The sequence below is a fragment of the Carcharhinus amblyrhynchos genome, chromosome 27 (genome assembly GCF_965287045.1).
Source record: "Carcharhinus amblyrhynchos chromosome 27, sCarAmb.v2.hapA, whole genome shotgun sequence".
Lineage (NCBI taxonomy): Eukaryota > Metazoa > Chordata > Chondrichthyes > Carcharhiniformes > Carcharhinidae > Carcharhinus > Carcharhinus amblyrhynchos.
This window is the reverse complement of record NC_137350.1, coordinates 32665252-32737340: the sequence shown is the minus strand read 5'-3', so window position 1 is coordinate 32737340 and position 72089 is coordinate 32665252.

Sequence of the window (72089 nt, the reverse complement as noted above, 5' to 3'; positions counted from 1 at the left end):
GGATAAATATTTTATAAAGGAATGTGAAAGTTTTCATGAGCTAAGGGTTCAGCGAGTGGTTTCCCAGACTTCATCACTCCAAATGGGCCTGAGATTTTATGGGGTTTTTTGCAGCTCCCTGGGGATTGTGTGGTTCTTGGTGGGGTGACAAGTACATGCATTAGAATGAATGAGATATCGCAATTGTATAAAACAGGCTAGATGGGCCAGAGGACCTTTTGCTGACTGTCGTTTTTCCTATGTTCATGTTCATACATAGAAAAATAAAGGCAACGGGACTGGGGCATTGGAAAAGGTCAGTTTCAGCTGATGAAAAGCTAGTTTGGATTTTGTTCTCCTCACTTTCAACGTGGATTACAGGTATGTCGAGTTTCCAATTGAACTGTGTTGAGAACTACATTTGTATCTCATGAATGTTCATTTAAAGACCAATTTGCCGGAATCACGCTCCCCCTTCAAATTAAGGTTGCAAGGTCTGACTGTATAATTGGCACTCACCTGGCGAGCTTCACTTCATCCACAACATTGAGGTCAATAGTCCCTGTGTTCAGATTCCTTTAACACTGTAACATTTAAATATTGGTTGCCTCTTGCGCAAGTTATGCCATGGCTTGGCACGCAAGGCATAATCAGTGGGGAGGAGTGAGATGGAGGCAGGACTGATGGGGGAGTCTGAAGGAAGATGAGGGAAGTGTGACACAGAGACAGGCCTGGAGGCTGGGGGAGAGGGTAGAGATGAGAGGGGAAGTTTAAATGGTGGCACAACTGGGAGGGGAGGGGAGACTGAAATGGAGATGGAACAAGGGGGCAAAAGGAGAGAGAACAGTGAGATGGACACAGGACTGAGAGGAAGAGGAGAGGGGTGAGATGGAGACCAGACTAGTTGAGGGAGGGAGGAACATGTAAAGAAAAACAGTAGCAAAGTGGAAGACTATCTGGGGGTAAAAGTTAAAAGGGCTGTCTGGGGAAGGTACAGATACTGCCCTGGGGCTGTATGGATCATGTTAGAGGGCTCTGCATGGGCTCTGCTTGGTCCCTGTTATATACTTAAAAGGATTGCAAGGTTGCTTTAAGAGTTGATCACATGATTTGATGTTGATGCTATTAGTGTTTGTTCAGACTGCTGTTTTACTTTGAGTTTTAAAAGTAAAGTTTAAAGTTTATTTTAGTCGCAAGCAGGTTTACATTAACACTGTAATGAAGTTACTGTGAAAATCCCCTAGTCGCCACACTCTGGCAGCTGTTCAGGTACACTGAGGGAGAATTTAGCATGACCAATGCACCTAACTAGCATGTCTTTTTGGACTGTGGGAGGAAACCAGAGCATCCAGAGGAAACCCATACAGACATGGAGAATGTGAAGACACCGCACAGACAGTGATGCAAGCCAGGAATCGAACCTGGGTCCCTGGTGCAGTGAAGCAGCAGTGCTAACCACTGTGCCACCATGTAGCTGAAGCAGAAGAAAGAACAGCCTGTGTGTTTGTTTGAATATATGTGTGCAAACCAAGTCTTTCTGTTAAAAGCGACAACTGCTAACATAGGACATTACACAGTCCTGACCTTGGGTGGGGAAGATCTCTTCCAGCAATGATGATAAAACACAGAATAGTATTTAAGGCAGGGTCAGTCAGTTATGACATATAGTCTTGGGAGTTTGGGTCATGGTATTAGGAAACAAATGGCACAGTAACATTCAGGTGAGACACCTGTATTCTATATGCCAGTAGCTGAAACATTACAGGGGAGCACTATTGTATAGTCTCATAGTGGATGTTCACAAAAAGTAAGTGTAGATGTAGCCTCCGGAAAGGGAGTGGAAGGGGGTCAGATTGACATGGATATATCAACATTGAAGAGTTCAGGGGGAGAACAAAAATATCAACGTGTCCGAGAATGTGGCCAAGAGTAACAGAAAGAGGCTGGATTGTTACAGGAGGAATGGGAATTGGGTGACTGTGGATGAAGATGGGAAACTTAGTGGGTGATAGGAGGAGGTTGGAAGCTGATTGCATTTAAAAAAGTGCTGAACACCATGTTCACAGCTACTGATGAATGAGAGTGGAGAATGGAGGGAGACCAAGGGGAATTACCATGATTGTTCAATTTTATCTATTCGCAGTTACGGTGAAGTGGAGTAACACTGCTTTCATAACTTTAATTAGAATGAGGACAAAAGGGCCTATTGCTAATTGACACAGCTCAGGAAAGGTTCTCACCCAGAGGAGCAGGAGACAGCAGGTTTGTTTATGATTTACATAGATGATTTGGAGTTGGGGACCAAGTGTAGTATGTCAAAATTCACAGATGAGTGGCAGAGCAAAGCGTGCAGAGGACACTGAAAGTCTTCAAAGGGATATAGATAGTCAAAGTGAGTGGGCGAAGGTCTGGCGGATGGAGTACAATGTTGATAAATATGAGGTCATCCATTTTGGTAGGAATTACAGCAAAATGGACTATTGTTGAAATGGTAAAAGATTGCAGCATGTTGCTGTGCAGAGGGAGCTAGGTGTTCTTGTGCCGGAATCTCAAGCTGGTTTGCAGGTGCAGCAGGTAATTAAGAAGACAAATGGAATTTTGTCCTTTATTGCCAAAGGGATGGAGTTTTAAAGCAACAAGGTTATGTTGCAGCTGTATAAGGTACTGATGAGGCCATAGCTGGAGTATTGCATACAGTTTTGGTCTCCTTACTTGAGAAAGGATGAACTGGCACTGTAGGGTGCAGAGGAGATTCACTAGATTGATTCCGGAGTTGAGAGGGTTGGCTTATGAGGAGAAACTGAGTAGACTGGGGCTATACTCACTGGAATTCTGAAGAATGAGGGGAAATCTTATAGAAACATAAGATAATGAAGGGAATAGATTAGATAAGAAGTAGGAAGTTGTTTCCACTGGTGGGTGAAACTAGAATTAAGGGGCATGGCCTCAAAATAAGGGGGAGCAGATTTAGGACTGAGTTGAGGAGGAACTTCTTCACACAAAGGGTCGTGAATCTGTGGAATTCCCTTCCTAGTGAAGCAGTTGAGGCTACCTCATTGGATGTATTTAAGATGTATTTAAGTATAGATACATTTTTCAACAGTAAAGGAATTAAGGGTTATGGTGAGCAGGTGGGTAAATGGAGCTGAGTCCACGAAAGATCAGCCATGATCCTATTGAATGGCGGAGCAAGCTCAAGGGGCCAGATGGCCTACTCTTGCTCCTAGTTCTTATGTTTCAGGAAGCATCTGTTCCAGATGCCCCCAAGGAGGGGCAAAGGAGTTTGGCTTGTTCAAGTGTCTACACAAGGCACAGCTCACATGGAGATAAGCAGGGATCTAGTAGTTCATATCTGTGGCAATCTCTATAAGAAGTCATACCGCAAGGAGTTGGAGGGAATCCCATGCCATTTGCACTGAAGGAAATTGCCCACACTTTACACTTTTGCCAGCATATTCTTCCAGAGGTCCACTGGGTGCCTTTGTGGAATCTCACAATCAGCATAAGAGATGTCCCTCTTCAATAAAGCTCACAATTACATGTTGTTCTGAATGGATGATGCAATGCAGTCTGCCAGAGCTGTGGGTTTCATTGCAACCTTAGATTGCTCACAAATGCAGGGGACATGGCCTTGCACACACAGGGGTCTTCAGAGTTCGCTGGTAGCAGCCTGTGAGATTCATTGATGACAAAAATTCACTCTCTAAACACACAGCTAATTTATGATGACAGAAAGCAGGTCCTGGATGTTTGTTCTAGGTACCCATGCAGCCACAGATCTCTGAAAACCCTCAGTACTTAGAGAGTTGGCTCCTCAGGGACAAAGCGTACACCCAGAAAACATAGCTAATGATGCCCATTAGTCAGCCACAGAGGTCATCTGAGGAGAGATATAACACATTCTGCCACAAAGTCCTTACTAAAGCAAACTATTGACCTTGTGAAGGTGTGTTTCTGATATGTGGACCAATCAGGAAGAGATCTTCTCATCACAGAGTATGTCCCACATTCTTGTTGCCTGCTGCATCCTGCACAACCTTATGCTGTGAAGGGGGTTGTGTTACCTGAGGGAGACTTTGAAGAGCTGGCTATCTCAGAGGAGGAGGAGGTTGAAGGGAATGACTCAAAAAAGGGTCTGGATTCTGAATAACCACTTGAGAATGCAACTGCATAGGCACAGCGCTGTAGACTTGCCCATGGCAACCTCATTGCTACAAGATTCCAGGAGGAATAAGGTGAAGGCTCATTTTCACCATCAAAGTTTTCTTTAGCCAACAAAGTGCAGGGAATGCAACGACACCTGCTTTCTCGCTTGGGCAGCTCAAGGTCAGAAATCTCGCAATATCACAGAGGTAGCATTAGTCATTTAATTTGTGAGATTGTGTGAAAATTATTGCTAATGATGCTCCAGGTGGGAGTTCATTGAGAAATACATATTTGATCCTTGAATAAACTTGTAACTTTAAATTGCAATGAATATTTACTCAATCCATGAGACTTGGAGAGGAATTATTGCAAAATATATTTATAGAAGTGAAAAATTCATACAATAAGTAAACACCTGTATTACCAATGTGCCAATGGATGGAGAACCTGACAGCAGTTTTTAAAAAAGAATATTTCCTCCAAACAGCAAAACTTCAGAGAGGTAAACCCAGTCTCCAGCTGCTTCCAGTCTACAGACTTCAGAGAGGGGAAAAGAAGAGACACTGCTCTCTCTTCACTCAAAACAGCAAATAAAAGAGTAACACTCAGCAGAAACTCTAACTCCAGAGAGGAAGAATTACACTGCTATCTCAGCTCCCAGCAGCTTCTGAAAAACAAAACTAAAATTGTACTTCTCTGAGAAACCATAGTTGTCCACAGTCATATGACCTGATTGTCAATCACTCCCCCCCACCCCAATCAAGTTCTACTCTACCATCCCGGGGGAACATTAAAACAACAGAATATTGCATTATTTCAGATTAAAGCAACCATGATGTCAATTTTACTGCTTCATTAACAATAAAGGACACCAGCTGCATGCGGCATGCCTCTGACAAAATCCCAGGGACTGCTAAAACAACCTGCAGAGAACAATGATTAAAACGCATTTCTTAAAGGCGCAGTATCATCACAATTATCATGTGGTTAATGTGCAGAGCTAGGTCTATGGCAGGGGAAACAAAGGAGTTGCGTATGCAGATCTGTTGAAGCCAGGGGCATATGCAGACTGTTCTTGAGAATTCACTCACCTTCCACAAAATCTCTCTGAAAGTTTTAGAACTGTTAACACAATTTAGAACAAGCATGCTTGGGTTTGCTACCTATTTATTTTAAAGTGTTTTTGATCTATGCATGATGAGGCTTATTTGGAACTGGAACAGTCAGAAACTAGAAAGTAAAGTTACTTCCTCCCATTTTCAAATATTGTTTAACTATCAGTGGTTCAGTTGCTTCATTTGTTAGAGTTTTATTTAAGTTGTGTTATTTAAATAAAGTTTGTTTCACTATAACTATCCCTAATTTGTCAGTGGAATCATTCCAGGAAAGAAATATCCTAGCTGCACATTTATGCCATATAAGAAAAAACTGTTGGGGTCTAGTCTGGCTTCCTAATATATCTTGGGGTTCTGGTCCAGGACCCTAACACAAGGTAATGCTCTGATAACCTGAGTTCACATCCTACCAAATGGTGTTGAAATTTAAATTCAATAGAAATCTGGAATTAAAAGAATACTGATGACCAGAAAATCGTTGTCGATTGTTGTAACAGCCCATCTGGCTCACTAATGTCCTTTAGGGAAGGAAATCGGCCATCCTCCTCCCATCCATTGACTCTGTCTACACTTCCCACTGTTGGCAAAGCAGCCAGCATAATTAAGGACCCCATGCACCCTGGACATTCCCTCCTCCACCTTCTTCCATCGGGAACAAGATACATAAGTCTGAGGTCACGTACCAACCGACTCAAGAACAGCTTCTTCCCTACCGCTGTCAGACTTTTGAATGGACTTACCTTACATTAAGTTGATCTTTCTCTATACCCTAGCTACGACTGTAACACTACATTCTGTACTCTCTTGTTTACTTCTCTATGAATGGTATGCTTTGCATAGCACGCAAGAAACAATACTTTTCATTGTTAATACATGTGACAATAATAAATCAAATCAAATCAAAACCTTAATTGGTTTGGCCTACACATGACTCCAGACCCACAGCAATGTGGTTGAGGCTTAACTGCCTCAGGGATGGACAATAAATGCTGACCCAGCCAGCAATGCTCACATTCCACAAATGAATAAAAAAAACTAACAGCCACCCTACAGTACCCAATGTAAGTTCCCACTTTTCATGTATGCATCTAAAGAGTGAACTGTAACAAGTTATTCATCCATGTAGGGCATCATAGCTGAATCCAGTTTCCGCAAATAGGTATCAATCAGGAGTTGGAACCTAGGATGATTAATCCCCCAACATGTCAGATGGAGAGTAAGATTAGATGGAAAGTAAGATTGGGTGGAGAGTTAATTTTTTTTTACATTTGATTTGATCTTTTATTGTCACATGTATTTATATACAGTGGAAACTTTTGTTTCTTGCATGGTATTCAGACAAAGCATACCGTTCATAGAGAAGGAAACAAGAGATTGCAGAATGCAGTGTTACAGTCATAGCTAGGGTACAGCGAAAGATCAACATAATGCAAGGTAAGTCCATTCAAAAGTCTGATAGCAGCAGGGAAGAAGCTGTTCTTGAGTCAGTTGGCATATGACCTCAGACTTTTGTATCTTTTTCCCGATGGAAGAAAGTGGAAGAGAGAATGTCCAGGGTGCGTGGGATGCTTAATTACGCTGGCTACTTTGCTGAGGCAGCGGGAAGTGTAGACAGAGTCAATGGATGGAAGGCATGATAGATTGGGCTACAATCTAACTCTCTACCCAATCTTACTTTCCGTCTAATCTTACTCTCCATCTGACATGTTGGGGGATTAATCATCCTAGGTTCCCACTCCTGATTGATACCTATTTGTGGAAATTGGATTTAGCTGTGATGCCCTACATAGATGAATAACCTGTTACAGTTCACTCTCTAGATGTGCACATTTTGTAGTTCTTTGCGGTCTTAGGCAGAGCAGGAGCTATACCAAGCTGTGATACAACCAGAAAGAATGCTTTCTATGGTGCATCTGTAAAAGTTGAAGAGTGAAACTAGTTACAGAGTAAAGTAGTCCTATGAATAATCTTTGCCATTGTGATAAAGGAACCCATGTGAATGGAGGTATGAACTCTTTTGAAACAGAATGAAAAACACTATAACATAGATCTGAAATCAATCCTGAGGCCTTCCTTATTGGATGATGCCTCTGCTAAATGAGATATTAAATGAAAAGAATTCCCTCGCAATGTTTGAAATAGAAACATGATACTATATAACATTCTGTATATGAATGTCTAAAGACATGTCTCAGATTGTACAGGCATGTAAAAGGTTAACCAACCATCGTCAATCATCTCGCCCGTGGAAGCCAATAGTAAAAGCATTAATGTGTCTGTGTAAATTTAGGCAGTCTTGCGTGAAAAGCTCACACACATCGAAACCCACTTGAGTTGCTGTGCCAAACCACAGGGCCCTCCAGCAAACAGCTGGAACATAGTCAATGGATCTGTCACCTTCTGCTGGAGCCAAATAATTGCTCCATTTTTTTGTGGTACGGAGTCTACTGCCTAAGGGAAATCATTTGTGGGAATATATGGTTGTAGCCAACAGCTTCGTCTGTTAATTACAATCATCTCTTCTCATACCCACTTTGAGTGGAATCGGTAGTCTAAACAAATCTCCGATAGTACACATACACTTTTGTTCTAGTTTGAGAATGTACCTTGTTATTTCAATAGCAATGTTTGTATACGAAGACTCCCTCACAATGGATAAAGACAGATGTTTCTCCCAAACCCATCACTGCATCTACATCCACAGCAGACTGTCAGACTCCAGACTAGATCCATTGAGTGCGGTGAAATAAGCATCCAGAGTACAATTTGCATCCGGCCCACAATCTAACCCTTCATCTTTGGGCTACTCGATGGACAGTTTACAAAGGCTAGCATCAAAGAATGCCTCAAAGAATATTGCTGGAAATACTGAGCAGGTCAAGCAGCATTTGTGGACAGGGAAGCAGAGTTAACCCTCAGCAGAGCTGGATGAAATTGGAGATTAACAATTTTAAAACAAGTACAGAGCAAGGGAGAAATGAGCAGCAAAAGTGCAGAGAGAAAGATCTATAATAGAACATCATTAGTTCAACCATGTTACTGTAAGAGTGGTACAAATATTTCATTCATTCATTATCCATTGTACAAGTATCCTGTGATCAGAATTATCTTTGACTGAAGTAAAGTTTATTTATTAGTCACAAGCAGGCTTACATTAACACTGCAATGAAGGTACAGTAAAAATCCCATTGTTGCCACACTCCAGCACCTGTTCAGGTACACTGAGGAAGAATTTAGCATGGCCACTGCTCGTAACCAGCACATCTTTGGATTGTGGAAAGAAAACAGAGCATCCAAAGGAAACCCACGCAGAAATGAGAATACGCATCTTTACACAGACAGTAACCCAAATTGGGAATTGAACCCGGGACCCTGGCACTGTGAGGCAACAATGCGAACCACTGTGCCACCAAGCCACCCCATGGCTATGACTTTAGAGGTCAATGGAAAATGAGGGAACAAGAGCTCATCAGATTAGATTCTCGATGCCTTTGATATCTTTAAATGTAAGAATGTTGTATCACTTTGATGAACAGAAAGGTCAGTGAAACCATTTTTTTTTCTTGATGAATGAGTGTCCATATAACTTTGATTTCAATTCAGGCTGAAATAAATGGACTAAGCTGGTAGTTGGGTATTTCTTCATTGTCTTGTTTAGTTGAGACTATTTGGTTTTGGGCACCTATTTAAAAAAATCAAAACACTGAATGGTGTCTATATACCCTAAATTAAACATTTTCTTGTGAACTTTTGAATGTTACTTGATTGGGGATTACATGAATTGAAAAAAGTCTGCCATTACATGAAGTTTTCTCCCTTTCCAGACTGTGCACAGACTATCATGTTTTGGACCCTGTGCCACATATTTATTACCCTGAGGGGAAGTTTTGTGTAAATATTCTCTAATCCCCAAATATAACAAATGAAACTCCAGAACATCATCCTAGCCACATCTCCACTATTCGATCCTGGCCTCCTGTCTCCATGGGTGACACTCCCAATCCAGTAACAGAGCAACTATTGTGTCTCTTAGAGCATTTAATCATCTCAGTCTGCATGTACAATCCCTTCAACGTCTCTGAATCAACAAAAGATCTACTCCCTTTGCTGGGATCCTTAATCATCGCCCTCACCCAGAAAACCTAATCTAGGCAAAAGATATTCAGAGTTTCTCCTTGTGGCTGCATACAGAATCCAAACAGAACTGCAACAACAAGTATTTATCTTACATAATTAACATAGAGAAAGATCCCAAACTGGTTCTGAGGCAAAAAAAAAGATGCCCAAACATGAAGGGAACATGATGGCACAATGGTTAGCATTGCTGCCTCACAACATTCAAAATTCCTCATGGCATCTCTCCTTTTCTCTGTAACCTCCTCCAGCCCTACAACCTTCCAAGATCTCTGCCATCCTCAGATTCTGGCCTCTCACATGTCCCAAGTTTCCATTGTCTATGCCTTCAGTTGTCTAAGTGCTAAGGTATGGAATTTCATCCCTAAATTTCCCCATTAAGGTGATCTTAAAATCTATCTTTTTGGCCAAGCTTGCAACAACACTAATAACACTTTGTGTGATTTGGTTTTCTTTAGTAATGCTCCTGTCAAATGCCTTGGTGCACTTTACTTCATCAGAGGTGCTAAATAAATGCTGTTGCAAACATTAGTGTCACTTGGAGATAGTTGGAGCATCTGGGAGTGGTTAATAGAAAAGTTCATATCTTTTGCAGGAGTGAGTGCCTCAGCTGATCCTGAGGTGAAACCGGTTTGTTGGAGACATACTTTTCCAATTCATTCTTGGGATGTAGTCATCACTGCCAAGGCAAACATTTATTGCCCATTTCCAGTTATATTGAAAAGTTGGTGACAACTGAGTGGCTTGTTAGACCACTTCAGAGTGCAACTAAGAGCCAAGTTGGTGTAAAGCTGGAATCGCATAAGGGCCAGGTGATATTGGAACAGCATCTGTGCATTACAACAATCTTAACAGCTTCACAAACACTTTAATTGATACTTACTTTTGTTTTGTTTTATTTTCAGAATATTTTTGCCTCAACCAAGATTGGTGGCATAGAGGACAGTGAAGAAAGTTATCTCGGATTGCAAATGGATCTTGATCAATTGAGTCAGTGGGCTGATGAATGACAGGTGGAGTTTAATTTACATGAATGCGAAGTGGTACATTTTGGTAGATTGAGCCAGGGCAGGACTTACTCAGTTAATGGTAGGGTGTTGGGGAGAGTTACAGAACAAAGAGAGTTAGGGGTACATGTTCATAGCTCCTTGAAAGTGGAGTCACAGATGGACAGAGTGGTGAAGAAGGCATTCAGCATGCTTGGTTTCAGTGGTCAAAACATTAAATACAGGAGTTGGGACACCTTGTTGAAGTTGTACAAGATATTGGTAAGGCCACACTTGGAATACTGTGTACACCCTATTCTGGTCACCCTATAATAGAAAGATTATAGTTAGATATTATAGTTATTAAACTAGAAAGAGTGCAAAAAAGATTTACTAGGATGCTACCGGGATTTGATGGTTTGAGTTATAAGGAGAGGCTGGATAGACTGGGACTTTTTCCTCTGGAGCGTAGAAGGCTGAGGAGTGATCTTATAGAAGACTATAAAATAATGAGGGGCATAGATCGCTAGATAATCAATATCTTTTCCCAAAGATAGGGGAGTCTAAAATTAGAGAGCATAGGTTTAAGGCGAGAGGGGAGAGATACAAAAGTGTCCAGAGGGGCAATTTTTTCACACAGTGTGCGAGTGTCCAGAACAAGCTGCCAGAAGTAGTGGTAGAGGTGGGTACAATTTTGTCTTTTAAAAAGCATTTAGACAGTTACATGGATAAGATGGGTGTAGAGAGATATGAGCCAAATGCGGGCAATTGGGACTAGCTTGGAGTTTAGAGAGATGAGACGGGATCTGATCGAGGAATATAAAATACTGAAAGGGATTGATGAAGTAAATGCAGACCAAATGTTTCCTCTTGTGGGGCAATCTAGAACAAGAAGTCACCGGTATAGATTGAGAGGCGGTAGATTTAAAACTGAGATGAAGAAGAACTACTTCTTGAAAAGGGTGGTGAATTTGTGGAATTTGCTGCCCCATAGCCTGGTGGAGTCTGAAATCATTGAATGGCTTCAAGAAGGAATTTCTGATTTAAAACAAAAACACTTATAGGGATATGGGGAACAGGTGGGGAAGTGGATTTGAAACCATGGAGAGATCAGCCATGATCTGATTGAATGGTGGAGCAGGCCCTAAGAGTTGAATTTTCCTACTTCTGCTCCTAATTCCTGTGTGCCTATGTAGTAGAAGCTCAACATCATCCAGAACAAAGCAGCCCACTTGATTGGCACTTTATCTCCCAGCTTAAGCATGTACTCCCTCCACCACTGTCACACAGTAACAGAGTGTGTACCATTTATGAGATGCACTGCAGCACCTTCCAAAATTACAGCCTCTATCACCTAAAGGACAAGGATAGCGGATACATGGGAACATCAACACCTGCAAGTTTCCCTCCACGCCACTCACCATCTTGACTTGGAAATATGGGTGGCATGGTAGCACAGTGGTTAGCACTGCTGTTTCACAGCTCCAGGGACCTGGGTTCAATTCCTGGCTTGGGTCACTGTCTGTGTGGAGTTTGCACGTTCTCCTTGTGTCTGCGTGGGTTTCCTCCGGGTGCTCCGTTTTCCTCCCACAGTCCAAAGATGTGCAGGTTAGGTTGATTGGCCATGCTAAAAATTGCCCTTTAGTGTCCTGAGATGCGTAGGTTAGAGGGATTAGTGGGTAAATATGTAGGGATATTGGGGTAGGGCCTGAGTGGGATTGTGGTCGGTGTAGATTTGATGGGCCAATGGCCTTTTTCTGTACTGTAGGGTTTCTATTCTATGAATATATCAATGTTGTTTCACTATCACTGGGTCAAAACCCTGAAATTCCCTTCACAGCACTGTGAGTGTGCTTATCCTACACGAACTACAGCAGTTCAAGGATGCGGCTTACCGCCAACTTCTTAAAGGCAGGCACGGTGACATAGGGGTTAGCACTGCTGCCTCCCAGTGCCAGGGATCTGGGTTCAATTCCAGTCTTGGGTGACCATGTTGAGTTTGCACATTTTCCTCGTGTCTGCATGGGTTTCTTCTGGGTGCTCCGGTTTCCTTCCACAGTCCAAAAATGTGCAGGTTAGGTGGATGGACCATGCTAAATTGCTCCTTAAGTTTTCCAAATGGCATAGGTTAGGAAGATTAGCAGGGTAAATATGTGGGGTCACAGGGATCTGGCTAGGGTAAGATGCTCTGTTGGAGATTCGGAGCAGACTCAATGAGCTGAATGGCTCCCTTCTGCACTGTACGGATTCTGTGATTCTGTGAATTAATGATGGGCAATAGAAATACTAATCCTGCCAGTGATGCCCGCATACTGTGAAAGAATAATAAAAGAAGGGAAATTACCATATCAATACTGTGATATCAACCACAACATGTACACACTGATGTATTAAAGCAGCCAAAATAATCTCAAGGCAAAGAATTACTTTTAAAGAGACATGTAGGCAGTGTCCGTGAATTCCCCTCACCACAATGTGCAGTCATGCATATGGTTTTCAATGAAGGTTTCCAACCAGATTCTTTTCAAACCTGGTTCTGATTTCATGACAAATATTGAGCAAAGGAAATCTTCACAAACATATTCACAGTGTCAGAAGATGTACAACCAAAGCGGAATTCTTTCCCCCATGGAATCAGGAAGTATTAAGGACTGAGAGTCAAACAATAATTTTTTGAGTACAATGAATATTTGAAGCAGTAACAGAAACAACACAACGGCTTGTTAACAGTGGAAAGGGGGGGGGTGATCAAAAGGTTTCTCTTAAAGTGCTTATGAAGAGTACCAAATGTTAAAGACCAGATGGATCCTCTTAAATAAACAGTGATGTCTAACTATTAAGGAAGTGGGGGGTAGTGGGGGCAGAAGATGACAAATGTATCAAATTAATTTTTCACATTATTTTTCTTGAATGAGGTATACAGACATATTCAAAGTCCAATCAAACTGGCTGAAGAATCTGTAATAGATTTGCAAATGTTATGCATGTGTTATGAAAAAGCTCAAAGCATTAAATATGTAAAAGGCACCTGGGCCAGCTGGGTTCCACCCTAAATCCTCAAAGATAGGACAGAGGAAATAGCTGAGGCTCTGGTTACTTTTTAAAAGAATTCCTTAAGCACAGAGCTTGTAGCTAGTGGATGGTTAAAATCACTCCTGGTATGAACACAGGCAGTGAGCCAGGGAGTTGCCCTGTGGTCCTTTAGATAGACGGACTGTCCAGTCAATTTAGGGGATATAGAACTGAAGTTCCTTGATTTGATCTTCACCTGTGTTGAGATCACAGTGTAGATACAGATGTGGGCAACCATTTGTCCTTCCCACCCTCAATATTGTAGACAGACCCCACAGTCCTCCCAGCTTCCAACAGTTCCTTAAATGATTTCTGGGCTTTTGCGTCCACTAGTTGATGTCCTATGTGTTTCTTGGACATTAAAATCAAACATAATCTTGGAGATGAATGACATCGTGATTTGGACTAGGCCCACACGTGATGTTGGCTATTTCGGAACGCACGACTGGAAGGTTGTCAGCAGCAATGAAACTGCACTGTAGCATTGGCCAGCTATAGGACAAGAGAAGACTAATTTCCAAAGGTAAAAAAATGGGCACTGAGATATAATTACTGTTTGTAAACCTGGAGATAGTGTTGAAGTTCTGCCAATGAGCAGAATGACTGTGGTGTTATCAACAAAGTGGTGATGATGATTATTAAATATTTTAAGAAAATATTCCAATCAAAAAATATTAGAAACCTTCCGCTGAAGGACAACAAAAATTGGAATTTCCTGATGAGAAGTTGAAGACACAAACATCATTTTCACAATCTTATGGTCACTGATGTATATAAATTACTGTTTGAAGAACGGGGAGATTCTCCATGACTAATGTTTTTCCCTTAACCAGCCCCAACACAACAAACCATTGGGTTATTTATATTTTTGCTGTTCTTGGGATCTTGCTGTACACACCGTTAGTGTCATATTTTCCTTCCTTACAACTGCATCACAAACGTATTGAGCTGGCTGCAAAGTACTTTGGGATGACCTGATGTTGTGAAGGGTGCTATATAAATACAAGTTACAGCTGCCTCCTTTCTAATAGACGTAGGTAAGATCAATCGAGAACATTATTTTGTCAGCCAAGTAGTAAGGGAAAATGAAGTAACTTAAATCGATGCAAAGGAAATTAAAGCAGATTGTAGCAAAAACTGTACTGATAAACATTCAGAATGATCATAGAATCCCTACAGTGCAGCCGGAGGCCATTTAGCCCATTGAGTCTGCGCTGACTTTCCGACAGAGCTCCCTGCCTGTAACTGCACGTATTTATTTTGCTAATCTTCCTAACTTACACATCTTGAGACACTAAGGGACAATTTAGCCTGATCAATCCACCTAACCTGTGCATCTTTGGACTGCGGGAGGAAACCGGAGCATCTGGAGGAAATCCACACAGACGTGGGGAGAATGTGCAGACTCCACTCAGACAGTCACCCAAGACCAGTCGTGAACCCGGGTCCCTGCCACTGTGAGGCAGCACTGTTAACCACTGTGCCGTCGTGTCACCAATCGTCAGGTATGATAACAAAATCAGTCAAGATGCAGTTGGATATGAGGATAGCTGCATCAAACAATATGGCCAGATCTGATTTTATTTGATTTAATTTATTACTGTCACATGTATTAACATACAGTGAAAAGTATTGTTTCTTGCATGCTATTCAGACAAAGCATACTGTTCATAGAGTAGGAAAAGAGAGAGTGCAGAATGTAGTGCTACAGTCATAGATTGGGTGTAGAGAAAGACTTAATGCAAGGTGAATCCATTCAAAAGTCTGACAGCAGCCGGAAAGTCTGACAGCAGCTGGGACACAACCCATAATGAAATGGGGCATGACGATGTTAGGAGGCTTCGCCATGTCATTGCACGTCTTGTGATATTTTGGCTGACAGACTCGTGCAGAAATTGGAAGTGTGTGCCAACAATTAAAGGGCCAATTAAAGCTGCAGTTCACTGTGATTTTGAACTACCCGTTTGCTTTCGCACTTGGTGCATGGGTCAGTCAGCCCAGCAGCCTTCACATCTTCAATCATTCTGCATCCAGAGTGGGATGAAAGGACCAGAAGAGATTGGCAAAGAGTTAGGAGTGTTGAAGTGAGTTGGTGGTATCTGGATAATTGATAGTTATGGAAATTTTTTGTTCACTCGGAGGGTGAAATATTTGCAGAGGCTTTCTTTGCCGAAACCTGTCAAAGCATCAGCTCTGACATGTATATTATGTAGCTTGAGCAGCCGTTGGCACAGTGGTTAGCATTGCTGCCTCACAGCGCCATGGGACCCAGGTTCGATTTCAGCCTCGGTCACTGTCTGTGTGGAGGTTGCACGTTCTGTCCATGTCTGCATGAGTTTCCTCTGAGTGCTCTGGTTTCCTCCCACAGTCCAACAATGTGTAGGTGAGGTTGATTGGCTGCGCTAAATTGACCCTACTTCAGGGGTATTAGCAAAGTAAATGAGGGTTACGGGAATAGGCCTGTGTGGGATTGTGGTTGGAACCGACTCGATGGACCAAATGGCCTCCTTCTGAAATTTAGGGATTCTATGATGATTTTGATTTGATTTATTATTGTCACATGTATAAACATATAGTGAGAAGTATTGTTTCTTGCATGCTATACAGACAAAAATATTGTTCATAAAGAAGGAAACAAGAGAGTGCAGAATGTAGTGTCCCAGTCACAGCTAGGGTGTAGAGAAAGATCAACTTAATGCAAGGTAGGTCCATTCAAAAGTCTGACAGCAGCAGGAAAGAAGCTGTTCTTGAGTCTGTTAGTACGTGACCTCAGACTTTTGTATCTTTTTCCCGAAGGAAGAAGATGAAAGAGAGAATGTCCAGGGTGCGTGGGATCCTTGATTATGTTGGCTGTTTTGCCGAGGCAGCAGGAAGTGTAGACAGAGTCAATAGATGGGAGGTTAATTTGCATGATAGATTGGGCTAGATTCACGACATTTTGTAGTTCCTTATTGTCTTGAGCAGAGCAGGAGCCATACCAAGCTGTGATACAACAAGAAAGAATGCTTTCTATGGTGCATCTGTAAAAGTTGCTGAGAGTCTATAGCAGATATAGAGATTCTATAGCAGATACATCAGCCCTCAGCTGAATGGATCACCTAGGAAAAAGAGGAGAGTACGCGTGGGGAGTGGGGGAATGCCCACAGGTACCATTCTAGAACCTGCCACTGGACTGAGCAGAACAGCCAGAAGGGGTGGAGGGACAACAGGTGTTGCAAAGAGAAGACTCAGGAGAAGGCACCAATACACAGCAGGTAGAGTGTACAGACAGCAATCCTGCTACCGGGGCAGGTCAGAGATTCAGTGCTGAAGAAGGCTCCATCTCTCCAGGGAAACAGTCACCTCTGTCTACGACATGATTGGCTCCAAAATAGCCTCAACCTATGTAGGTAGCCACCTCATGCCAGTGACTCTGAAGGTGAAAATGGCCCTGAACATCTATGTCTCAGGGCTTGTTCCATGGTCAGTGGGAGATTCTCTGCAGAGGCTCTCACTCTGCTGTGCACAACTGCATCAAGTTGGTTATGAATGCATTGTACCAAAGGGTGAACACCATTCAGTTCAAGACACATGAGACCAGCCAGGCTTGGCAAGCCAAAGGTTTTGGTGCAATTGCAGAACTTCCAAGAATTTAAGAAGTCACTGACTGCACGCATGACACCCTCTGTTCAAGAAAGGAGAAAGGGATAATCCAGGAAATTATAGACCGGTGAGTCTCACATCAGTGGTTGGGAAGCTATTGGAGTGGATTCTTAGGAGTAGGATCTATGCATATTTGGAAAAGCATGGTCTAATTAGGGAAAGGTTTTATGTAGCGCAGGTTATGTCTTCATAACTTGATTATTTTTTTCGAGGAGGTGACAAAGGTGATCGATGAGGGTAGACCAGTGGATGTTGGGTACATGGATTTTAGTAAGGCTTTCGACAAGGTCCCTGATAGTAGGCTCATCCAAAAGATTCAGATGCATGTCATCCATGGTGACTTGGCCACTTGGATTCAGAATAGGCTTGCCCATAGAACTCAGACAGTAATAGTGGATGGGTGTTTTTCTGGCTGGAGGTCCATAACTAGTGGTGTTCCATGGGGATCTGTACTGAGACCTCTGTTGTTTGTGATACATATGAATGACTTGGTTGAAAACGTTATTGGGTGGATTAGTAACTTTGCAGATGATGCAAAGATAGGTGGAGTTAAGGATAGTGTAGGAGGATGTCAAAGGATACAACGGGATGTAGATCAACTGCAGATATGGGCAGAAAGAGAGGGCAGCACGGTGGCACAATGCTTAGCACTGCTGCCTCACAGTGGATTCAGTTCCCGGCTTGGATCACTGTCTGTGTGGAATTTGCAGTTCTCCCTATATCCGCGTGGGTTTTCTCCAGGTGCTCCCACAGTCTGAAAGATGTACTGGTTGGGTGCATTGGCCCGAATAGGTGCCAGAGTGTGGTGACTAGGGGAATTTCACAGTAACTTCATTGCAGTGTCAATGTAAGCCTTACTTGTGACTAATAAGTGATAATAAATAAATAATAATAAATAAGAAATGCCAGATGGAGTTTAATCCGGGCAAGTGTGAAATGGTACACTTTGGGATATCAAATGTTAAAACTAACTATACAGTTAATGGCAGGAACCTGAACAGCATTGATGTACAGAGGAATTTTGGGGTTCAAGTTCATAGCTCCCTGAAAGTGGCCACACAAGTAAATAGGGTGGTGAAGAAGACATATGGCATGCTTGCCTTTATTGGTTAGAGCATTGAGTACAAGAGTCAGGATGTCATGTTGCAGCTTTATAAAACTTTGGTTAGGCCACACTTAAAGAATTGCATTCAATTCTGGTCACCACATTACAGGAAGGATGTGGAAGCTTTGGAGTGGGTGCAGAAGAGGTTTATCAGGATGCTGCCTGGATTAGCGGGTGTGAGCTGTAAGGAGGCTGGATGAATTAGGCATGTTTTCTCTGGAGTGGTGGAGGCTGAGGGGAGACCTGATAGAAGTCTATAAAATTTTGAGAGGCATCGATAAAGTTGACAGTGAGAATCTTTTTCCCAGACTTGAAATGTCTAATACTAGGGGGTGTGCACTTCAGGGAAGAGGGGGAAAGTTCAAAAGAGATGTGAGGGACAAGTTTTTTGCACAGAGAGTGGTAGATGTCTGGAATGCGCTGTCAGGGGTGATGGTGCAGGCAGATACAATAAACATGTTTAAGGGGCTTTTAGATAAGCATATGAATATGCAAGGAATAACGGGACATGGACCAAGAGCAGGCAGAAGGGATTAGTTTAATTTGAATAGACAAAGAACAAATAACAGCACAGGAACAGGCCTTTCAGCCTTCCAAGCCTGCACCGACTATGCTGCTCAACTGAACTAAAACTCCCTACCCTTCCGGGGACCGTATCCCTCTATTCCTGTCCTAGTCACGTACTTGTCAAGATGCCCGTTAAAAGTCACTACTGTATCTGCTTCCACTAATTCCCCAGCAACGAGTTCCAGACCCCACTACTCTCTGTATAAAAAATCTGCCTCGTACATCTTCTTTAAACCTTGCCCCTCGCATCTTAAACCTATGCCCCCTAGTAATTGCCTCTTTCACCCTGGGAAAAAGATTCTGACTATCCACTCTGTCCACGCCTCTCATAATCTTGTAGATGTCTATCAGGTCGCCCCTCAACCTTTGTCGTTCCAGTGAGAACAAACTAAGTTTCTCCAACCTCTCCTCATAGCTAATGCCCTCCATACCAGGCAATATCCTGGTAAATCTTTTCTGTACCCTCTCCAAAGCCTCCACATCCTTCTGGTAGTGTGGCAACCAGAATTGAACACTATATTCCAAGTGCTGCCAAACTAAGGTTCTATAAAGCTGCAACATGATTTGCCAATTTTTAAATTCAATGCCCCGGTCGATGAAGGCAAGCATGCCGTATTCCTTCTTGACTATCTTCTCCACTTGCATTGCCACTTTCAGTGACCTGTGTACCTGTACACCCAGATCCCTTTGCCTATTAATACTCTTAAGGATTCTGCCATTTACTATATATTTCCTATCTGTATTAGACCTTTCAAAATGCATTACCTCACATTTGTCCGGATTAAACTCCATCTGCCATCTCTCCGCCGAAGTTTCCAACTGATCTACATCCTGCTGTATCCTCTAACGGTCCTCATCACTATCTGCAAATCCACCAACCTTTGTGTCATCCGCAAACTTACTAATCAATCTAGTTACATTTTCCTCCAATACACTTACATACATTACAAACAGCAAAGGTCTCAACACTGATCCCTGAGGAATGCCACTGGTCACAGTCCTCCATTCAGAAACACACCCTTCCACCGCTACCCTCTGTTTTCTTTGATCAAGCCAGTTTTGTATCCACCTTGCCACCTCACCTCTGATCCCCTGTGACTTCACCTTCTGCACCAGTCTGCCATGAGGGAACTTGTCAAAAGCCTTACTGAAGTCCATGTAAACAACATCCACTGTCCTACCCTCATCAATCGTCTTCGTCACTTCCTCGCAAAATTCAATCAAGTTTGTGAGAAATGAACATAATAAGAATATAAGAATTAGGAGCAGGAGTAGGCCATCTAGCCCTTCGAGCCTGCCCCGCCATTCAATAAGATCATGGCTGATCTGTTGTGTCTCAGTTCCACCTTCCCGCCCTCTCCCCATAACCCTTAATCCCCTTGCCTATCAAAAACCTATCAACCCGCGTCTTAAATATATTTAGCGAGGCAGCCTCCACCACTTCAACGGGCAGAGAATTCCAGAGATTCACCACCCTTTGAGTGAAGAAGTTCCTCCTCAACTCCGTTCTAAACTGTCCCCCCCTTATCTTGAGGCTGTGCCCTCTCGTCCTACTGTCCTTTCTGAGCGGGAAGAGCCTCTCCACCTCTATCCTATCCATCCCATTCATCGTCTTATATGTCTCAATGAGATCTCCCTCATTCTTCTAAACTCTAACGAGTACAAGCCTAGTTTATTCAGCCTCTCCTCATAGTTCAACCCCCTCAACTCCAGTATCAGCCTATTAAACCTCCTCTGCACTCCCTCCAAGGCCAAAATATCCTTGCATAAGTGCGGCGACGAAAACTGCACACAGTACTCCAGCTGCGGCCTCACCAGTGCCCTGTACAGTTGCAGCAAGACCTCCCTACTTTTATATTCAATCCCCCTCGCTATGAAGGCCAGCATCCCATTCGCCTTCCTGACCACCTGCTGCACCTGCAAGCTGGGTTTTTGCGACTCATGCACAAGGACCCCGAGGTCCCTCTGCACCGTCGCATGCTGCAGTTTTTCACCACGTAAGTAATAGTCCTTCCTACCATTATTCCTACCAAAGTGGACAACTTCACACTTGCCAACATTAAATTCCATTTGCCAGTTCCTGGCCCATTCGCCCAGCCTATCTAGATCCTTCTGCAGACTCTCCACACCCTCCGCACAATTTGCCGTTCCCCCAATCTTGGTGTCATCAGCAAATTTCGACACCATACACTCGGTTCCCTCCTCCAGATCATCTATATAAATGGTAAGTAGCTGAGGCCCCAGCACCGACCCCTGGGGCACTCCACTAGTCACCAACCGCCAATCCGAATAGCACCCATTGACCCCAACTCTCTGCCTCCTATTTGACAGCCAATCCCCTATCCACGCTAACACCCTACCCCCAACTCCATGTCCCCTGACCTTCTGTAATAACCTCTTGTGCGGCACCTTCGGCTCTCCTCTATCCACTGCCCTAGACACATCCTCATAGAACTCCAATAAATTCGTCAGACACGACTTCCTCTTAACGAAACTGTGCTGCGTCTGCTCTATCAAACAATTCTCCTCAAGATGCCTCGCTATTTTCTCCTTGATCACGGATTCTAACATTTTACCTACAAATGAATAAGGTTGCATAGCTGCTTTTTTGGGGCACAAAGGATTTCCACTAAAAAGTTGACTGATAACATCACCAAGACTCTCAAACACTCTGCTGAGGAGCAGACAGCAATCACACCTCCACAAATGTAATGATTGAGAGGGAAATAGATCTGTCCAAGATGATGTTTTATTGTCTGGATCACTCAAGAGAATCACTGAAGTCTCCTCCAATACATGTCTCCCATTTTGTAGTAGTTTGTTGTGCCCTACGCAATCCAATTCCCAGAAGGGAGGACCCAGGTTCAGCCCCAGGTTTAGCAGCAAAATCCAGCCCTGAGGATGCTTATGGGAGCCAAGGAGACCTGGGAGGCCATGATTCAGAGGACTTTCCACTGGGACCCCAAAGCCAGGAGTCCTAATGACCACCAGGAACTCGCCACTTTACTGCCCTGTGCTGATGAGGCCCTCACTCATGCCCCTCCTTCTGAAGCAAACTTTGCAGCCCTGTCCATGTTACACGTGATCCTTAGGCATCCCCTCTGACCATTACATGTGACAGACTGAATGATCTCACATTTTAACCATGTGAGATACACACACAGCACTTCACATGTGTCAATGAAAAATTATTGACCAGTTAAATCCCTTCTGTGATCACAGTGGATTCAACTTCCACTCATGAGTCCTATGTCTTGGCGCTCCCCTCTTGTGGCAGCTGGAGTGGAGGTAAGCTGCTGGTTCCCATGCTTCATTGACCTTAATGACTTCTGCGGATACCCTCTCATCTCTGGCGCCTGTGTAAGTCATGTCGGGGCAGGGGACTCCAGCATCATGGCTGGGCACTCCTCAGTCTTCTCAGTGTCCTCAGATGTGACTGTCTCTGGCAGTAGGGCGGTTGACCTGCTGCCATCATCAGGACCTCCCCCGCTGAAAGTAAGCACGCAGGTACAGCAGGCAGTAAAGAAGGCAAACGGTATGTTGGCCTTCACAGCAAGAAGATTTGAGTGCAGAGATGGAGAAGTTTTGCTGCAATTGTATAGGCTGTTGGTGAGACCACACTTTGAGTATTGTGTGCAGTTTGGGTGCCCTTATCTGAGAAAGGATGCCCTTGCTGTAGAATCATAGAATCATAGAACGGGGCAGCATGGTGGCACAGTGCTTAGCTTGCTGCTTCACTGCTGCCTTTACTGCTGTCCTTGCTATAGAGGAAGTACAGTGAATGTTTACCAGGCTGATTCCTGGTCTGTTAGATGAAGAGAGACTAAGTTGATTAGGATTGTTTTCACTGGAATTTAGAAGAGTGAGAGGGAATCTTATAGGAACTTATAAAATTATAACAGAGTTAGACAGGTAGACTCAGAAAGAGTGTTCACAGTGGCGAGGGAATCCAGAACTAGGGGTCATAGTTTGAGGATTATGGGGTAAACCTTTTAGGGCTGAGGGTGAGGAGAAATTTCTTCGCCCGGAGGGTGGTGAACGTGTGGAATTTGCTCCCACAGAAAGTAGTTGAGGCCAAAACATTTTCTGATTTCATGAAGAAATTAGATTTAGCTCTTGGGGCTAAAGGGATCAAGGGATATGAGAGAAAAGGGGATCAGGATATTGAATTCAATGATCAGTCATGATCAAAGTGAATGGCAGAGCGAGTTTGAAGGGCTGAATGGCCTACTCCTGCTTTTAATTTCTATATTTCTGTATTTCTTTGAGAGGATCCCCCAGATGCTCAGAACTGCAAGTTGTCCATCAACATGAGGTTGGTTTGAACTTCCTTGCTCACCAGAGATGGATGGGATGCCAGCAAAGTGATTCGACACCCTGGCCATCTCTCACAGTGGCAGTGATTTGTCACTTTAATACTAGCTGTAACCTGTTTATTTTAATGCTGTCATTAACATAGAACAAAAAAAGAAAAAAGAATCAAGACTTTCAAATTAATTCAGTCCAACTTGGTCAAAACTATTAAGATTCCTTATTCTTCTCTTTCTACTAAATTATTTTATTTAAGATGCTGAGAATCACCTGCTTGCCTGTGGTTTCCTGTGTGGATAAAATCTGACATGCCTAATACAGCAAAATGCAGAGTTACTGATTGATGTGGACAGGTTCCTAAAGAACCAAACACTCAGCATTTGAAAGAAACGATCTCACAAAACCTGTGGGGGAAGCTGCACTTTTTAACAGGTATTGCTCAGGTGTTTAGAACTGCCAGCAAACAGCATTGTTCAGCAGCTAAGAGGTTCTCTAACCACCCACACCGGAAAACTCAAGATTAACCTTTAAAGGTTGCTTTTATCAAATTGTTTCCTGACCCATTCTCAGCCATATTGGGAACTGCCCATTTTGTTGTCTGGCAGCCTTTCTGAATCTCTCCCTCTCACTCCCCCTCTCTCTTTCTCTCTCCCTCTCTCTTTCTATCTCCTCTCTCTCACACCTTCTTTCTTTTTCTCTCCCTCTCTCTTTCTCACACCCTCTCTCTCTCCCCTCTTCCCTCTCTTACTCTCTCTTCCTCTCTCTCTCTTCCTTTTTCTTTCTATCTCCTCTCTGTCCTTCTTCCCCCACTCTCTCTCTTTCTCTCTCCCTTTCTCTTTCTCACATCCTCTCTCGCTTCCCACTTTCTCTCTCTCTTCTTTCTCTTTCTATCTCCTCTCTCCCCTTCCCCTCCTCTCTTCCTCTTTTTTCCTGCTCCCTCTCTCTTTCTCACACCCTCTCTCTCCTTCTCTCTCCCTCTCTCTCTTTCTCTCTCTCCCTCTCTCTTTCTCCACTCTCTCTCTCCTCTCTCTTTCTCACACTCTCTCTCTCTCCCTCCTTCCCTCTCTTTTTTTCTCTCTTTCTCCTCTCTCTCCCTCTCTCTTTCTCTCCCCCCCTCTCTCTCTCTCGCTGTCTCTTGGGTGGCATGATAGCACAGCGGTTAGCACTGCTGCTTCACAGTTCCAGGGACTTGGGTTCAATTCCCAGCTTGGGTCACTGTCTGTGTGGAGTTTGTATGTTCTCCTCATGTCGGTGTGGGTTTCCTCTAGGTGCTCCAGTTTCCTCCCACAGTCAAAAAATGTGCGGATTAGGTTGATTGGCCATGCTAAAATTTGCCCCTTAGTGTCCTGAGATGCATAAGTTGGGGGGATTAGCAGGTAAATATGTAGAGATATGGGGTAGGGCTAGGGTGGGAGTGTGATTAGTGCAAGCTCGATGGGCCAAATGGTTTCTTTCTGCACTGTAGGGTTTCTAGATTCTATGTTTCTCTTTCTCACACTCTCCCTCCCTCCCTCTTTCTTTTCCTCTCTATGTACCAGAATATGTACCACGCGACTCCTTGAGCCTGTTCCACCATTCAGAATGATCATGTTTGATCTTTTGTCTCAACTACACTTTCCCGCCCACTCCTCATAACTCTCAATTCCCCAACAGAGCAAAAACATGTCTATCTCAGAAACATATTCAGTGATAAGGGTATTCACATCCCTCTGGCGTTCGAGGGTTCCAATGGAAAGTCATAATTCTTTACATGAAGAAATGTGGTTTCATCTCAGATTAATGCCTTAAACTAAGAGGTACCCCCTCCCCACGTTCCATATTCCCCACCCAAGAGAAACAACCTCTCAGTGTCTACTTGATTAAGCCCCTCTCAGGATCTTGTGTGTTTTCTTGTTTATCTACTATATCAACACTTGTCTGTGCATGTATGAGGCAAGTTTTTTTACACAGAGGATGGTGGGTGCCTGGAACCCGCTGCCGGGGGAAGTAATGGAAGCAGATATGGTAGTGACTTTTAAGGGGCTTCCGGACAAATACATGAATAGGATGGGAACAGAGGGATATGGTCTCCGGAAGGGTAGGGGGTTTTAGTTCAGTCGGTGCAGGTTTAGAGGGCGATGGGCCTATTCCTATTCTGTAATTTTCTTTGTTCTTTGTAACTTGATTTTCCAAACTAAAAGTGCCTTTATAATATTGCTTCTTTTATATTTCAATCAACAGTACTGATGATTGATATGATGTACAATTCTAACACTTTTACCAATTTAATTTTTTCTTTCTCTATGCTCTAAGTAAAGAAAAGAGAAAAACAATAAGTTAAAAAAATTTGTACATTTCGATGAAATTGTCTCTTGTTCTGCCATCCAAATGTGTGTAACATAGAATTTACAGCACAGAAAAATGCATTCAGCCCAACCGGTTCATGCCAGTCTTTATGCACCACACGTGGCTCCTCCCTCCTTAATTCAACTCACGCCATCAAAATATCTTTCTTTTCTCTCCCAAGAATTTATCTAACCTCCCTTTAAAAGGGTCAATGCAATTGACCTATACTACTAAACATGGCAGCAGGCTCTGCATTCATACAATCCTACAGAACAGAAGGAAGTCATTCAGCCCATCGAGCCTGCACTGACCACAGTCCCACCCAGACCCTATCCCCATAACCCCATGCATTGTCCCTAGCATTGTCCCTGACACTAAAAGGGAATTTAGCATAGTCAACCCACCTAACCCACACATCTTTGGACTGTGAGAGGAAACTGGAGAAACCGGAGGAAATCCACACAGACACGGGAATCAAACCCAGGTCTCTGGCACTGTGAGGCAGCAGTGCTAACCACTGTGCCACTGTGCCGCCCTCCATCCTAACCACTCTCTGAGAGTTTTTAGAAAAATATCCTGCAAGTTCCATAATTTCTGAATTAAAAATAGAAAATTGCCAGAAATACCACAATTGGTCAGCCTGCATTTGAAAGAAAATAGGTTACTTTTTAGGCGTGGTCCCTTAATTAGAAGCAGAAACATACATTTCGTGTGGCTAGTTCATCTACAGTGTATCTCTGGAAATATTCTCTTCATATTTCCATTGTGTGGAGTCATGCAAATAAACCAGTTTAATGCCCGGAAGCAAGCCAGAACATGAGACTAATTGTCTTGTGATTCTCGTACCTGCTGCCTATTCCTCTCTTCTTTCGTCACGTCCTTTATTCATGATGATGTGCATCGCTGTTACATCACCCGGAAATGTCGCCTATCACCAGAAGCAAAGGAAAATTAATTTATTTTACAAATGAGTGTCCAGGGATAATTGCACTTAAGTAAAGGATTCTCCCATAAGGTTTTCTGTATTTGAATGCAGTACCGCTCTTATCTTCAACATTTATACCGGCACGGTGGCACAGTGGTTAGCACTGCTGCTTTACAGCGCCAGGGACCCTGGTTCAATTCCAGCCTCAGGTCACTGTCTGTGTGGAGTTTGTGCATTCTCTCCGTGTCTCCATGAGTTTCCTCTGGGTATTCCAGTTTCCACTCACATTCCAAAGATGTGCGGGTTAGGTCGATTGGCTATGCTAAATTGATGGTAGTGTCAGGGAATTAGCAGAATAAATATGTGGGGTTGCTGGAATAGGCCCTGGGTGGGATTGTGATTGGTGCAGACTTGAAGGGCTGAATGGCCTCCTTCCGCACTGTAAGAAAGTAATTGCTACAGTACCATTTCTCGGATTACTGAGTGAATATCTTCAAAACGCCATTCAATCCATCCTATTTCACAGAACCAAAGAAATGACAGTGCCCCATCAGAGCATTCAGCCATCATCTGCACCATTCTACATTCAATGCCCTTCAAATCTTGCCCAATCCAGTCCATGTGTAGATCAGGTCAATTTTATTAATGTCTTTTCCTTCATCGATACAGTGCACCTTTGGATGAATTACCAATAGCAACAGTTTACATACATTAATGAGCTCTAGAGCTTCAATCATCGCTCACTGCTGAGTAAGCTAACCTCATCTGGCTCAGTGTTGGTGGTTAGTGAAGGGGAAATTAACTAAGATTTCAACTCATCATTGTTATCCAATATTGTAAAATGCTTATGTGTGAATATGAATAAGGATGGGATTGTGCGTTGTACCAAGAACGTGAGATGGGTTCAATTGAAGAAAACCCTTCAGCCCATTTGATCCCAGCCTTTCTTAAAGCCAACTCAATCTACATTGGCATCCAGTAGATTGTTATATAAGTCAAGTGTCCTAGGTTTAATCACCCTTGGAACCCTTATTAATTTTGGAGCTTCCACAATGTTAGTTGAAAGATAACCAATACTCACTGTATTTGTTCAGACACTAAATCCATGATACGGGTGAGGTACCAGAGAGCTAAGAGCTACCAGTGCCTCTGGCGCCGAAGGTGAGCATGAATCATTGCTTTCAGGTGAGTAGAGATGAGTGAATTAAAATTGTGCCAAAACATGAGTAACTTCTTATATCTGTAGCATGCACTCAGCAGAAATTTGCAGTTTTAAGTGAATCCAAGTTTAGCACGGGATGCAATGTCAAGATTCATTACTTCCTGCAATTTTGATATTGAGTCACAGTTTTAAATTTAAAGACAGCTGCAAGATGAACTAAGAAACCCTATTTAATGTTACACTCAGAGGAAGGTTGGTTCAGTTTCCACAGATATTCCTCACAAGAAGCAGTCTACCTTGTATCAGGAGAAGCAGATCCTGAATGTGTCTCAAAGCCAACAACCTACAATAAAACAGACAGAGGTTCAGTCACTCCATCAATAACGTCAACCATTGTGGTGAGGAACAATGGAGAAATTGGCAGGATTACACACTGCCTGCAGCTTAACATGAAGGAGGCAAAGGTGGAAATCGGTGCGACGCCCACTGTTCTGCCAGCAAGTCTCAATCCTTACATGTATGTCAGAATCCTTTAATTCAGCAGGATTTATACTGCTGACTTTATAGCTACCCCAAAATTAGGTGGTGTAAATAGCATAGACCCACATATTTCTAGAGTGAGGTGTCTCACCAAAACCACCCTTTGTAGAATTTTTCACCTCGCCCTTCAGCTTGAAAAACTTTTGTGCTGCAACTGGGGAGGCGATGGCCTAGTGGTATCATCACTAGGCTATTAATCCAGAAACTCGTCTTGTGTTCTGGGTTCGAATCCCACCATGGCAGATGGTGGAATTTGAATTCAATAAAAAATATCTGGAATTAAGAATCTATTGAAACCATTGTTGATAGTCGGAAAAACTCATCTGATTCACGAATGTCCTTTAGGGAAGAAAATCTACCGTCCTTATCTGGTCTGGCCTACATGTGACTCCAGAGCCGGAGGAATGTGGTTGACCATTAACTGTCCTCTGAACAAGGGCAACTAGATGGGCAATAATGTTGGCCCAGCCAGTGATACCCTTGTCTTTCGAATGAATAAAACAAAACTTGCTGGAACATAAGATACTGGACCTTGGTGAACGATGGGAACCAATGAGATTGAAAGAAAGCGAAAGAAACTGAGGAATGACGGTGAATGAAATACTCCTGGGGGGGATAGGGGGAGGCTAGCAAGCCCAGAGATTTCTGGGCCTGCTAATAGCATTTAAATCATATTAAAATGAGCTTTTGAATACATTAGCTCCGTGCTGATTTGTGGCATGGAACTGACAGTGCCAGAAATCCAGCACTTGGAGACACGCAGAGGCCATGGGTTCCAGCGGGGAGCCCACGAAACAGCCTCCCCTCAGGCTCCTGGCCTGCAGAATGGGAGAATTGAACCCACCTCCCCCTCCCGCCCACGCCAATTCTTTCTGAAAGACAACATAGATTGGTTACACGTTGACAAAAGCCACTTTGGATGTTTTTCCCTTGCTGCCACCTCCTGTTTCCTGACACTGTCCCTTCTGCAGTAGTTCCACTCATTTCAGCGGAGTTCTGGATTTCGCAGCCGTGTGGGAGTTGATCATAAAGTCACCCCAACACTGCGGTGCTGAGTACCTCCTGAGTCGTGCCCAGTCGGGTTTGCAAAATTCCAGAAAACCCTTCCACACCCCATGCCATGCACATTCCTCCCATTTTCAGAAACTACATTACACACATGATACAATTACACAGTTATAGATCGAAATTACTTCTGGTGGCTTATGGTTTTCAGACTGTCAGGGGTCTAACCATAATTATCTCCCAGTCAGACATAACTGTCACAGATCAGCAATTCATCTGCTCCTCATTTAGAGCCTGGACTTTGTTCCAAGTGTGGAGAAGAAAGGAAGAATGTGCATTTATATAGATACTTCTGCAACCTCAGAATATTCCAAAGGGCTTTATAGCTAATGACGTACATTTGAAGCATAGTCATTCTTTATTTGTCAGAAATGCAATAGTCAACTTGCATACAGCAAAGTCCCAGACAACACAACATGATAGTGACTAGGTGATGTGTTTTAGTGATTGAGAGGTAAATATTATCCAGGATACTCCCATGTTTTTATTGGAAAGGGTGCCTTGGCAGATTTTACATTCACCCAAAAAAGAAGACGGACCCTTGGTTTAAGGTCTTCTCTGAAAGTTGGTACCTCTCTGTGTGCAGTATTCCCTCAGTGCCACACTTCGTTAAAGTTTATTTATCTATTAGTATCACAAGTAGGCTTACATTAATATTGCAATGAAATCACTGTAAAAATCCCTTAGTTACCATACTCCGGCGCCTGTTCAGGTACACCGAGAGAGAATTTAGCACAGCTAATGCACCTAACCAGCACTTCTTTCAGACTGTGGGAGGAACCAGAGCAACCAGAGGAAACGCAGGCGCTGGGAGTGTCTGTCTGAATTCTGTGCTCAAGTCTCTGAGGTAGGACTTGAAGCTACAACCTTCTGACTGAGTACATTTTATGAATGAATCATGCCCTTCTGTTCCCAGCATGATGACATTCTTTATTGAACCACATTGTTTTATCCCCGATTTCATTCCCAATTTTTTCCCCAATTCTATCCTACGTTACCCTTCAAGTCACGGAACATCCAATATGGATATTTTTCACTGTTTCTCAATGGTCATTTGGTCAAATTCATGCAATACATTTACAGCGCTGTGGGAATAGTTTGATCATACAGGCTCGAACATTTCATTACAAAGACCCTGAACTACTTTCCCAAAGGCAACTAGGGATGAACAGTAAATTCTAGCACTGTCCGTATCCTTGTCAGATATTGTTAGAGCTTTTGCAACCATTAAACATGTACATCATGCTTGATTGAAGTGTATGAAATTATAAAGAATCTGGATAGATAGAGGGCTTAATTCTCCTTAGTTGAAGAGTCCTTATTTGATTCGATTTGATTCATTATTGTCACACCTATTGGAATATAGTGAAAAGTATCGTTACTTGCGCGCTATACAAACAAAGCATACCATTCATAGAGTACATAGGTTAGAAGGAAAGGAGAGGGTGCAGAACATAGTTTTACAGTCATAGCTCGAGTGTGAAGGAGGATCAACGTAACATAAAGTAGGAGGGTGTGGAGAGTCTACAGAAGGATCTAGATAGGCTGGGCGAATGGGCCAGGAAATGGCAAATGGAATTTAATGTTGGCAAGTGCGAGGTGGTCCACTTTGGTAGGAATAATGGTAGGAAGGATTATCACTTACGTGGCGAAAAACTGCAGCAGGCGACGGTGCAGAGGGACCTTGGGGTCCCTGTGCATGAGTCGCAAAAACCCAGCTTGCAAGTGCAGCAGGTGATCAGGAAGGCGAATGGGATGCTGGCCTTCATAGCGAGGGGGATTGAATATAAAAGTAGGGAGGTCTTGCTGCGGCTGTATAGAGCATTGGTGAGGCTGCAGCTGGAGTACTGTGTGCAGTTTTGGGCGCCGTACTTACGCAAGGATATTTTGGCCTTGGAGGGAGTGCAGAGGAGGTTTACTAGGCTGATGCCGGAGTTGAGGGGGTTGAGCTATGAGGAGAGGCTGAATAAACTAGGCTTGTACTCGTTAGAGTTTAGAAGAATGAGGGGAAATCTCATTGAGACGTATAAGATGATGAATGGGATGGATAGGATAGAGGTGGAAAGACTCTTCCCGCTCAGAAAGGATAATAGGACTAGGGGGCACAGCCTCAAGATAAAGTGGGGGGGGGGGTTTAGAACGGAGTTGAGGAGGAACTTCTTCACTCAAAGGGTGGTGAATCTCTGGAATTCTCTGCCCGTTGAAGTGGTGGAGGCTACCTCGCTAAATATTTTTAAGACGCGGGTTGATGGGTTTTTGATAAGAGAGGGGATTAAGGGTTATGGGGAGAGGGCAGGAATGTGGAACTGAGCCACGACAGATCAGCCATGATCTTATTGAATGGCGGGGCAGGCTCGAAGGGCTAGTTGGCCTACTCCTGCTCCTATTTCTTATGTTCTTATGTTGATGGGTTTTTGATAAGAGAGGGGATTAAGGGTTATGGGGAGAGGGCGGGGATGTGGAACTGAGCCACGACAGATCAGCCATGATCTTATTGAATGGCGGGGCAGGCTCGAAGGGCTAGATGGCCTACTCCTGCTCCTATTTCTTATGTTCTTATGTTCATTCGAAAGTCTGATGGCAGCAGGCAAGAAGCTGTTCTTGGGTTTGTTGTTACATGATCTCAAGCTTTTATATCTTTATTCCAATAGAAGAAAGTGGGAGAGAGTATGTCCGGGCTGCGTGGGGTCCTTGATTATGCTGGTTGCTTTTCTGAGGCAACGGGAACTTTAGACAGAGCCAATGGATGGGAGGCTGGTTTGCATGATGGACTGGGCTACGTTCACGACTCTTTGTAGTTTCTTGCAGTCTCGGACAGAGTCGGAGTTAGCAGAGGTGTAGATACAGAGTTAGAGGTAAGAAGTCTGGAGGGTATTCAAGGGAGTTTTTCTTGCCTGGAGGGTTGTGGGGATCTGGAACTCATTGCCTGAAAGGGTGGTAGAGCATCCTTGATAAAATTTAAGAAGAAATTTGATGCAGGCTTGAACTGCATGACCTTGGCTAGGGTCCAGTGGGTGAGAATGTGATTAAGACAACTTGGACTGAAGCTTTCAAAGGTGAATTGGATAATTATTTGAAGGAAAAATATTGACTGGGCCACAAGTCATTGCAGGTGACTGACAGTCAGCGCCAAGTGGTGCATTCTCCATGGTAACGCTTTTACCAATCAGAGCACACTTACCAACTAATCAGCTTCTCATAAATTGTTTTTAAAGTTTATTTATTGGTGGCACAAGGAGGCTTACATTAACACTGCAATGAAGTTACTGTGAAAATCTCCTAGTTGCCACACTCAAGGCACTAGTTCAGGTACACCGAAGGAAAATTTAGCATGGCCAACACACCCAACCAACACATCTTTCAGCCTATGGGAGGAAACCAGAGCACCCAGAGGAAATCCATGCAGACACGGGGAGAACATGCAGGCTCTGCACAGACAGTGACCAAAGCTGGGAATCAAACCCAGGCCCCTGGCACTGTGAAGCAGCAATGCTAGCCACTGTGCCACTGTGTTTCTTTTACATTTGGTATTCTTGTGAATTTTCATGATGAGTACAAAATGAAAAGCTTTGACAAATAATATCCCTTTCTTAGCAATACTCAAGTTTTGTACAAGCAAATGACTATTTGTTCCAATGCTAGTTGTATTATTGATGGGCCTCCACGTGTTGTACAAATGGGTAGTCGCGTTACTAGCAAGCGTGAGGGTCATTTTCAATCATTTTCCTTCCCAATTCTCTCTCATTCTTTGCCCTCCCTTTCTCATCGGCACCCATTGAATCCCTCAGTGGAGAATGGGAATGGAGTCAGCCATCAGCACCATGTCCATTATTCATGTGCTTCCTCGATGGCAATTGCCCCCATCAGTTGTCAAGTACTTCCAGCTGGTGACACCTTGCTGCAAGCAGAAGCTTTACATATTTTTCCCACCCTGACCTGGAGAAGAGGGCAGAAGCGCTGAGGTCACTCATAATTCCCTACTGCACCGCAGCTGAGGCCATCGACATCAGCCTATACTTCAGGACTTGGCTTATCATCTCACCTACTTTGCTGCTTCTTTTCACTGTTACCCCTCCCTCTCCCAGTCCACAATGAGACCTGGGCGATACAAATGTACGAATTTCTCCTTTGCAATAATCAATGATTCTCCTTTCTTAGCCAGCAGGAGATATGCTCTTGTGGAGTAGAACAAGTCTAGCTAGTTTACCCATCTGAATGTAACATGTTGTTTTGTATTGTGCTGAATTTTTTGATGCTATATTCATTCACCATATTATGCAACATTGACAGCACTGAAAGGTCATTTGACATGTCTGGTTCGTGCCAGTGTTAATGCACCATATGAACTTCCTATCAATCTTTCTTCACCTCCTCCCAGCAACATGACACAAAAACAAAATACTGCAGGTAATGGAAATCTGAAACAAATCCAAAATGCTCAGCAAGTCAGTTTGCATTTGCATGAAGAAATTTGATATGATTTGATTTATTATTGTCACATGTATTGGGATATAGTGGAAAGTATTGTTTCTTGTGCACTATACAAAGCATATCATTCATAGAGTACATAGAGAAGAGGGAAAGGAGAGGGTGCAGATTATAATATTACAGTCATTGCTATGGTGTAGAGAAAGATCAATTTAACATCAGGTATGTCCATTCAAAAGTCTGATGACAGCAGAGAAGAATCTGTTCTTGAGTCATCAAGAACATCATCTCAGTACATCATCTCAGACTTCTGTATCCTTTTTCCAACTGAAGTGGAAGAGAATATGTCCGGGGTGCATAGGGTCCTTAGTTACGCTGGCTGCTTTTCCGAGGCAGCGGGAAGTGTAGACAGAGTCAATGGATGGAAGACTGGTTTGTGTGATGGACTGGGTTTCGTTCACAACCCTTTTCTTGCAGTCTCAACAGGGATCTTGGGTTCATGTCGCACTATCTGTAACCCCCGTGACTTGCCTGGGTTTGCAAAACCTCACTTACTGTACTGTCTGGAGACAATACACATCTCTTTAACCTGTGATCAGTGCTCCTTCCACACACATTGTCAGCCACTTTAGGACTTGAACAGCAGGTTAGGTGTAAAGATTCACATTCTAATCAGTAATCTGTAAACTGTCTGTGCTTTATATGCTCTGTCTGAGGCCAGAACTCTCCAGTCACCTGAAGAAGAGGGAAACCCCTCGAAAGCTAGTGAGTTTACTATCAAATAAATCAGTTGGACTAAAACCTGGTGTTGTCAGACTTTTTACTGTGTTTACCCCAGTCCAACGCCGGCATATCCACATCATGACTTGCAGTCTTGTACAGAGCAGAGCCATACCAAGCTGTGACACAACCAGAAAGAATGCTTTCTATGGTGCATCTGTAAAAGTTGGTGACAGACGTAGCTGACATGCCAAATTTCCATAGCCTTCTGAGAAGGTAGAGATGTTGGTAGGCTTTCTTAACTATAGCATCCACCTGGGGGGAGCAGGACAGGTTGTTGGTGATCTGAACATCTAGAAACATAAAAGTCTTGACCATTTCCACTTCATCTGTGTTGATGTAGATGGGACATGTCATCCATTATGTTTCCTGAAGTCGATGATTATCTCCTTCATTTCATTGACATTGAGAGGGAGATTATTGTCGTTCCACCATATCTGTAAAAATTGGTGACAGCTGTAGTGGACATGCGGAATTTCCTTAGCCTATTGAGAAAGTAGAGGTGTTGGTGTGCTTTCCTGTGGTGCAATAGTGCCGATTTAACAATAATGGTGAAAAAAAGTGATATTGCTCATTTGAGAGGAATGAAACAGTTTATTTTTGTTTATAACATACATAGATATTCTAGAAATGCCATGCGGGCAAGTAATACACAAATGATTAAAGAAGAAACTGCATCAGGAAAAGCATTTAACAAGTCACTTTTTTTAATTGCAAATCAAAGTGTAATGGCTTTCTCAGTGTCATTGACACAGTTATTAACATTCATTTCCAAGTGATTTCTTCATTGTATCAATAATCGAAAATCTTCAGATTCTTCCCCATCATGGAACATAATAAGAACATAAGAAGTTTATAGCGCTTAGGTAACATAGGAACTGCAGAATTAGGAGGAGATTGGGCCATGTTGCCCCCTCAGAGGGTTGGCGGTTGAGCAATCTGAATGGCCTCACAACAAACAGAGGCCATTCCTGATGCTACAACGTGAAGGAGAGCTGAGAGGCTTCAAAGAGCCAATTTTTTTATCATGGAAGTGCAATAGTGGAGGCCTGGTGATCGCGGGCAGGGATCATCTTCTGCTGACCGAACTATTGCTGCAGGGCATTTGTAGATTGTTGATACGATGAGGATATCATATAAAATGGAATGTCAATAATTGCATCAATGACATTGACAAATTGCCGCAGAGCTAAGTTTTACAGATACACCATAGAAAGCATTCTTTCTGGTTGTATCACAGCTTGGTATGGCTTCTGCTAAACCAAACTTTGCAAGGAACCACAAAAGGTCATGAACGTAGCCCAATCCATCATGCAAACCAGCCTCCCATCCATTGACTCTGTCTGCACTCCCCACTGCCTCAGCAAAGCAGCCAGCATAATTAAGGACCCCACGCACCTCAGACATTCTCTCTTCCACCTTCTTACATCGGGAAAAAGATACAAAAGTCTGAGGTCACGTACCAATCAATTCAAGAACAGTTTCTTCCCTGCTGCCATCAGACTTTTGAATGGACCAACCCTGCATTAAATTGACCTTTCTCTACACCCTAGCTATGACTGTGACACTACATTCTGCACTCTCTCCTCTCCTTCTCTATGAACGATATGCTTTGTCTGTGTAGCACGCAAGAAACAATACTTTTCACTGTGTGTTAATACATGTAACAATAAATCATATCAAATCAAATCAAAATAAAAATCAAATCATTGTCATTGGTGAGCTCCTCCATAGGCCAAGAAGCAGCCAGAAAGGCGAGCATGCACTCTCTCCCCTCAGAAAACCCCTTCTCTCTGAGCCCACTGAGAAGCTATCAGGGTGTATTGGGCTTTTTCCCCAAACAGTGGGCAAATTCCTAACGGGCGGCAGAAGTAGTCCTTCATTGGGCAATCAATTGCCTCAATGCTGCAGAGGTTCCCACCACTGGGATTATGCCATGGTGGTAGGTGGATGTGGCTTCTCTCCTCACGGCATCCCCCACTATGTGGGTAGATCATGTTGTTAAAGATAATAAAGAAAGCAAATGGAATGTTGGCATTTATAGCTAAAGAAATAGAATATAAAGGTAAGGAAGTATTGTTGCAGTGAGGCCGCACCTGGAGTATTGTGAACAGTTTTGGTTCCCTTATTTGAGGAAAGATGTAATGGCATTGGAGACAGTTCCGAGGGGGTTCACTTGATTGATTCCAGAGATGAGGAGTTAGGCGAATGAAGAGACTGAAAAGTTTAGGCCTATACTCTCTGGAATTTAGAAGAATGAGGGGAGATCAAATTGAGGTATACAAGATGATAAAAGGTCTGGATAAAGTAGATGTGGAGCGGATACTTCCTCTTGTGGGGCATTCTAGGACGAGAGGTCATAGACTTAGGATAAGGGATAGCAAATTTAAAACAGAATTGAGGAAAAACTATTTCTCCCATAGGGTTGTGAACAAAGAACAAAGAAAATTACAGCATAAGAACAAGCCCTTCAACCCTCCAAGCCTGCACCGACCATGCTGCCCGACTTAACTAAATCCCCCCACCCTTCCAGGGACCATATCCCTCTATTCCCATCCTCTTCATGCAGTCCTCAAGAAGCCCTTTAAAAGTGACTACCATATCCGCTTCTATTACCTCCCCCAGCAATGAGTTCCAGGCACCCACTACTCTCTGTGTAAAAAGTCTGCCTCGTACATTTCCTTTAAACTTTGCCCCTCTTGCCTTAAACCTATGCCCTCTAGTAATGGACTCTTCCACCCTGGGAAGAAGCTTCTGACTATCCGCTCTGTCCATGCCTCTCATAATCTTATAGACTTCTATCAGGTCTCCCCTCAGCTTCCGTCGCTCTACTGAGAACAAACCAAGTTTCTCCAATTTCTCCTCATAGCTAATGCCCTCCATTCCAAGCAACATCCTGGTAAATCTTTTCTGTACCCTCTCCAAAGTCTTCTCATCCTTCTGGTCATGTGGTGAGCAGATTTGAACACTATATTCCAAGTGCAGCCAAACTAAGGTTCTATAAAGCTGCAACATGACTTGCCAGTTTTTAAACTCAATACCCCAAGCCAATGAAGGCAAGCATACCATATGCCTTTTTGACTACCTTCTCCACCTGCATTGCCACTTTCAGTGACCTGTGTACCTGTATACCCAGATCTCTTTGTCTGTGAATACTCTTAAGGGTTATGCCATTTACTGTAGATTTCCTACCTGTCTTCGACCTCCCAAAATGCATTATCTCACATTTGTCCAGATTAAATTCCATCTGCCATCTCTCCGCCCAAGTCCCCAATTGATCTATATCCTGCTGTATCCTCTGATGGTCCTCATCGCTATCCGCAAATCCACCAACTTTTGTGTCGTCCGCAAACATACTAATCAATCCAGTTACATTTTCCTCCAAGTCATTTACATATATTACAAACAGCAAAGGTCCCAGCACTGATCCTTGAGGAACACCACTTGTCACAACGCTCCATTCAGAAACACACCCTTCCACTGCTACCCCCTATCTTCTTTGACCGAGCCAGTTTTGTATCCACCTTACCAGCTCATCTCTGATCCCATGCGACTTCACCTTCTGCACCAGTGTGCCATGAGGGACCTTGAATTTGTGGAATTCGCTACCCCAAAGTGCGGTGGATGCTGGAATAGTGAATAAATTTAAAAAGAAGTTGGACATATTTTTAATTGGTAATGAATTGAAAGGTTATGGGGAAAAGGCAGGAAAATGGGAAGCATATCAACCATGATTGAATGGCGGAGCAGACTTGATGGGCCGAATGGTCTAATTCTGCTTCAATATCTTATGAACTTATGAGCTTATAAAGCTACGCAGATGATGGGCATTGTTTGATGAAGAACCACTTATTAAGAGAAATGGTTAGGACGCACTGAGTGAGAGTGAAAGATCTGTAATGCTTGTTTGAAGATTAAAGTCCAAATAAACCTGTTGGACTTTAATCTGATGTTGTAAGACTTCTTATAGTGTCGGTAGTGAAGGAAAGGAGGGTTAATGTTTCAGATCCATGGCCTTTGGTGATAACTGCTGCCGGACCTGGAGAATCTTTCCAGGACTTGCTGGGCTTTTTCATTTCTGATTCATGGGCTGGAATTCTCTGATCTCGCCTGTGGCTGGGATTATCCAGTCCCGCTGCTATGAGCAGAGATTTGGCTGAACGCCAAATTCTCCATTCTTGCTGCAGCTGGGAGGCCGCGGACAGGATCAGAGAATTCTGCCCATAGGGTTTTATCTTGACCATTAAAGAGGTTGGTGTTGTTTTCCAGATACACAAATATAGAGCAACCTGACTGATGGCCAGGAAAATACTCAAGTTATCATGCACTTTGGAAAAAGAATGACATTCGCTGACACTCCTATCAGGTTGGTACTCCTATCCTGGTATTAAAGTGGACACTGCAGCATAGGCTGAGATTTGGATGGTTAAAAAATAGGCTGGTAAAAGGTTGGGTCATTTTTTCCAAAAACGCCTTCTTCAAGCTCTTTTGTTGTCTGGGGTTTTCTGTGGAAACCAGAGTCTCTCATTACAAATGATTAAAGCTTTTTGAGTAAATTGTACCATTAAGTCCCGAAAATCTTGAAGAGCAGTTTCGAGGCCCAGGGTCACAGCCAAAAGAATGAGGGTTAATGATCAGCGCAAGGGGTCGCAAAGACAAAGTGATTGCACGATGTGCCCTAGAATCTGGATACTAAGTGGCCTTCAAGGGTGCTTTCTGGTGATTTGAATAGGATTCAGTTTGAGGATTCAATCATTGGGCGGGATTTTACAGCCTCGCTCCTCCCCAAACCATAAAATCCCACCCGAGGTCAATGGACCTTCCCATTGTCCGCCCCTCATCGTCTCAGATTCCCATGGCAGGCGGGGCGGTAAATTTTTGGCCAATGCTTCTACGTAATCCATCCCCTGGTCTGATCACCACATGTGGGTTGAAGCAGAATGCGAATGCGGAGCTGACCAGTGTGTGTGACTCATGAGCAGGAAACTGAGAACCACATTTGTGATGACTGCCTGTGTGGAATCAGAGAAAGGAAGCATTCTCCCCTCTTACAGTCATAGAACCCCTACAGTACAGAAGGAAGCCATTTGGCCCATCGAGTCTGCACCAATCACAATCCCACCCAGGCCCTATTCCCATAACCCCACATATTTATCCTGCTAATTCCCCTGACACTAAGGGTTGGTAGCACATTGGCACAGTGGTTAGCACCGCTGCTTCACAGCACCAGAGACCCGGATTTGATTTGCGGCTTGGGTCATTGCCTGGGCAGAGTTTGCATGTTCTCCTTGTGTCTGTGTGGGTTTCCTCTGGGTGCTCCAGTTTCTTCCCATATTCTGAAAGAAGTGCTGGTTAGGTGCATTGATCCAAACAGGTGCCAGACTGTGGCAACTAGGGGAATTTCACAGTAACTTCTTTACAGTGTTATTGTAAGCCTTACTTATGACTAATAAATAAACTTTAAAAAAAATTTGCTGTCAATTGATTGTAGTCTTTGATCTACCTGGCAGAGCAACACCTCTCTATCCATGATCTTACGCTTGGCGACCTCATTTATGGATTTTCCCGCCCCAGGTTCTCCATGTGCTCTTCCTACCTGCATCCATTCCCATTCTGAAACCAACACATACATCTGTATTAACCGAGGTGAGCAGCCACCATTTGGAAAAGTGATCATACAGTTACCTTTCCAAGGGTTCATTGCTGAGGCTAATTGTTCATGTTGTCTTGGCCACCTCAGCACAGAAAGGCAATTGTACCAAAGATCCTCATAACCTGTGTAGCTCAGGTACGTTCAGCAAGTAGGCCACCAATGGGGATGATTTATGCTTTGACTGCACCTTCTTTGTTTCAGGTGTCCATATTACAAGAGACACTGGAGAAGGTGCAAACAAAAAACAAAATTACTGGGGTGATATCAGAACTGAGAGGCTACCAGAAAAACATGAAAAGGCTTAGACTTCTTTGCACAAAAAAGAGAAGATTGAGGGGTGACCTAATTTAAACTTTATGTAAGAGTTTTGACACGATAGAGGTAGGGAATATGTTTCCACTGGGCAAGACCAAAACTATGGGCCATAAACATAAAACAGTCACTATTAGTCTGATATTTAATAGATTTTAGGATAAAATTCTTCGTTACCCAAGAGAGTGATCAGAATATTAAGTTTATTATCATTCAGGGTAGTTGAGGTGAATAGCATAGATGAATTTAAGGGGAAGAGGATGTTGACCAACTGGATAACAAGGACACTTATATCAGACTATTTATTGGCTACAGCTCAGCCTTCAAAACCATTATTCCTACAAAACTCATCTCCAAATTCAGTGGCTAAAGGCTTGGCTCCTCCCTCTGTGACTGGACCCTGGACTCCCTAGCCCACAGACCACAGTCAGTAAGGATAGGCAATGACACCTCCTCCAAGATCATCCTCAACACTGGTGCCCCGCATGGCTGTGTTCTCAGCCTCCTACTGTACTCCTTAAACATCTATGACTATGTGGCCAAATTCTCCTCCAACTCGATTTTCAAATTTGCTGATGACAACATTGTTGTGGGTCAGATCTCAAACAATGATGAAACATAATCCAGGAAAGAGTCTCGTTGAGCTACAGACAATTACTGCAAAGTAGTTCCAGTTTTATAACTTAATTTATCTATTCTTTGTTCTTTGGATGTGGGTATGTATTGCCCATCTCTTATTGCCCTTGAACTGAGTGGCTTGCTCAGTCATTTCAGAGGGCATTTAAGACTCAACCACATGGAATCCTACAGTGCAGAAGGAGGCCATTTGGTCCATCAAGTGTGCACTGACCACAAACCCACCCAGGCCTTATCCCCATAACCCCATGCATTTATCCTAACTAGTCCCCCGACACTAAGTGGCAATTTATCATGGCCAATCAACCTAACCAGCACGGCTTTGGACTGTGGGAGGAAAGCAGAGCACCTGGAGGAAACCCACGCAGACACGGGGACAGTGTGCAAACTCCACACAGTGACCTAAGCCAGGAATTGAACCCAGGTCCCTGGTGCTGTGAGGCAGTACTGCTAACCATTGTATTTCTGTGCAGTCACATTGCTGGGGCTCTGGAGTCACATGTAGACCAGACCAGGTAAAAACAGCAGATTTCCTTCCCTAAAGGACATTGGTGAACCAGATGGGTGGTTACAACAATCGACAACGGTTTCATGGTCATCATTAGACTTTTAATTCCAGATATTTATTGAATTCAACTTTCAACATCTGCCATGATATGCTGTTCACGTAGCTCAGTTAACTTTGTACATGATTTAAGACGTTTGCCTCAAATGTTGAAGGTATAAGAAGATATTTACTTTACAGACTGAGTTGTCACGATCAAGGATGTACTCCCTAAACCTGTTTCACTCGTAATTTTCACAAAGCGAAAGGATATAAACTTCAATGGAAACCATTTGCACAACAGTGGGTTAAGGACAGAGGAATGAGACTAGCTGAGTTGCTCGATCAAAGGGCTAGCATAAACACAATGGATCAAATGGTCCCCATCTGATCTGGATTATTCCAATAATTATTCGATTTGTTTTCACCCGTGCCCGCCCCTGCGTCTTTCTAACGTGACTCATAGCTCGTGTTTGAAGAGAGAGAGGAATTTAAAAGCCTCTTCCTATTAGGATGTAGTGGAGGTAAAGCGTCTGTTATAGTTCAAATGGTACAAAGCAGCTAAAGCAGCAGAAGTTGGGCTGCAATAACTTCAAAGGCAAGCATTTTTGGTGGAGCGAATTTTAAAGGTGCATATGCGACGATCATACATTCAAAACTATAATTTATTTTGACTCGCATTTCTGTCACTATCTTTAATTAAGCAAACTCTCTAGATGAGAACATTTGGCTTACCAGCCAGAAATGAGAGACACCCCGTAGCCTTTAATCTTGCGGGAGATTATTTTACAACCCTGACTGCCCTGGGTCATGTTCTTAAGGCATTGTTTTACAAGCAGACTTTTGAAGAGTAAAGCTGATGCATGTTCCCGCTGTTCTTTCCTCCTTTCTGAAAGTGCCGACTCTGGATCCCTTTGTGCCAGATGCCCCTCCTCCCCCCCGCCCCCCCGCCAGTATCATGCCCCAAAGTACCCTTTCCTTTGTATGCCACTGCAGCAAACATTGGGCATGAAGAGACATCTCGGTCAGGTCTACGCATGCACCCAGACATTGGGCAGCATGGTGGCATAGTGGTTAGTATTCCCACCTCACAGCGCCAGGGAGCTGGGTTCCATTTCGAGCCTCGAGTCACTGTCTGTGTGGAGTTTGCACGTCCTCCCCGTGTCTGCATGGGTTTCCTCCAGGTGCTCCAGTTTCCTCCCACAGTCTGAAAGATGTGGGGGTTAGGTGCACTGGCCATACTAAACTCTCCCTCAGTGTACCCAAACAGGCACTGGAATGTGGTGACTAGGGGATCTTCATAGTAACTTCATTGCAGTGTTAATGTAAGCCCACTTGTGACACCAATAAATCAAGTAATTAATTTTTAAAATCCCTCAGGGGTGATAATATCCTAATTTGAAAAGGAAATCCAGACTGATTTTGGAAGAATGGAAAGCTTGCTCCCTGTAGGGCCATTTATATCATCAAGACATTCTAAAAAGCATTATAACCACTGGAGCACTTTTTAAGTGTAATCGCTGTTGTACTGTAGGAAATGTTGCAATGTAGGCGACATGGTGGCGCAGTGGTTAGCACTGCTGCCTCACAGCACCAGGGACCTGGATTCAATTCTGACCTTGGGTGACCCTCTGTGCAGAGTTTGCACATTCACCCCGTCTCTGCATGGATTTCTTCCGGGTGCTCCAGCTTCCTCCCACATTCCAAAGATATTTGGGGTTAGGTGCATTGGCCATGGTAAACTTCCCCTCGGTATCGAAAGGTGTGTTGTTTGGGGGTTTAGCGAGGTAAATATGTGGGGTTATGAGGATAGTGCAGGGGGGTGCGCCTAGTTAGGATGCACTGTCGGAGAATTGGTGCAGACTCAATCGGCCAAATGGCCTCCTTCTGCACCTTCGGGATTCAAGGATTCTATGAAATGCAGCAACTAGTTTGAACCCAGTGAAGTCCAATGAATAGCAATGCGATAATGGGTAGTTAGTCTAATTTTCGTATAGTGAATTCCTGAGCACTTCCTCAAAATAGTGTCATTAAAATTTAACATCCACCAGTGAGGGCACTCATGTTTAACAATCCACACAGAGGCCTTCACCTCTGGAAGTGCAGCATTCCCTCAGCATTGCACTGGCTTGCATTGAGTTGTTTCCTGGAAAGGGACTTATCCCATAGTGTCCAGACTCAGAGAGAGACCTGTGTGACTCAGCCTCACGCCCATCCAGCAGCACCTCAACTTTAAAGTTCTCATCCTTGTTTACAAATTCCTCCATGCGTTACTTCACCCTAATTCTGCAATCTCCTCATGCCAGCTAACCCTCCAGGATATTAACACACTCCTCCAATTCTGGAGATAGAGAATCTAGTGAAATGATGTGATGACAATAATCTGTCCCTCAATGTCAGTAAAATGAAGGACATAGCCATTAACTTCAGGAATCATGGTGGAGAACATGCCCCTGTCTACATCAATGGTGATGAAGTGGAAATGGTCAAGAGTTTAAAGTTTCAAGGTGTTCAGATCAACAATAATCTGTCCTGGTCCCTCCACACCAAAGCTATAGTTTAAAAAGCCCATCAACGCCTCAGGAGGCTAAGGAAATTTGGAATGTCCAAATTTCCAACTCTCACCAATTTTTACAGATGCACTATAGGAAACATCCTTTCTGGTTGCATCACAGCTTGCTATGGATCCTGTTCTGACCAAGAATGCAAGAAACTACAAAGGGTAATGAATGTAGCCCAGTCCATCACGCAAATCAGCCTTCCAACCATTGACTCCATCTAACTCCCTGCTGCTTAAGGAAAGCAGCCAGCATAATCCACATACCTGGACATACTGTCTTCCTACTTCTTCCATTGGGAAAAAGATTCAGAAGTCTGAGGTCACGTACCAACCGACTCAAGAACAGCTTCTTTTCTGATGCCATCAAACTTTCAATGGTCCCATCACATATTAAGCTGATCTTTCTCTTCAACCTATCAGTAACTGCAACACTACATTCTGCACCCTTTCCTTTCTTTCTCCCCTATGTATTCTATGAACTATACGCTTTATCTCTATAGCACGCAAGGAACAATACTTTTTGCTGTATCCCAGTATATGTAACAATACAAAATCAATTTTGAACAGTTGGAAGCTTTTTCCAAGAGCAGATATGATACTTACAAGGAGACACAAATTCAAGATAAGGGGGGGAAGGTTCAGTGGAGATGTACAGGGGAAGCTATTTTATGATGTGGAGATGCCAGTGTTGGACTGGGGTAAACACAGTAAGAAGTCTCACAACACCAGGTTAAAATCCAACAAGTTTATTTGATAGTAAACCCACAAGCTCTCGGAACGCTGTTCCTTCATCAGGTGAGTGGAAAGTTCACCTCACAAAAGAACAGCGTTCCGAGAGTTTGTGGGTTTACTATCAAATAAACTTGTTGGACTTTAACCTGGTGTTGTGAGACTTCTTACAAAGTTTTTTTATACAGAGACGGTGGGGGATCTGGAATGCACTGCCAAGTGAGCTGGTTGAGGCAGTTATGTTAGCCATATTTGAGACTTATCTTGATAGGCATATAAACAAATGGGGAATAGAGGAATATAAGAGGTTGGTCTAGATAGGTAAATGTGATCAGTGCAGGCTTGGAGGGCCGAAGGGCCTGTCCACATGCTGCACTGTTCTTTGTTGTTCTTTGTTAATTGAATTCAATTCCTGCACATTTTTTTATAGCTCTGCAACTGGCACCATCCAGCAGTCCCGAGCTCTGGAATACCCTTGCTAAACTCTTCTGTCCCTCTCTCTCACCTTTAAGATGCCCTTTAAAACCTATCCCTTTGACCAAGCACTTGATTGTCTCTCATAATATCCCCTTACATGGCTGAATGTCAAACCTTGTTTGGTTGTGCACCTGTGAACACTATGGGATGTTTTACCATGTTGAAGCCACTATATAAATTCACCTTGTTGTTATTGATACACACTCAGCCAATGAGTTAGCAGGGGAACCCATAAAACTGATCTTATCCTCTCCTCTGTAACTATCAATCTTACCTCTAAGTACAGGGTCCAACGTCTAATGAAAGCGAGAAAATCAGACCAGGTCAGGGGAACAGCTCAAAGAAAATGGCCTTTTTTTAAAGTAAAGGGGAAAGAAGGTCAAGAGAAGCTATAATTAAAGCAATGTATAATCCTGATATCGTTACGCCCATTGTCTTGTAAAACAGGCTTGAAATGCTTTCCTGGTCAGTAATAACACACCATTTGTTGTCTGTAGTTTTCTTTCCCCCTGCAGCTTCCTTTTGATGTTCTACATTGGCTGTTAGGCAATGCAAGCAAGATCTGACAAGCTTTAAGGAATGCATTAAGATGGCTTCAGGTGAGGACAGAAGGACTGTAGGTATGTCCACGATCAACTCCCTTTCAAGGTCAAGTGACAAGGTGTTAATAATGAAAAGGAGTCAAATTCTTCACTCAAGAATGATTCACAATACTTACAAGAGTGAAGGAAACATCGAGCTGATGACTGGTGACCCAGTACAAGTTCCTCTTCATTATACATGGTATATTAAGCAACAAACCTACAACCTATGCTGCAGTAAAAGTAACAATATTATTGCTAACATTGTATTTTGGTTCTGAAACCCTATATTTTGGGGGAAAAAGGGTGGCAGGTCTAACGCCATTGCAGCTCTTTGGACTGGTGGAATGTTTCAGGCAATTAGCATTAATGCATTCACAGGGAAACTAGACAAGTGCACGAAGAGGAAAGGAACGGAAGAGTGATATGTCGTAAGGTAAAAGGGAGGCTTCTTTGGAGGGTTGGCCTGCAAAATATTCAGAGCCGTGAGTGTAGAAGCAGAACTCGTATTGAGCTAATGTGCTGTCATTGGTTCTGCTTTAAGCAATTGAGGTTGAGCTAAATGGTGGGCTTCTGTTCTATAAAATTATGTTACTCTATGTGAGCAGCACAGTTCTTAGCACGGCTGCCTCATAGCGCAAGGGACTTAGGTTCAATTCCAGCCTCGGGTGACTACATGGAGTTTGCATACTCTCCCCAAGCCTGTGTGGAGTTCCTCCGGGTGCTCCAGTTTCCCCCCCACAAAGGTGTGCAGGTTAGATGGATTGGCCATACTAAATTGCCCCTTAATGTCCCAAGATGTGTTGATTAGTGGGGTAAATATGCAGGGTTATAGAGATGGAGCCTAGGTAAGATACTCTGCCGGAGAGTCGATGCAGACTGCATGGGCCAAATGGCCTCCTTCTGCACTGTAGGGATTCGATGATATTAAGAACAAATTGAGCTCCACGTATCAGTATTCCATGTTTACATTGTCTATCCTCTCCTGTAGGCCTGTTAGCAGCCATGTTACAGAATTAATGGGTTACACATTGATTGCCAGTCTGCAGAAAACTTTCAATCTCCAAAGTGCATCTGAGTAGTTGTGTCATGGGAAGAGTTAATGTCTGAAAGAAAAGAATGGAGGAAGTGGGGAGGAGGGGTGAGGTGAGGAAAAGCTTCGTAGAAAATTATTATCGCGACATTCTGATTTACTCTAGAATGCATTGCGTAACCCAAGGTAGCTGGCATATAATTGCATGATGGATTCTGGGATGTGGAATGCACAGCCCAAACTAGTCATACTGTAATCAGGCAGAGGCACTCAGTGAGTAATGAGGGTGATATGCTACATGAAGCATTTAAATTCAACCTCAGGCACTTGGGACAATTCACAATAAACTTTGTCAAATGTCAGAGAATGATAATGGCTCTCCAATAATTATTGAAGCTCCATTTGTATGTGTGTTGGTTCATCTTTACCAATATTAAAAATGTAGAGGAACCCTATCTTCATACATCCATGTTATAGCCCGAACATACGAACACAGCAGCAGCGATAAGTTACTCGGTCCATCCAACCTGCCCTGCCATTCAGTACGATCATGGCGGATTTAATCTTAACTCAGCTTCACATTCCTGCCTCATCCCCCCCCTCCCCCCCAATAACCTTTCACCTCCTTGCTCATAAGGTATCTATTTCTGCCTTAAGGATATCCAAAGACTCTGGCTGTGAATTTTTGACCTCGCCGTGGCGAGACTTGCCATGGGGGGGTGGGGCAGCCCAACCAAATGTCCATTGATTCTCAGCAGGACCAGGCGATTCCAAAGAGGGTGGGGCTGGAAAATGTCACCCTTTGCTTCAACTCCCTTTTGGGGAAGAGAATTCCAAGATCTCACCACCTCAGGGAGAACATTTTTTCCTCATCTCTGTCTCAAATGAGCAACGACTTATTTGTAATCAGTGACCCATAGTTCTAGATTCTGGAATACTGTGTACAACTCTGGGCACCCTATTATAGAAAGGATATTATTAAACTACAAAGAATGCAGAAAAGGTTTAGTAGGATGCTGCATCGGTTGGACTTAAACCTGGTGTTGTCAGACTTCTTACCTTTTTCTGAAGCATAGAAGGCTGAGGAGTGATCTTATAGAGGTCTAGAAAATAATTAGAGGCACAGATCAGCTAGACTGTCAATATCTTTTCCCAAAGGTAGGGGAGTCTAAAACTAGAGGACATAGCTTTAAGGTGAGAGGGGAGAGATACAAAAGTATCCAGAGGGGCAATTTTTTCACACAGATGGTGGTGAATGTCTGGAACAAACTGCCAGAGGTAGTAGTAGAGACGGGTACAATTTTGTCTTAAAAAGCATTTAGACAGTTACATGGGTAAGATGGGTATAGAGGAAGATGGGCCAAACGCAGGCAATTGGAATTAACTTAAGGGTTTAAAAAAAGGGCCACATGGACAAGCTGGGCCAAAGGGCCTGTTTCCCTACTGTAAACCTCTATGACTTTATTCTCTCACAAGAGGAAACATTGTCTCCACATCCACTCTGCCAAATCCCCTCATGACCTTAGATGTTTCAATCAAGTCATCTTTCACTCCTCTGAACTCCAGTTGATATAGAGTCATAGAATCCCTACAGTACAAAGGAGGCCATTCGGCCCATCGAGTCTGCATTGACAACAGTCCCACGCAGGCCCTACACCCATAACCCCACATATTTACTCTAGCTAATCTCACTGACACTAAGGGGCAATTCATCATGGCCAAGCAACCTAACTTATACATGTTTGGACTGTAGAAGGAGCATTCAGAGGAAACCCAAGCAGACATGGGGATGCTGGCCTTCATAGCGAGGGGGATTGAATATAAAAGTAGGGAGGTCTTGCTGCAGCTGTATAGGGCATTGGTGAGGCCGCAGCTGGAGTACTGTGTGCAGTTTTGGGCGCCGCACCTGCGCAAGGATATTTTGGCCCTGGAGGGAGTGCAGAGGAGGTTTACTAGGCTGATACCGGAGTTGAGGGGATTGAGCTATGAGGAGAGGCTGAATAAACTAGGCTTGTACTCGTTAGAGTTTAGAAGAATGAGGGGAGATCTCATTGAGACGTATAAGATGATGAATGGGATGGATAGGATAGAGGTGGAGAGACTCTTCCCGCTCAAAAAAGACAGTAGGACTAGGGGGCACAGCCTCAAGATAAAGGGGAGGCGGTTTAGAACGGAGTTGAGGAGGAACTTATTCACTCAAAGGGTGGTGAATCTCTGGAATTCTCTGCCCGTTGAAGTGGTGGAGGCTGCCTCGCTAAATATTTTTAAGAAGCGGGTTGATGGGTTCTTGATAAGAGAGGGGATTAAGGGTTATGGGGAGAGGGCGGGAAAGTGGAACTGAGCCACAACAGATCAGCCATGATCTTATTGAATGGCGGGGCAGGCTCGAAGGGCTAGGTGGCCTACTCCTGCTCCTATTTCTTATGTTCTTATGTTCTTAACGTGCAAACTCCACACAGACAGTGACCCAAGCCAGGAATTGAACCCTAGTCCCTGGTGCTGTGAGACAGCAGTGTTAAGCACTGTGCCACCATGCCACGATGTGGATATGCCAGCGTTGGACTGGGGTAAACACAGTAAAAAGTCTGACAACACCAGGTTTAAGTCCAACCGATTTATCAAATAAATCGGTTACTATCAAATAAACCGGTTGGACTTAAACCTGGTGTTGTCAGACTTTCCACCAAGCCACCCCAGGCATATAAGTCATTTTTTGCTATTTTTTTATATTCTGCCCAACCTTCTGACCTGCCAGCCATCTTTGCACAATGAAATGCTTTTTCTTTAAGTTTGATGCTATCTTCAATGTTTTTAGTTAACCATGGATAGTGGGTCCTGCCCTGGGAATGTTTCTTTTTCGTTGGAATGTATATATTCTGTGTATTCTGAAATATCTCTTAAACCTCTGCTATTGCACCTCTATTGACCTATCCTTAACTTAAATTGCTCGGTTACTTTAACTTTCACGTGTCATTATTGCCCCTATTTAAGTTTAAAATACTGATCTTAGATGCACTCTTCTCTCCCTCAAACTGAATGTAAAATTCAATCATAGTTTGATTTCTGCTATAAGGCCTTTACTATGAGACCTTTAGACAATCCTATTTCATTGCACATTACCAGGTCTAGTCCAGCCTGCTCCCTGGTTGTCTCCAGAATGCGCTGATCTAAAAAATTATTCAAAAACATTCTATGAATTTGTCATCTACGCTACCTTTGCCCATCTGGTTATCCCAGTTTATAAGTGGGTTGAAATCCCCATGATAATCTCTTGCACTTCCGACAAGCTCCAATTATTTCTTCTTTGAAACCTGTCATTCTGTGTAATTATTATTCAGCCTGTACACCACTTCAACAAGTGACTTTTTCCCTTTATCATTCAAATCTAGTTAAACTGCTTCTACATCCTGGTTCCTCTCTTCGCAGATGCTGTCAGACCTGCTGATATTTTCCAGCATTTTCTGTTTTTGTTGTTAATCTATCTCTTTGTGGATTTGGGTTCATAGAACAAGCTGTCCTAAATTGGAATCAAATTGGGGCTCTTACTTAGACTGATCACAGGGATAGCTATGATAGAAAGTGGAAAGTTTCATAGAGGTACAGCACTGGGTGACCTTCTAACATTAAGTTTTGAGACACGAGAGGGGACACAAGATTGTTTTGGCAGATAAGGCAAAGGAAAATCCAAGGAGCTTCTACAGATACATAAAGGCCAAAAGAGTAACTAGGGCGAGAGTAGAGCCTCGTAAGGATCAACAAGATCATCTATGTGCAGATCCACAAGAGATGAGTCAGTTTCTAAATGAATATTTCTCATCACTGTTGAGAAAAGCATGGATGTTAGGGAACTTGGGGAAATAAATAGTGATGTCTTGATGTGCGTATATGTTACAGAGAAGGAGGTGCTAGAAGTCTTAGAGGATAGCAAGATAGAGAAATCACCAGGACCTGATGAAGTGTATCCCAGGGAGGCTAGGGAGGAAATTGCGGGTGCCCTAAAAGAGATATTTAAATCATCAATAGTTACAGGTGAGGTGCCTGAAGATTGGAGAGTGGCCAATGTTGTGCCTTTGTTTAAAAAGGGCTGCAGGGAAAAGCCTGGAAACTACAGGCCAGTGAGCCTCACATCTGTGAAGGGTAAGTTGTTGGAAGGTATTTTGAGAGACAGGATCTACAGGTATTTACAGAGACAAGGACTATTTAGGGACAGTCAGCATGGCTTTGTGAATGGAAAACCATGTCTCACAAATTTGATTGAGTTTTTTTGAAGGGGTAACCAAGAAGATAGATGAGGGCAGTGCAGTTGATGTTGTCTACGTGGAAGTTTGCAAGGCATGACATGGTAGGTTGTTGCACACAAGGTTAAATCTCATGGAATCCAGGCGAGGTAGCTAAATGGATACAAAATTAGAGGGTGGTTGTAAAGGGTTGTTTTTCAAACTGGAAACCTGTGGCCAACGGTGTGCCTTAGTGATCAGTGCTGGGTCCACTGTTATTTGTCATTTATATTAATGATAAGGATGAGAATATAGGAGGCATGGTTAGTAAGTTTGCAGATGACACAAAGATTGGTGGCATAGTGGACAGTGATGAAGGTTATCTACGAAGAACCATAGAACCATCGAAAATTACAGCTCAGAAACAGGCCTTTTGGCCCTTCTTGTATGTGCCGAACCATTTTTTGCCTAGTCCCACTGACCTGCACTTGGACCATCATGTTGAGCACACAGCCCTGTTTGATGCCATTGGTAACTGGGAATGCCTCAGAGGATTCTCCGCCATCCAGTACTCCAACCATCATGCCATCTGAATGAATTTGGGGTGGGCAGCTGAACTTTGACATGATCCTCCACAGGCCTTGTCGGTTTACAATGTCGAAGGCTTTTGTGAGGTCAACAAAGGTTGTGTAGAGCTCGCAATTCTGCACCTAATACTTCTCCTGAAGTTGGCGCGCAGCAAAAATCATTCAATAATCCCACAATCTTTACAGAAGCCACACTGTGTCTTTGGAAGCAGGCCCAGCTCCAGATGAGTGACCAGACGATTTAAAAGGACTCTTGTGAGGGTTTTTTCTGTGATGGAGAGCAGCGAGATTCCTCGGTGGTTGTCGCATACTTGCTGATTGCCCTTCCTCTTGTAGAGGTGTACGATGGAAGCATCTTTAAGCTCCTGAGGAATGGATCCTTGCTTCCAAAAGGACTGGAACAACTTGGTGAGCTTCTCGATAAGTACAGGACCAGTAGCTTTGTAGATATCTGAGGGTATGGCATCTGCCCCTGGGGCTTTGCCACTGGATGGCTGGCTGACAGCTTTCGTGACTTCAGAACTACCAGTGGGTCATCCATGGCGCTGTTGATATTAACCTGGGGAATCCTGTCTATTGCCTCATCGTTAATAGGTGACGGTTAGTTGAAGACGGCTTCAAAGTGGTCTGCTCATCTTTGCAGGATCTGAGCCCTCTCTGTAATGAGAATTGTACCATCTGTACTCAGGAGGGGGATACTTCCAAGAGATTGAGGTCTGTAAGAGTGTTGAGGGCTTCATAGAACCATTTCACGTCATTTCTGTCAGCGTATCTCTGTATTTCATCTGCCTTGGCACTCAGCCAGGCATCCTGCATTTTACACAGTTTATTCTGGACTGTCCTGTGAGCACTGGTAAAGCATTTTTCTTGGCAGCTGATGATGGGTCACTCTGACAGGCCTGATGAAGACGGTGCTTTTCAGCAAGTACAGCCTGTATCTCCTCATCATTCTCACCGAACCAGTCGTGCTGCTTGCTTGCGGGTAGAGGGCCCGAGCATCTTCAGTGTAGATGTATGAACAGTATTCCTGAACCATTCCCAGTCGTCCTCAGTGCTGCCTGTGAGGTGTCACAGGTGTCACAGTGAGGTGAGAAATCAGCAAGCTTGATTTCTAAGTCTTTAGCCAGTGGTGAAGCTATGCTGGGGTTCTTTAGCTTGGCCGCATTGATTCTTTTCATAACCTTGCTTCCTTGTGGTCGCCTCTTGGGTCTGATGTGGAGCCTCATTTTGGAGACAATGAGCCTGTGATCCGTCCAGCAGTCAGCACCACACGTGGCCTTCGTCACTCTGACATCCTGCCTGTCTTTTCTCCCGACAATGTCTTGTTACGGGCAGGCAGATGGAAGATTGTGTTGGTGATGAGGAGGTCGTGTGCTGCACAGGTCTTCATTAAGAGTAGGCCGCTACTGTTACACTTGCCCACTCCATGCCTCCCAATGACTCCCTGCCAGATTGCAGAGTCACACCCAACTCTTGCATTGAAATCGCCAAGCAAGATCAGCTTGTCGGCACTGCTCAATGCTGATAGTAGGTCGTCTAGTTCTTCGTAGAACTTGTCTTTCATTTCATCCGGGTTGTTCATTGTGGGGGCATAGGCAGTGATGGCTTGACTTCTGTTCTGTAGCAGAAGCTGTGATGACATAAGCCAGTCATTCACACTCTTGGGTAGACTATCAAGTTTCCGAACAAGGTGACTCCTGACGGTGAATCCAACCCCAGCATCATGACGCTCATCGCTGTCGCGACCGCTCCAGAAAAAAGTGTATCCACCTCCAGTTTCAGTCAACTGACCTACATCTGCAAGACGAGTTTCACTCAGGGCTGCAATATCAATGTTGTATCTTGCAAGCTCTCTGGCAACTAAAGCTTTTCTTCTCTCTGGTCTGTCTGCTGTAGGATTGTCCAAAGGCGTGTGCATGTTCCAAATGCCAATGGTGAGCGGTGTCACCTTGTGTTTTATTTTGTTTGTTCAACTGCAAGATGGGATCCTGCCAGCCGCGGTAAACTGGCCAGGGTGTACTGAAGCAGGCAATGTTTAGGGCACCTTTTCTGGCCCCTTATTCTGCAGAGGTGAGCAGTGCATTCCTGAAGAGGACTCCTCAGTCACCCAGGTAGATGCCGAGTTTCACTGCTGCTTTGGTCAGCGGAAAATGACCATTAGACCTGAGCTGTCTGTGTGCAGGTCCGTGACTACAGCTCCCAGTGCATCACACCTGCTGCTTTGTCGCTTGCCCATCACCACCGGACTTCAAGGGTTGAACAGGACACTGGTGATGATGATGATGATAGTGTTGAGACTAGCGCTTGATTTGGATTAAAGTGAGGGAGAGTTGCGCAGCGTCAGCCTCAGTCTTTCTTCCCAATTCCCATCTAGATCCAGTGGCAAGACAAGAGTCATGATGGCTGGAGATGGGACTAGGTGCAATGGATGACCAGGACATCTTGTGTGTCTTGTCCTGCTCTTCACGTTCCATGACGCTTGCAGAGACTGCCTTCTTGACCGTTGGACCTTCCATTGGTCTTGTCCATTCAATCCGCTGGAGTCTGTCTTCACATGCTGGGATAGACATCTCCCTATCTCACCGAGGGTTGAGACCTGTTGGCTACCCTCACCTGGTTTAGCAGGCTTGTCGAAGCCATTGCCCGGGGTGTGGCCACTGTCGCATGCAAACAGTTATGGGGAATCACAGGTGAGAGCTGAGTGCCAGGTGGGGAAAAAGGGTGGACAAACCGCCCTGAAAGGATGCGACATGTTCCCCCCACCAGAGGTACTACCCCACCCTGACACCCATACACCACAAATGACATGTAATTGAGCAATTAAACCTCAAGAGGCAATCTAGCTGAACCTGATTTGATGTGCACACAAAGAACCATGAGAAACAGATACAGATCGATAATATTCTATCTATAAGTGGTTAGCGCAGTGGTTAGCACTGCTGCCTCGCAGCTTCCTCCCTGCTGCCATCAGACATTTGAATTAACAAAGAACAAAGAACAAAAGAAATTATAGCACAGGAACAGGCCCTCCAGTCCTCCAAGTCTGCACCGACCATGCTGCCTGACTTAACTAAAACCCTCTACGCTTCCGGGGACCATATCCCTCTATTCCCATCTCATTCACGTACTTGTCAAGATGTCCCTTAAAAGTCACTACCATATCCACTTCCACGACCTCCTCCAGCAGTGAGTTCCAGGCACCCACCGCTCTCTGTATAAAAGGTCTGCCTCGTATATCTCTTTTAAAACTTTCCCCTCGCACCTTAAACCTATGCATCCTAGTAATTGACTTTTCCACCCTGGGAAAAAGCTTCTGACTATCCACTCTGTCCATGCCTCTCATGGTCGCCTTTTGGTCACCGCACTTATGCAAGGATATTTTGGCCTTGGAGGGAGTGCAGAGGAGGTTTACTAGGCTGATTCCGGAGTTGAAGGGGTTGAACTATGAGGAGAGGCTGAATAAACTAGGCTTGTACTCATTAGAGTTTGGAAGAATGAGGGGAGATCTCATTGAGACGTATAAGATGTTGAATGGGATGGATAGGATAGAGGTGGAGAGGCTCTTCCCGCTCAGAAAGGACAGTAGAACTTGAGGGCACAGCCTCAGGATAAAGGGGGGGGGGCAGTTTAGAACGGAGTTGAGGAGGAACTTCTTCACTCAAAGGGTGGTGAATCCCTGGAATTCTCTGCCCATTGAAGTGGTGGAGGCTGCCTCGCTCAATATTTTTAAGACGCGGGTTGATAGGTTTTTGATAGGCAAGGGGATTAAGGGTCATGGGGAGAGGGCGGGAATGTGGAACTGAGCCACGACAGATCAGCCATGATCTTATTGAATGGCAGGGAAGGCTCGAGGGGCTAGATGGCCTACTCCCGCTCCTATTTCTTATGTTCTTATGTTCTTTTTATTTCTTATAACCTTGTAGACTTCTATCAGGTCTCCCCTCAACTTCCGTCACTCCAGTGAGAATTAAAATGCACCTACCTTATATTAAGTTGATCTTTCTCTACACCCTGGCTACGATTGTAACATTACATTCTGCACTCTTTCCTTCTCTTCTCTATGAATGGTATGCTTTATCTGTATAGCACGCAAGAAACAATTCTTTTCACTGTATGTTAATACATGCGAGAATAATAAAACACATCAATCAAGTCAAATCAAACCAGGACCCAGGTTCAATTTTGGCTTGTGGTGACCTTGGAGGTCGCAAGTTCTCCCCGTGTCTGCATGTCTTTCCGCTAGGTGCTCTGATTTCCTCCCACAGTCCAATGATTAGCAGATAAGGCAGATTGGCCATGCTAGATTGCCCCTAAGCCAGAATTTTACTGCCTCTCCCGCCACAGGAATTAGAGCGGGTGAGGGACAGACAGTGGGAACTCTGTTGATCTCGGAAGGGATTTCACGGTTTCAGGATGAGTGAGGCCATAAAATCCCACCATTGGTGTCCCAAGACATGTAGGTTATATGGATTATGAATTTGTGAATCTCTGGAATTCCCTGCCAAGTGAAGCAGTTGAGGCTACCTCTTAAAGCAAAGATAGACAGATTTTTAATCAGTAAAGGAATTAAGGGTTATGGTGAACAGGCAGGTAAGTGGAGTTGAGTCCATGAAAATATCAGCCATGATCTTATGAATGGCGGAGCAGACTGGAGGGGCAAATGGCCTACTCCTGCTGCTAATTCTTATGTTCTTATGATCAATCATGATTAATGTGTGGGGTTACGTGATAGGGTGAAGGTGAGGGCCTGAATACGATTCACTGACAGAGAATCGGTACCGACTCAATGGGCCACATGGCTTCCTTCTGCTCTTTAGGGACTCTGTGATAACCTAATCCTGAGTCCCATATTACCACCAACTGACATAGTTCCCCTCCTTCCCTGCTGTGTAAAATTTGCTAACTTGGCATAGACCAAGGATCAAACCTGCGACCTCCGAAGGTATGAATCACCATTGTCAGATGAATATTTACCATCTTTCATAGCGCTTCACATGCATAAATTGTTTTAACATCTGTCTTCTCATTAATTGAGACACACTCTCTGATTTACCTGTTAATTCACAGGAAATGTTTGAGAGTCAGTGGCCAGTTTCTGGTCAACGGTAACCCTCAGGACATTGGTTGTGGTGGGGGGGTGGAATTAGCGATGGTATTGTCAAGGGGAAATGGTTAGATTCTCTCTCGTTGGAGAGAACCTGGCACTTGTGCGGCCCAAATGTTACTTGCCACTTGTCAGCCTAATGCTTGAACAGCTGGCAGGTCTTTCTGCACGTGGCCACGGACTGCTTCAGTATCTGAGGAGTCGCGAGGAATCTGTGGAATCTTTATTAGCTAAAAGTAAGTGAACACAGACTCTATATTTATGTCACAAATGACTGTTTCCAATATATTTGGAGCTGGAGCCTTCCTGTAGCATATGAATTACTTTGAGATCAGCCCATGTTCCTGACGAGGAGGAGGAAACGTCAAAAGCAATTAAGTTATCAACACCTTTGATTAAGCTAGCAGAAACATTTTGGCAAGACGATACAAAAGCACCACAGGCAACTATCTTACTAGTTTCAATGATAAGAAAAATATTCAGAACTTGGGCGGCACAGTTGCACAGTGGTTAGCACTGCTGCCTCACAGCGCCAGGGATCCGTGTTCAATTCCTGCTTGGGTCACCGTGTGTGTGGAGCTTGCACATTCTCCCTGTGTCTGCATGGGTTCCCTCCGGTTTCCTCCCACACTCCAGAGGTGTGTGGGTTAGGTGGATTTGCCATGCTAAATTGCCCCTTAGTGTCAGGGAGACTAGCTAGGGTAAATGCAAAGGGTTATGGGGATAGGGCCTGGGTGGGATTGTGGTTGGTGCAGACACGATAGGCTGAATGGCCTCCTTCTGCACTGTAGAGATTCTATTAGTCTGTCTTCAGTCATTGTGAGTTCTTATTTAGACAAATATTAGCTCCCCCTCCCAGATGTTGCGGAATTTGCACTTATTTTCTGAAATGAACAGCCATTTTCGATTTGACCATTCTTAGACAGGAAGTCTACCCACGTCTTGGTTTTATTAAATACTTAGGTATTTGTTCCAAACCATGAATATAAATTGCAATAGCTGAACCCTTTTAATTACTTGGCTATGTGCAGAGTTCCATCCAGTGGGCGGCACGGTGGCACAGTGGTTAGCGCTGCTGCCTCACAGTGCCAGGGACCCGGGTTTGATTCCCCGCTTGGGTCAGTGTCTGTGTGGAGTCTGCATGTTCTCCCCGTGTCTGCATGGGTTTCCTCAGGGTGCTCCGGTTTCCTCCCACAGTCCGAAAAATGTGTTGGTTAGGTGCATTGGCCATACTAAATTCTCCCTCAGTGTACCCGAACAGGCGCCAGAGTATGGTGACTAGGCGGTTTTCACAGCAACTTCATTGCAGTGTTAATGTCAGTCCACTTGTGATGCTAAAAGATAAACATAAGTTAAAACCTCTCGGTAAAGTGAGTACCATTCCAGAAGGGGCTGTGGGTACTGTGGACAATACATTTGTTTGTCCATTATAAGAATGGAGATGAGTGCCAACTCCGTGTAGTGTGGTAATGAAGAAAATCTCTCCTTTGGTTATCGTATTGCCATCGGTTTTTAAAGCAAGAATTAGGGGGAATTTTCCTTAACACCAATTTCCTTTACACATTTCTGAAAACTGGAAATACTTCAGAATGGATGAGAGACTGGAAATTCCCGTTGGCTTAGATCTTGCTCAGGAACAGTTTGGCAACGGAGCTTCCACTGACTTCTGTTTTTCCAGTTGAAATTTATATTATGACTTAACAATGCAAGCTCTGTCTATATTGCAGGATTGTTACCACAGGAAATTTCTGAAGTGTTGCTGTAGGTCATATTGTTATTTTTCTTCATTCTTTTCACAGGATGTGGGCATTGCTGACATTTGTTGCCCAACACTAATTGCCACAACTGTATGGATTGCTAGGCCATTTCCATGGGACCATAGACCCCCTGCAGTGCAGAAAAAGGCCATCCAGCTCATCAAGTCTGCACTGACTCTCTGAAAGAGCATCCTACCCAGGTCCTCTCATCCGTCCTATCCCCATACAGCCGTGTATTTACTGTAACTAATCCATCTAACCTACACATCCCTTAGCACTAAAGGGCTATTGAGCATGGCCAATTCACCTAACCGGTACATCTTTTGATTGTTAGAGGAAACCGGAGCACCCAGAGGAAACCCACACAGATATAGAGAGAACTCCATACAGGCAGTCACCCAAGCTGCAATTGAACCCAGGTCCCTGGTGCTGTGAGGCAACAGTGCTAACCACTGTGCCACCCAGAGGGCAGTTAAGAGTCCACCACATTGCTGTTGGCCTGGATTCACATGTAGGCCAGACCAGGTAAAGATGGCAGATTTCCTTTCCTGAAGGACACTAGCGAACCAGATGGGTTTTTATGGCAATCAATTATAACTTCATGGCCACATTACTGAGACTAGTTTGCAGTTTCAGACTTTTGTCAACTAATGAAATTAATTTAAATAACTCCAGCTGCCATGGTGGAATTTTAAAAAGTCCCCAAAGGATTGGCCCAAGCATCTCGATTTTGAGTCCAGTAACGTTACCCCTATGCCCTCACCTTTTGGCTAATTTCAGTTCATAGAAAGTTCATAGAAACCCCTTAGTGCAGAAGGAGGCCATTCGGGCCATTGAGTCTGCGCCAATCACAATCCAACCCAAGCCCTATTCCCATAAACCTACATATTTACCCTCCTAATGCCCTGACACTAGGGTTAATTTAGCATGGCCAATCAACCTAAACCACACATCTTTGCACTGTGGGAGGAAACTGGAGCTGTGATATAAAAGCACGGGGATTTCAATGATTGTGCAGTGATATTGCAGCAATACTGTAGTGATATTGCAGAGATATTGTGGTGACATTGCAGTATTCCTGGGGAGCAGTTGTCTCAGAAATTGTCAAAGCCTGCTTTTGGAAGGGGAAGGTGGTGTTCAAGCCGCTTACAGCAATTACAACATTTGCCATGGATACGTTTCTAAGGGGAGATAGTTTCCTGCCCAATTGGGTGTTGGTACAGGCATGTCGCAGCAGCCATTGAATTTGGAACTTTGTGTGCAGCTATCAGTGGCACTTAGGCACATCAGCGCTGTTTGAGTAGGCACAATTGTGTGATTAGTTTGACTCCAAGAATGTCGATTGAGCTCAAGCTAAATGGTCTCAGCTGCAATGGAGTAGTTATCATTGAAATGTCAATCCATTATAATTGCCCTTGCTTCAATCCTGTCTCCATAAACACCCTCCTCCCAACCCCCTGTGATTGTGTGGAAGCTTCAGTTCTTGCTGGCTCCTCATCACCAGTATCCTCCAACCTGTCACCACTACTGCATTGACGCCTCTGCCCCAGGCTTGTGTTGCATTACCTCTTTCCAGCCTGCCAAAGAAACCAGTGGCCCTGCGCCAGAAAGCAACCTTGAATATGCCACTGTTCAGACTTGCCTGTGTGAGCTGCTCCACCTCTTCATCCTATCCTGGAGATGCAGAGTTGCTTAGCAAGCGCTGCAACAGTTTGAGTGCGCTCTACCCCTAAGCTCCCCTCAGATTTCTGTTTGCCAGATGCACATCGCGCCATTCATATATCATTCCACCATTGCTGCTTCATTTGATATGGGGGAGGTGATGTGATTCCAATGTGTGGGCCCGATAATCAGATGCTAATATATTATAATGACATTCCTGACATTGAAATGCGGCCCACCATGGATGGAGGGAGAGGACGATCATGTCTTACATTTCCACTGACAGGAAACGCATCTAAGGCCTTCTCGCAACACTTTCCACTTGCACTGCCAAATCCACCCACTTTGGACAAGAAGGAGAATTCTGAGCCCTGGGAAATGGAAAGTTACAGACAATCCTGGCCAGAATGGAAGTTGATGGCACGGTGGCACAGTGGTTAGCACCACTGCCTCACACTGCTAGGGACCCGGGTTTGATTCCTGGCTTAGGTCACTGTCTGTGTGGAGCCTGCACATTCTCCCCTTGTCTGTGTATGTTTCCTCCAGGTGCTCTGGTTTCCTCCCACATTCCAATGATGTGCGGACTAGGTGGATTGGCCATGATAAATTGCCTTTTAGTGACTGGGGGATTAGCAGGGTAAATGCATGGTATTATGGGCTTAGGGTCTGGGTGGGATTGTGGTTGATGCAGACTTGATGATTTGAATGGTCTCCTTGTGCACTGTAGGATTCTATGAAATTTATCTGGGTTTCAATTTCAGACAGGCAAGGTGAGTGTCAAACCTGCCCAACTTCATCAGAGTGAGCCTCAGATCATATCAACCTCTGGCCAACCAGCTGCCCACCTAAAATAGGCACAACAACAGGTCAGAACACCTGGCCCAGGAAGCTGCCTGCCAACATTAGTAAGTCAAGAGTGGTGGTGGAGGCCATTGTAGGGTTGGACTGGTTGGGGCAATTTTGTGAGTGAAAAAGGAAGAAGCCTGAGGCAGCAGACATATTGCCACTCCTTCTGACCTAACTAGGTAAAGTTCTCAACCCTTATATGAAGCATCAGATTTTACAGAGAAGTTTAACTGGTGGTGATCTGCAAAGAAGCTGTTAAAATGCTTTGGGGACCTAATGACATCACAGAACCCCTATCTGCCGGTATCAATGAGTCTGGTGGGTATATCAGCTGCCAGAAAAAAAGCCCTGGTTTTAATGGTAACAGCTGTTAATCAAGCAGGAATCAAGTGCTACGTGTGATGATAAGGTTGCTTTAAGAAATGTATTTTAGTCATGTTTCTGTGCTGAATGTGTTTACTAGTCCCTTCCATTTTATCAAAACTGTTCCTTCTGAATCCAATGGCACTGTATTGTTACTGCAGCAACATAATTGATCTTAATTGGTGTCGTCTTTGTTTTGATTTGAATTAATGCAGTTTTTTTTGTGTTTTCTCCTGGGATATTGCAGAGTGGGGCTTGATTAGGTTGATGGTCATATGACTGGGTACAGCTAGGCTTATACAGAGGCAGTCTGCTTTTTGGATCTTTGGAGAGAGGTTGCTTTCTCGGTGTCGCCTGTTCTGTTTGAAGTGGAGACTGGAATCTGCAAGAAATAAGCCTTTTTATCTGAGATTCTACTTCCTGAGGGTGGACTTTTCTCTGGAAGTTGCTGCATGAGACTTAGAAGACAAGTGGTTGGATCACTCTCCAGAAGTATCAAAAGGCTTAGATCTAGAATCTACGTAAGCACCTTTGGATTCTATGCTAACTGGTTCTAAAGAAGGGATTCGTGTCTATGGTGGATACTGCTAAATTGGAACAATAAAAGTAGTTAGCTGTTAAGAATTATAATTTGACACGTTTAAGTGTTTTAATTGGTAAAAACCATTATAATTCTTTTTATATTCTGTGTTCTTAAGTAAAGTTTGTTTTGATAAAGGTTTCCTCGTAGCTCACTTGAATCAAACCTGGAGTCTAACACATTGTGATCACCCTAATGCCAAAATCCAATGCAAAAGTTCGGGTCCAGGTTAACTTCAGAAAATACCTTGGAGTTACTGATCCAGTCCTCAACATAAATATTTGTCCAGCTTTTGTAACTGGGGTAAAAACAGAGGACGGTGGAAAAACCCAGCACGTCTGGCAACATCTGTAGGGAGAAAAAGCAGAATTAATGTTTTGAGTTCATCTGACTCTTCACCAGAGCAAAAGAGAGGGATGTTGGATCTTAAACTGTAGCTATGAGAGATTGCAACAAGATATAGCAACCTTAAGAACAAAAGACAGATGGTCTGGAGGGAGGAATGGGAAGAGAGGGTTATTGCATTGAGTCAAGATTTGTATGGGATACTCTTTTTTAGAAGGGTTTAAGCCGGAGGAGAAAGTTCACAGTCTGAATTTGTTGAACTCAATGTTGAGTCCAAAGGGCTACAGTGCACCCAATTGGAAGATGTGATGATGCTTCTCCAGCTTATATTGGGCATGACTGGAGCAAGGACAGTCATGTGGACATGTGAGCAAAATGCCAGCTGGAATTCTCCGGAACTTACAGTGGTGGGATTCTCTGATACCTCCGGCAGCGCACCCCAGCCCGTGGGGTTCTCGCCAGCGTGGGGTGATGTCAATGGGAATTCCCATTGATAGTGTTAGGAGCAGAAAACCCCGCCATTAGCAAGCAACATGCCACCTCCCACCGGTGGGAAGCACACAGCTGGGGAGCTGGAAACACTCACCCACTGAGTTAAAATGACACGCGGCAGGAAGGTTGGGGTCATGCTTGTGGCTGAGGGAAGATGTTCCACAGAACAGTCACCCAGTCTGCACTTAGTCTCCCCAGTGTAGAGGAGATCTCATGGGTTGCAGTGAATGAAGGAGGTGCAAGTGAAACGCTGTTTCACCTTAAGAGTACTTGGGGCCTTGAATAGTGAGGAGGGAGGAGGTAAAAGGTCTGGTGTTGTACCTTGTGCAAGTGCAAAGGGAGGTGTTGTGAGAAGGGTATGAGGAGTTGGTCGTGATGGAGGAAAGGACCAGGGTGTGTGGGCTGTGCAGAGTTGGGGTCAATGAGGTTGGAGGTTGTGGAGGGAAGATCACCAGAAGCAATGGGATTAGTGCCAGTCCTGGAAACAATAGCTTGGTGTTTGGTGGTGGGGTCAGGGTTCAGGGAAGGTAGGAAGAAATGTTTGAGAGTTGGTGCTCAGCCTCTGAGGTAGAGACCAGTACGCCAGATAATGGCACCCTACCTATCAGCACGTTTGATCTAAAGGTCAAGGTTGGACTTAAGAGAACGGAGTACCACAAGTTCAGAGGGAAACAGTTTAAAGTGGGTGAAAGAGGCAAAGAAGTTGAGATGACCAATGTTGAGCTGACAGTTCTCAATGAAAAGATCCAGAGCAGGTGGGAGGCTAGAGGATGGGGTCCAGGTTGAGGGAGAATACCAGAGGCAGGTGAAAAGATCTACTGCCCAAAGAAATAAACATGGAGATGGAGGTGATGGAAGGAGAGTTCAGTGTCATGCCGAGCCCAAAATTCATTGAGGTGAGGACATAAAAGATTGAGACTGAGTTCTTTGCTGAGTATGGATACTTCAGCATCATGGGGACAGACAGGGGAGGGGGAAAATCAGAGGGGATGTTAAATACACAGTAAGGGCTGGGTTTAGATAAAGGAATGGGGTCAAAGGGACGGCAAGGTGTGGAGGGTCCAGGATGGCCTTTGGTATTCGTAAGTTGCAGGAGCTTGTATTACTTAACACGTGAAAGGAAAAGAAAAAACTTCTCGTTGTGGCATCAGATGGGATGAAGAAAAAAATGGAACTGGGGGCAAGGAGAGCCTTGAGAGAGGGTGAGTCAATTCTGCCTGAGAGAGACATTGCATGTGTATATATGGTGGCACATGGCACTAAATGTGGATCTCAGAATATTGTGAGAGCAGAAGTCCAAGGGGCATTGTATATCCCAGAGATATCTATAATTCTGGGCAGATTCAAATCATAAGGGATGGATTCAGTTAAAATCCACGTGGGATGGATTGGAGACAGAGCCAGACGCTGAGAAAGGAAATGTGGAAGGGAGTTTTTATAAACACCTTGTCAAACACCAAGAGAGAAATTGAAAGCAATAAACATGGTAAAAGAGACAAATGTGGACGGCACGGTGGCACAGTGGTTAGCACTGCTGCCTCAAAGTGCTAGGGACCTGGGTTCAATTCCTGGTTTGGGTGACTATCTGTGCGGAGTTTGCACGTTGTCCCCGTGTCTGTGTGTGTTTACTCTGGGTGCTGCGGTTTTCTCCCGCAGTCCAAAGATGTACAGGTTAGGTGCATTGGAGATGCTTAGCGTTGGGGGAGATAAGCTAGGGTAAATGCATGGGATTATGGGGATAGTGCCTGGGTTGGATTGTGGTCGGTGCTGACTCAATGGGCCAAATGGCCTCCTTCTACCCTGTATGATTCTATGATTCTAAATCCCATCAGAAAGAAAAGCAGAACTTCTACAAGGAAGGCGTTCCTGCAATGGGAATGGCAGTGAATTTGGCATTGTATTTAAGAAGGTGACTCACTATCACCATCTCTGGGTAAATAGAGCTGGGGAATAACTGCAAGCCTTGCCTGCTTGCATCCAGAATAGCACTTAACAGACCAGGATGGAAAGGCCTCAAACTTGACTCAAACCAGAATAGAACGTCATCAACTACGAGAGACATAAAGTTTTGTGGAATCAAAAAAAGTCTTTGTCAAGCTCAATATTAACACCATTTCACTTGTCAAGTTTTCTTCACTTACTCGCTCACTCACTCACTGGCTGGAAAAAATTTAAAGTTGTCTGTGTAAATTTGGCAGGAGAAACTGGATGGGTTGAATGCTTATTCATGTAACCACAGCGTTTTGATAAAACATTGGATGCTCCCATAAAACAGTGGTTACTCTTTGAAATGAGCAAATGCCAAAGGAGGAATTCCAATGCTTTTTGAAACAGTTTGTCTTGTCCTCCAGCTATTCCGCCTCCTGTCAGCCTGCCAACAGCACATTGATGCATCCATTATTATTCATTCATAATTAATACAAATACTACTACTGTGTGTAATTTATCGCAGAAACTGGAAAACCCCGTGGGTCTAAAGTAAGCATTTCCGGATGACAAATTGGCTCAGAGTGCCAACAGTGCCAAGAAACATTGCCATGCGGAACAAGCATTGATCCCAGTCAGATCAGGTCTTCTGACCTACCCCAGATCACACTGAACCCTCCCCAAATCTGGCATCAGTTCAATCATTAGACTCACATTCTTCCTCCCAGAATGTAGGCACGTGAACATACATACATCCTACGCATAGAAACATATTTACACACAGAAACACACACACACAAAAACACACACACACACAGAAACATGGAGAGAAACACACACACACACACACAGACACAGACACACACATGCACACAGACAAACACACACCCAGACACATTCACAACACAAACAGACAGACACAAACACACATTCACGCACATACATTTTTATATAGTAGGTCCTTTCCTCTGAAGGGAGTGATATTTTATTCAAGGAATGAAGCTGTTCCAGTCAGCAGGCTATTTCACAATGGAGGGCTTCACAGTTGAGTTAAAACATTCACAGTTTGAAGCAAGATTCGCTTGCTGCAGTGGACAGGATGAATCTCTGGCTAATTATTCTCTTCCAGACTGTGGGACAAAGTGAGACTGCAGAGGCCATCCCAAGCTTTAGCATACATGACATCAGTGATGACTTGTAAGAATCTGCTGAAAACATGAAAGCTGTCTCAGAAATGAAAATTTGGTCTCCCCATATTTAGGTCATAGCATCATAGAACAATACAGCAAGGAAACAGGCCCTTTGGCCCAACCGGTCCATGCCGACCATGGTGCCCTCCCAGCTAGTCCCAATTGCTCACGTTTGGCCCATATCCCTCGCATCCTTTCCCATCCTTATATTTATCCAAATGCTTTTTAAATGTTGTTATTGAACCTGCCTCAACCACTTTCTCTGGCAGTTCATTCCATGCACACACCACCCTCTGCGTGAAGAAGCTACCCCTCAGATCCCTTTTAAATCTTTCCCCCTTTCACCTAAAACCTATACCCTTTAGTCTTCAATTCCCCTACCCTGTGAGAAAAGACTGTGCGTTCATCCTATCTATGCCCCTCATGATTTTATAGACCTCAATAAGGTCACCCCGCACCCCCGCCCCCCCCCCACCCCCCACAGCACCCCCCATTCCTCTACATTTCAAGGAATAAAGTCCTAGCCTGGCCAATCTCTCCCTATAACTCAGACTCACTAGCCCTGGAAACATCTTCATAAATCTTCTTTGCACTCTTTCCAGTTTATCAATGCCTTTCCTATAACAGGGTGACCAAAACTGTGCACAATACTCCAAGTGTGGTCTCACCAATGACTTATACAACTGTAATATAATGTCCCAACTCCTATACTGAATGCCCCGACAGATGGAAGCCAGTGTGCTAAATACCTTCTTCACCAATCTGTCTACCTCTGATGCCATTGTCAATGATCTAGGTACATGTGCTCCTAGGTCCCTCTGTTCCTCAACACTCCCCAGGGCCCTCCCATTCACTGTATAAGTCCTACCCTGGTTTGACTTTCCAAAATGCAACACTTCACACTTATCTGTATTGAAATCTATTTGCCAATCCTTGGCCCACTTCCCTAACTGACCAAGATCCCCCTGTAATTTCTGATATCCTTCTTCATTATCAACAATACCTTCTAATTTAGCATTGTCTGCAAACTTACTAACCATGCCTTGTACATTCATATACAAATTATTTATATAAATAATGAATAAGAAGGGTCCCAGCACCAAACTGTTAGGCAACCACTAGTCACAGGCACCCAGTCCAAGGAACGGCCTTCGACCATCTGCTTCCTACCATTGGGCCAATTTTGAATCCAATTTGCTAGCTCTCCTTGAATCCCTTACAACCTAACCTCCCAGACTGACCTGCCATGTGGAACCTTGCCAAAGGCTTTACTAAAGTCCATATAAACAACATCTACTGCCCTGCCCATTTCCATTCTCTTGGTTACCTCTTTGGAAAAACTCTGAACGATTCGTCAGACATGACTTCCCACACACAAAGCCGTGCTAACTATTTCTAATCAGACCTTGACTATCCAAATGTTGGCAGAATCCCCTCCAGTAACTTACCCGCCACTGATGTCAGGCTCACCAGCCTGTAATTCCCCGGCTTGTCTTTGCTACCCATCTTAAACAACAGAACAATTTATCTGAGTTCCACAAGTGTCCTTCCAGCTGTTGGTTAATGATCAGAGAATGCAGGTTTCATTTATCACATTACTGCCACAATAAGCCCAGAGCAGGGGTTATACCTGAAATCTTTCATGTATATACACAAATCATTTTGATATACATAGAGGCTGGAATTTTACTGCCCCGCTCACCATGGGAATTGGAGCAGGCAAGGGGCTGACCATGGAAAGGTCTGTTGACCTCAAGCAGGATTTTATGATTTTGGGATGAGTGAGGCTGTAAACACCCATCCAGAGGGTCTTAACACAAACTTCGGCACAGAAATCCATTTCAATTGGCCAGAAGTTAAGTCATTCAACAGGTGCTATGGGTCGAATTCAATAACGTTTTGATCTGAACATTCTAGTACCAAACATCACCAACCAAACCAATGTAGCCTTATTAATAATCCCTTTTAGCATCTAAAATTCTCTTCAAATCAAGTTTTGTCAAAGAATTTTTTTTGCAGATTTGTCTTAAAATTGAGAACATTCTGATTATTTCTTTGAAAAAAAACATCTATTACCAAGTCTTAGGCTGTAATCCAATCAATGGAAATCTCAAATCATTTGCTAAAGCATGTCTGGAGATGCTTCAATGAACCCCGTCATCGTGAGTGAAACCATCGTCCAACCATATGCTATTGTCTGGGCTGTCAGACAAATGGAGGAGAATATACCCATACTGCTCAGCAAACGTGAAACTGGTCTAGACACTACAGAGATTACGCAGGCGTTTCACTGCTGCTGAGCAACTGGGTAGATTCAACTCCCATCATTATCAAAGCTTTTAGAAAAATGATCCTAAGTTCTTCCTAATGAATTCCATGTTAACCAACGATTTGAATAGCATTAATGAGTCATGCCAGCAAAGTGCCAACATTTTACCTTTGTACCACTGGATTGAATTACTGCTTTAAAATGTTGACAAAGCGTTTCCCATTTACTACCTATCATAATGTCACGGATTGCACATACAAAACAAATTCCAACAAATAGTTTTTAGGAAGGCTGTATGCCTTTAAATTTGCTTACAGATATCATTTATGACACTTTCTAGCTATTTCTTCCTTTATTTCCAATTGTATCCACATTGCAGTGATTTGTTGCTTTGTTCTGACAATTCTCTTGCGCAATTGAGAGAATATTCTTGCATGAAACAGCTGTGGTTCACCCATGGCTCCTGATATCAATTGTGTTCCATAGACAAACATCTCAAGGTAAGAAGGGATGTATTTCTGCAGAGGGCTCAAAGGAATCAGGAGGAAACCTATCACTGGATAGACAACTGCCCACTTGTGACAGTCCTTTTCACTGTCCTCATGTTCTTTTTTCTCCAATTTTCCTCCAACTCCCTTCCAAATCTAACATCCTTTCCATCTGGCTGCTCTGTTTTAAGATAAGTCAGCCATATTAGATTCATACTTTCCCTAAATCTCTCCACTTTGTTACATCTTTCCTTACCTTCAGAACTGCAATGACTCAGGAAGCCTGACTGGAAAGGAACATAGTTTATTACATAATGCAAAGTAGAACACCTACCGTGGTGTGCACACATTAATCCCTGCCTGGGACAGCAGTTCAGCAGGCCCAGTCCTGGGCCTGCCTTACAAAAGGCTCAGGTACTGAGTTCCAGCTGGGCAGGCCACTGCCTATTACCAGGGGAACTCATATTCAGCGAGTCCCACGGGGAGATCAGTGGTTCCCCATGGACCTGGTTGGAATTATCACAAAAGACCTTGGTTACTTCATCAGCCACAAAAGTCCTCCTGCAACACCCTTCAGTGTAGTGAACTGACAGACATAGAAAAAGAAAGTCATCAGAGGCCTGGCATCAGCAGCAAGTGCTACTGCCCTCGACGCAAGTGCCACCCTTGTGCACGTTAGGTGATTTGGTCATAATAAATCCTCCCCCAGTGGAGCCGACTAGGCGCAGGACTGTGATGGCTAGGGGATTTTCACAGTAACTTCATTACAGCGTGAATGTAGGCCTACTTGTGACTAATAAACTAACTTTAATAAATAAACTTTATTAACTTATGTTCATCCAAACACATGCACACACTAACATGCATGTCATTCTCACTCTCATATGCAGGTTTGCATACACAAACACATACATGCTCAAAGACACACACGTGCAGCAACATACACGCATGTACACACACACACACACTCTGCATTTTAAATGTTCTTACTACGATCGATGGGTGGAATCTTATGCTTATCGTTGGCGAGTGAAACACCTGACAGTCTCAAGTGCTAATTGTCAGCCTTAAGGGCACACAAATCTGCTTTGTCACTACCAGCTACAGAATAAACTTCTTTCTAACTGATCCTAACCTAGTGGAACACCCGGCCCTTAGAAATCACTACCACACAGCTCACGCTGATGGAAAGTTCTGCACATGAGAATCAAAAGAAGTCTTTCACTTTTGATATTTAGACTTTGGAAAACATCAGGAGATACCGAGAGAGATGTGAGAGAAATGCTCATATTCTTATTTGTTGAGGTGCTTTTTAATTTTACAAGAATTCATCTGCTTTTAGATGTTTGAATCCTGTCCCGCCAGGTAATGATCTTACTCGGATTTGCAAGGATTTATGAGATCAAAGGGACATTCCCTTTCGTGAAAGCTGCGGAGGATGGTTAATCCTTTTTGCACACATTCTTCAGCAGTCTCGCAAGTATCATACTAATTTTGTTAACAATCATTTTAAGCTTTGCCAATGGCTGACTGAGTGAGGGAGACATCCAGTGAGGTGCTGAGCACCTGAGATCTGGAAAAGGGCAGCAAGGTGGCACAGTGGTTAGCGCTGCTGCCTCACAGCGCCAGGAACCAGAGTTTGATTCCCAGCCCTGGGCCGCTATCTGTGTGGAGTTTGCACGTTCTCCCCATATCTGCATGGGGTTCCTCTAGGAGCTCCGGTTTCCTCCACAGTCCAAAGATGTGCGGGTTAGGTGGATTGACCATGCTAAATTGCCTCTTAGTCACAGTAAGTAGTCTCACAACACCAAGTTAAAGTCCAACTTGGTAGCACAAGGTTTTGGAATGCTGCTCCTTCATCAGGTGAGTGATGAAGGGGCAGTGCTCCGAAAGCTCGTGCTACCAAATAAACCTGTTGGACTTTAACCCCCCTGGTGTTGCAAGACTATTTACTGTGACTACCCCAGTCCAATGCCAGCAACTCCACATCATTGCCCCTTAGTGTCAGGGGGACTAGCTAGGGTAAATGCGTGGGGTTATGGGGACAGAGCCTGGGTGGGATTGTGGTTGTGCAGACTTGATGGACCGAACGGCCTCCTTCTACACTGTAGGATTTTGATGATTCAATGATTCTAAAAGTTCCAGCTCCCTTCCCCAGCCTCTGCTGGTGTAGCTAACTCAAACCAGCAGAGCTACAGTGGGTAATGACACACATGATGATGTGAGGGATCAGTTTGGTGAGAATTTGGTCTCTTCAGTTGATGTTAACTGGTCCAGCCTGCCAACTCTGAGATAGGCTCTGGGCTCTGCTGCCCGGACAGCTATTGGGCACAATGGATAGTCCGTCTGTTCTAAGCAATGGCCTAGTGGAATTACCACTAGACTATTAATTCAGAAATTCAGCTAATGTTCGAATCCCACCAGCCAGATGGCGGAATTTGAATTCAATAAAAAAAATCTGGAATTAATAATTAAGATGACTGCAAAACCATTGCTGATTGTCAGAAAAACCTACCTGCTTCACTAATGTCCTTTAGAGAAGGAAATCTGCTGTCCTTACCTGGTCTGGCCTACATGTGACTCCAGAGCCACAGCAATGTGGTTGACTCTCAACTGCTCTCCAAGGGTAATTTGGGATGGGCAATAAATGCTGGCCAGCCGGCGAAATCCATGTCCACTAACAAATTTAAAAAGAACCTTCTAAGTCCCCTCTGCCCAGTCAGTGAGCATGAAAAGTGGGCGGTACAATGCCACAGTGGTTAGCACTGCTGCCTCACAGCCCCAGGCACCCATGTTCAGTTCCTGGCTTGGGTCACAGTCTGTGTGGGGTTTGCACATTCTCTCTGTGTCTGCGCGGGTTTCCTCTGGGTGCTCCAGTTTCCCCCCACAGTCCAAAGATGTGCAGGTTAGGTTGATTAGCCATGTTAAATTGCCACTTAGTGTAAGGGGGACTAGTGGGGTAACTATATGGGGCTACGGGGATAGGGGCTGGGGGTTAGATTGTGGTCAGTGCGGACTCAATGGGTAGAATGGCCTCCTTCTGGACTGTACGGATTCTATAAAAAAAGAACTCACTTAACCCACAGGCCACATGTAAATAGCGGACAGCTGAGTGAAGTGGCTGCAGGTTTGCCTGAACCCATTGTTACAAAACTCCTGACAAATATCCAACCCTCGGGAACGACAGGGAAGTAAAACTGAGTCATACCAGGGAAAGGGAAAATTTTCTTTCTTTATTTCTAAACTGACTTCTCAAGCTTACATCCTTCCTGGATCACAGAGGTCTCTGCATCAGATCTGAAATTGGACCAAAACAAGAGAGGTGCAGCTTTCTGATCCTGTGCAGCCCATGACAAGAAAAATATCTTGTCAAAATCTGACTATGGAAAGATGCAACATTTACCACAACAGACACTCTGTGGCTCCACTGGTTAAAAGAAAAAATAGTGGGGAGAG